The sequence below is a fragment of the Saccopteryx bilineata genome, chromosome 4, assembly GCF_036850765.1.
Source record: "Saccopteryx bilineata isolate mSacBil1 chromosome 4, mSacBil1_pri_phased_curated, whole genome shotgun sequence".
NCBI lineage: Eukaryota > Metazoa > Chordata > Mammalia > Chiroptera > Emballonuridae > Saccopteryx > Saccopteryx bilineata.
This window is the reverse complement of record NC_089493.1, coordinates 176,871,032-176,943,120: the sequence shown is the minus strand read 5'-3', so window position 1 is coordinate 176,943,120 and position 72,089 is coordinate 176,871,032. Positions and strand designations below refer to the sequence as shown.

Below are 72,089 nucleotides of genomic sequence, written 5' to 3'. Positions count from 1 at the left end.
CACAACCTGCGGCCCACTTCCCAGGAAACCAATGCCCTTCGCTGTAATCAACAGCCCACTTCCCAGGAAACCAATGCCCTTTGCTGTAATCAACAGCCCACTTCCCAGGAAACCAATGCCCTTTGCTGTAATCAACAGCCCAGGAAGCCAGCCTGCCATGAGTCAGACTTGTAAGAAGTCTGAGTACTCTATTTAGTAACCATCCAGGAAACAAAACAATAAATTCTGTAACTGTTAGCCCCAAATGACCAGGACCTGACAAATAAGTGGTGGCTTCCCTAAATTTTGTCTCACTTCCAACTTAGGAACAACCAGAGAAAGCCAAACATATTCTCCTAACCAATCACATAGATGCCCCACCTTTAATTAGCCAATAGCTTCCAATTAAGGAACACCTAAAGCTTTTCCCCACTGTAAAGCCCTCCTACGCCTCTGCCTGACTTCAGCTTTCTGTGAAAACATAAGTCATGGTGGCTAACTCTCTTGCTATAGCAAGTTCAGAATAAACAGTATTTGCTTGTTCTCTTTGGTTGCTCTTTATTCCCAGAGTAGTTTAAGGTTATATAGCATCTCAGTAGCAAAACTGGCATTCACACCCAAGCATTTGGACCCCACAACTCCCCCCTCTAGCCTTCACCCTCGTTTAGGAATGTAGAGCAGGGGTTGGGAAACTTTTTGACTGAGAGAGCCATGAACACCACATATTTTAAAATGTAATTCCGTGGGAGCCATACAACAAGCCGTGTACGTTATACATTTATCCAATAAAAATTTGGTGTTGTCCCGGAGGACAGCTATGATTGGCTCCAGCCACCCGCAACCATGAACATGAACGGTAGGAAATGAATGAATTATAATACATAAGAATGTTTTATATTTTTTTAATTAATTTTAATGGGATGACATTGATAAATCAGGGTACATATGTTCAGAGAAAACATCTCTAGGTTATTTTGACATTTGATTATGCTGCATTCCCATCACCCAAAGTCCAATTGTCTTCTGTCCCCTTCTAACTGGTTTTCTTTGTCTCCCTACCCTCCCCCAACCCCCTCCCTCTCCTTCCCCCCACCCTGTAACCCCCACACTTTTGTCCATGTCTCTGAGTCTCATTTTTATGTCCCACCTATGTATGGAATCATGCAGTTCTTAGTTTTTTCTGATTTACTTATTTCGTTCAGTATTATTTTATTAAAGATTTGTCTGCGAGCCAGATGCAGCCATCAAAAGAGCCACATCTGGCTTGCGAGCCATAGGTTCCCGACCCCTGATGTAGAGCCTGCTCAGAGCCTTCAGATTCACTCGCTCCTAAACTGGTAACTAACTGTTCCTTTTAAGTTTCTGAAGATGGTTGGCCTCCCAGACTAGCCTGCCATCTTCATTACAGCCATCTGCCCCAGGGTTTCTCAACTGCCGTAGGGTTGGCATCAGTGGTTCTAAAACATTTAAGGTGTAACAAATCACTTGGGGAATCCTGTTAAAGAATCAGATTGATTCCGGAGGTCTAGAGTGGACACACACACACCCTTCTCATTTTTAGTCTGCTGTAGTGGAGGGTCATTTAAAAAAAAAAAAAAAAAAGAACTGTCTTAAATACACTGATTGGATGCTCTTTTTTTAACCCATTATACTATTTCACACACTGTTGTATACTTGTTTGTCTCGGTCCTATCCTGTGATGGCCTTGAAGTATAGAATTATTTCTTATTTTTCCTCATGAACATAGCACTTATATCATGCCTGACACATAAGTGAAGTCATTAGTAAAACTTTGTCAAATGTATCAATGGGACCTTAATGAGGCCAGGATCTCAATCTATCCAATTTGGCTTTAGCCACAGAACCACATATTACACAAACTTGGCAAATTCTGGGGCTCAGTGATCACCATTGAACTGAAAGCCAGATTAATTTCTGCAGGTAATGGGGTACCAGAGCACTGGGGGTCCCCCTCTGCCTTCCCAGCCAGCACTGCCCTCACAATGCCAGCGACACTGATGAGATCAGGAACTCAGAGGCAAACGTCCTTTCGGTATAGATGGCCATCATTTCCATGCCCAGCAGTGTGCTCAGCACTGTGCAAACATTCTCCCCAAGATAAATTTACAGGTTATTGTATAAGATTCCTTCTGCCAATTCATGCCAAGCGTTCTCTCTGAGAAACCTCACAGAGCCAACACAGAGCTGCCTGCAGAGAGTTATGTTGCATCTGATTAAAAAAAAAAAAAAAAAAAAAGCCAGAGCCCGCTAATCTCTGCAGCCTGCAGCTAAGAGTTTTAAATTGAATACGAAGTTCAATGTTATTTAGTGTATTTGCTCACCCGAGCCTTTTTACCCCTGGGTTAACATGGGAAAATGAAGAAAAAGCTAATTGCACTATTATCACTTCAACATAATGGGCCAGTGCCCCAGAGCCCCTGCTGCGCTTATTATATGGTGTCACCAGGGGGACATACTATTTCCTCCTTCCTTAGGTTCAACTTCTTTTGTTCAGTAACTGTGTTTACAGGGCACACATGTCTGGTGGGCCACTCTGTGTCTGGTGGCACGGCTGTCTTTCTCCCACACCCTCAATATGAAGCTTGTATTTCTAAAAACAACTAGGTTGTTTTGGAAGGTAATGCATCTCTGGGAACTATTAACACGGTGAGGAACAAAGAGGTCCTGAGCCCCATCTCTACATCTAACTGTAGATTCACGGGCAAGTTCCAGAACTTTCCCCAAACCTCGGTTCCTCGCTTGTAAAATGAGAATAATAGAAACTACCTCTGAGCGTTGTGAAGAATGGATGAAACAAATGCATTGCTTAGCTCTCATGTCTAGGATTATATGCTATAATGGTTATTAATTTAAAACACATTTTATCCGTCATCCAAAAGAGTTACAAGCAATGGCAAAGGGTAATAAAAGGTAATTACAAAACACAAAGAAGAGATGCCTTGGCCGCATTCTCTACGTGAAGCAATGAAGTGAGAGGTAGCCAGAAACAGGGGCGGCGTTTAAATCTATCATTTCCCTCTTCATCTATTTTATAGTAGGTCGCACTTTCATTATCTTTGCCTTGTGTGTGTGTAGGGGGGTGAGTGCGGTGACAAAGACAAGAAAAACAAGAAGCTCTGACTTAATAGAATAATTAGTATTTGAGTAGTATTTCAGAGTTTTCTATTATCTTCTCAAATAATTTACTGAGAGGTAGGTAATGCCTGAATTATGAATGAATGGAGGGACACAAGATTTGGGGTTAGAAGTCTCAGCTTCCGCCCTGTACCAAGCGTACAGACGGCGGCGAGAACGTTATCGTCTCTGAGTCTTTTCCAACATATGGATATAACGCAGGTAGGATGTGGCCTCACCCACTCTACCCTCAAATGCTTTGCAAGTCAAAGCAGAAGATGAAGTTAGACATGCCTCGCACATTTTAGTGACACACGGAAAAATGGTTGATGCAGGCATGCAATTTATTTGAGCTGTCTCCTAGAAAACAGCAGTTCAGTAACAGTAATCCGGTTGTCTCCTTCCACTTTCCTCAATTGATGAGGAAACTGAGGAAAGGTTACAATTCTTTTATGATGGAATAGACAGACAGGTAGAATCAGAACTAACCTCCAGGTCTCCTCATAATGACTCCAATAGCGTCTTAAAATACAATACAACACAGAAGTGTATTCAGACACCTGATGGGGTCACCCTGAACAAAGAGTTAATGATACAGCTCTTGGGCACAGTGACCGGGAAGCCAGAAATCCCCGTCTGAGTCAGGCTTTCCACCAAAGAGCTTTGAATTTGTTCATAAGCACGGCTTCTCCAGAAACTGCAGTATCACCCTGCCTCCTATTTTTACAGGTACAAGGTCTAAATTGAAAATAAATTTCAGAAAAGCTCTATGGGGAAGACTGCAGTAATTTCAGCCTCAATGAGTTGGGGAAAAAAAATCACCTCTGAGCTAGACCATAAATCCCAGCTATCTTATAAGCTTTCCCTGCTCCATTGTGCTCATTCAAAAATAGCTAATTTCTTTAGTGAAGATATTTTAAAAAAATGTACAGAATGCAAAAGTAGATCTTAAAGTCAAAGCTTCCATCAAGACAACTCTCTTCATGGGCTCTGAGACCCCACGTGGATATTGCGTGAGTGTTCAGAGTCTGCCTGGGAGAACCTACCAGGTGTTCGTGCAGCAGAGAACTTGGGCAGATGTTGAGGTCAGTGTATCCCTAAACAGAGAGGTAGCGCCGAACCAGGGAGGTGGTGGCCTGAGCCCAGGTACTTGGCTCACTGCCATTCCATGAGGCATAGCCCATATCATCCAAGCCAACAGCCTCTCGCTGGGGGCAAGAAAATGACTCGGCCTCGGTTCTCCTCTCCCACTTTGAGATACAAAGAGATATAAGAGAGGTCAGCCCACTAGATGGCAATCGAAGGACAACAGAAATCTAGACAAGAGATGATGAAAGTATAGACTTGATACTTGATGGGACAGCACACTAGATCAGGGGTCGTTAATCTTTTTGGCTGAGAGAGCCATGAACGCCGCATATTTTAAAATGTAATTCTGTGAGAGCCATATAACAAACGACTCGTGTATGTTATGCATTATCCAATAAATGGTGTTGTCCCAGAGGACAGCTGTGATTGGCTCCAGCCACCTGCAACCATGAACATGAGCAGTAGGAAATGAATGGATTGTAATAAATGAGAATGTTTTATATTTTTAACATTATTATTTTTTATTAAAGATTTGTCTGTGAGCCAGATGCAGCCATCAAAAGAGCCACATCTGGCTCGCGAGCCATAGGTTCCCGACCCCTGCACTAGATGTTCTGAATCTTGTAGCACAGGCCTTGCATTCATACAAAACACTGGGCTTAACTTCATTTTGCTCATTTTCAGCAGCAGAGATGTTTCCTTTGTTCGGCGGCGTGTCTCAATCTTCCTGCCTGAATCCTTATCTGGTTATTATGCCTGCTCATGTCAACAACATTGCAAGACTTTCTGAAGAAGCTGGTGGGTCAAGCCTAAAGCAGACTACAGAATTTCCTGTCAGGTGGCTCTCTGCTTTCATCCACCTGTCCTTAGACTATGGAGACGTTGCCAAGGATCCCCTGGAAGGTGGTTTTCTATAGAGATTTTTGAACAAAGAGAGGCAAAGACCAGGACAGTTTAAGTATAAAAACACATTTTTTAAATTTGCATTTATACATTGCCTTACAAAGCATAAAGCACTTTTCCAAGTTATCTAGTGGCTTTTAAAACTAGATGCATGTCAGAATCACTTGAAGAAAGCCAACTCTGAGATGCCGCTGCCAGAGATTCGAAATCAAAAGGTCTAAAGTGGGGCCCAGGAACCTGCATTTCTACTAGACACCTGCAGGAAATTCTGATACAGGGAGTCTACAGGAAAACTGCTATCAGCCTGACAATAGCTGTGTCAGCTAATCAACACTTTTTAGACAACTTTACAGATAAAGAAACTGCTTTTCAGAGAGACTTAGCTATGTGCCCCAGATCTGACATGTGACAGGGGGAGCTAGATCTCAAAAGCAAACGTTTGGTCCCAAAGCCAGAGACTCTCACATGCAAAGCTGGGCTCCTTGTGCATGAATTTAAACATGAGCATGAAAGGAAACATTGTCATGTTCGAGGAAAGAACTGTGAGTATAGAGGAGCTGGAACTGACAAAGAGAAGAAAAAAATGGTAAGAAAGAAGGACAAGAGGTTTGTTGTTGTTGTTTTTTTTATCACCAAGATGCTGAACGGTCCCCAAGGGAGTCACCCAGTCTGCCTCTGGGCCCCTGGTTGGGGTCTGGCTGGCCTACAACTACTGGATCTCCACACTGCTACGAGAACATAAACTGATCCTGCATGTGGAGCAGGGAAAAATACTTATTTCACTTTTAACTCTATCCCTTCTCTTTCTGTTGTTTCTTCTCAAACCCTGCCCCTTCTCCCAATTCATGATAGGATTCCAACTATAAACAAGTACAAAAAAAAAAAAAAGAAAAAATCTGTATTCGTTAATTGCCCAAGATCATTCATAAACTGGAGTTGGAGTCAGAGTGTTGACATTAAATGCAATCTCTATAAAATGCAGGTTCTTGGGTGAGTTGTTTAACCGGCCTGAGCTTTGTTGAGTAAGTGATCAGACAAGATTTCCTCCAAGGGCCCTGTGAACTCTGAAATGCTGAGTCAGGCTCTGTACAGTGGTCTCTGAGCATGTGGAAGGCTCTGCACCGGGTGGGTATGCAGGGTAGGAATCCGACGCGGACCTCAGCTAGGAGGCCACCCGTAAGCAGGCGAGATGGGATTGAATGGATTACGGGAAAGAGAGAGATTACACAGAGAAAGAGAGTATGATGCAGAGAGACCCGGTATTTCGATCATCTCTTGCCTGTTATTTCAGTATCATCTACTCTTGTCCCTTCCAGCCCATCTGCATATTGCAGCCAGAGCGATCTTCTCAACATGCAAATCTGATCACAGTCTTTACAGGAAAAAAACAACAACAAAAAACCTTTAAAACCTTTTCCCTGAACCTACAACCTAAATTCCTTAATGTAATCTAAAAAGCAGGGCCCGTGCTTATTCCGTTTTCTCTCATATTGACCCCCCAGTGCCTAACACGGGGTCAGTCAGTATGTGTTGAATAAATGAGTGAGTGGATGAGTAAAAAAATGACTTGGCACCTGGGTGGCCGTAAGGGAAAGTCAGGCAGGCTGGACCGAAGGCTGGAGAGGGAGAGGGGCCAAGTCACAGGGCTGGCACGGGCAGGGGTCCACCCCCACCACAGGACAGGAAGCTGGCAGGCCAGGTTTGAAAGCATACAAAATGCTCTTTTTTACTTTATGCAGAAACTACTGAGATCCAAGTGGGAGCCTGTAAACATAGGGTAGTTTTGCTATCTTCTTAAAAAAAAAAATTACTCATTTTAGAAAAAGAGAGGAAGGGAGAGAGAGAGAGAGAGAAACACTGATTCATTCTTCCACTTATTTGTGAATTCACTGGCTGATTCTTTTATATGCCCTAACCAGGGCTCAAACTCGCAACCTTGGTGTAGCAAGACGATGCTTCACTCAATTGTGCTACCCAGCCAGGTACAAGTTTTCTGTCTTTAAAGAGGATTAAAACCTTCAGAGCCCCTAGTATGATTGGCACGCAGAGGGCAGTGACTAGTTCAGTCGCTGACACTGATAGACAAGCCCGCTGCTTCCAAGGCCAAGGGATTTGTGTGGAAGATGCAGGAACCAATGCTATTACCTTGTAGACAGCTTTTACATCAGAAACTCATTTCCCCTCATTAGATTCTATGCCTTACTTGTTTCTTTACCTATTTATTTCTTTTATTTTGTCAGGTTGACCGGTTAGAACTGATCTAAGCCTGGGCTCAGAGCTCATTGGAGCAAGAGAATTGATAAGCAATGCTTCACGTCCACCATGCTTCTCTTATCTGATGAGATCTCCCAGGAAAAGCGGGGCAAACCAGTTCAGAGTTGTTAGAAACCCGTATTAGCCAGACAGAGACACGTCACATTGACTGTCGTGCCCAGGGCCCTGCACGTGTCATCCAGGACGGTCACACCAGGCTGGCGAGGCGTGGGCTGCAGCTCCAGATACGGAGGGTTCTCTCTGGGGTCTGTGCTTACCAGGTAGGTGACACTGGGCACATTCACCATCCTTCCTGTACCTCCTTTTCCTCATCTGTAAAATAGAGATAATACTAGCATCTACCTTGTCAGTCAGATTAAATCAGTTAACAGATATAAAGTCTCTAGAACAGTTCTTGGCTCCTAATAAGTGTCACATGCAAATGCTACAACTTCTTATTTAATCCTCTTTAAAAAACAAACCAAAAAAAAACAAAACCTATGAAGCAGGAATTAATATTTCTCAGGAAATGAGAATTAGAGAGTTTAACTAACTAGCCCAAGTCACACAGCTAATAACTGGCAGGATGCTATAGAACCCAAGTCACTCTGACCCCAAAGCCCATGCCTCCACGGTGGCCAAAGTTTTCATTAGCCCAAGTGCCAAGATAAGTGAAACCTGAACTGCAAAGGGAACCAGGAGCTGAAAAAACTGAAGGATGTCATTGATGTAAGTCAACTGTGTGTCAGTGGACTGCCTAGCCCCGGTTTTCTTAATCTGCAAAATGGGGACAAGTGCAGTTTACAAATTAAACCAAGGCAGTAAGAACACCTCTGAACCACCACTCTGCACAGACTTATGCTTAGGAAAATATTATATAGAGGGATCACACAACAAACTGCTTTGATTGCCAATTGCTATGAGATAATACTTCAGGGAGAAAAGGATGAAACACTCTGCTAGACTCTAAATTCCACGCGGTGAGGGACTGAATCTCTCTTGTGCACAAGTACCGTTGTTGACACCCAGAGGATTATCCACGAAAGTTTTGAATGGAATGAATAAGCACAGTGCCTGGGATATAGATTCAAAAGAGACTGACAAGTTCTCGCCCTTCAGAGAGGTTTTATCTTTGGGAAATGAGTACTTTCAACAAATTGTGACATTGTTGGCATACAGTATATTGCAGAAGAAAATTCAGAGAATTGTGAAGGTGCAAAACAGGGGACCATGACTGTAGGGCCAGTAGTTGCGGCCATCACAGCCAGGCACACGCAGGTTTCCATTGGATTCAAACAGATGGTAGCCTGACCAGGTGGTGGCGCAGTGGATAGAGCGTCGGACTGGGATGCGAAGGACCCAGGTTCGAGACCCCGAGGTCGCCAGCTTGAGCGCAGGCTCATCTGGCTTGAGCAAAGAGCTCACCAGCTTGGACCCAAGGTCGCTGGCTCCAGCAGGGGGTTACTCAGTCTGCTGAAGGCCCGCGGTCAAGGCACATGTGAGAAAGCAATCAATGAACAACTAAGAAGTCGCAACGCGCAACGAGAAACTGATGATTGATGCTTCTCATCTCTCTCCGTTCCTGTCTGTCTGTCCCTGTCTATCTCTGCCTCTGTAAAAAACAAAACAAAACAAAACAAAAAAACAAAAAAAAACAGATGGTAAAGAAACAATGGAGCCAAAAACTGGTGGGCCATTCCTCTGTTCAAGCCTTGCACCTGGTAGGTGAGTAAAAACACACAGGGCTTAAAACCCACTCATTCAGCCCTCACAAAGCTACTGACACATCCGGGTTTTCCTAAAATCAAAGCCCCTCCACCAGTCTAAGTCACCTCTGGTTCCCCATCTGCCAACATGGCTTCTTACTCTCTGCATAAACTGGCTTCTCTCTCCTTCCCTTCCATCTTGGCTTCCTTTTCTTCTCCTTCCTCACAAACATTTCTTGGTGTGAAAACTCCTCCTCCAACACACATTAGCATAACAAAGCCCCTTCCCAAGCAGGAAGGTAATTAACAGTTTCACCTGGCAGCACCATTTACCTGGGCAGCAGCCATTTCTTAACAATAAAAGTGAGCAAACCCAGAAAATACAGATTTTACAAACTCATTTTCCCAACAATGATCTTGTCTCTTCAGGAAAGCTATGTGGGACCTAAAACCCAAAGAACAAATAGGTGTAACCAGGTAAATGGATGGTAACAAGACTGAAAAATGAAGTACGTGGTTTATCATTTGTGGAAGAAAAAGAGGTCACATACTAAACCCAACAAGCTCAGAGGAGGCCTGCATGGTGGCCTTACAAACTCAGAGGCCTAAGGCAACCACCTAGGATGGTCTGAAATTCAAACTTTCTAGCTAAAAGCAGGTCATGGTAAGTAGTCTTTTGTCCTAGTCTGGTATCTGTCTTGACAAAGGTCAATCTTTACCTTACCTGAGCCTGTCTCTTGTCTTTCTGCACAGCCTCCCACCAGAGCAGGAGAACACAGAGCTCCTCATTGTCATTGTTATTGTGATAATTGCTGGCTGTTAACTATCCTATACCCCCCAATGTAAAAGAAGCATGTGTCTATTCGGTTTACTTTTTTTTTTATCTTATTTTTATTAATTTTAATGCAGTGACATTGATAAATCAGGGTACATATTGAATATGTTCAGAGAAAACATCTCCAGATTATTTTGACATTTGATTATGTTGCATACCCCTCACCCAAAGTCAAATTGTCTTCCATCACCTTCTATCTGGTTTTCTTTGTGCCCCTCCCCTCCGCTCACCCCCCTCTCTCCTTCCTCACCTCCTCCCCACCCCCGTTACCATCAGCTTTGGTACATATATACTATGGAATACTGCTCAGCCATAAGAAATGATGACATTTACAATAACATGGATGGACCTCGATAACATTATACAGAGTGAAATAAGTAAATCAGAAAAAACTAAGAACTATATGAATCCATACATAGATGGGACATAAAAATGAGACTCAGAGACATGGACAAGAATATTTGGTTTACTTTTTATCTCCAATCCCAGAGGTCTCCCTCTTTGCTTTCTCCCACCTCCCTGCTCTGTCACCAGCGGAGTCCGTGTAACCCTTTATGCCTTCTCCACTGATTGTAATGTATAAAATAAGGTGCAAAACTCCCATTCTCCAGAGCGTTTTCCCAATCCATTAAGATTTTGCTTCCCAGCATTGATGTCAGTTGGGCAAAAATAAACTCATAAACACTCTTACAGGTTTGGGCATTTCTTATGTTGACAAGTTGTTGCTTCCAAAATAAAAAAGATACAACGTTCACAGTATAGAAGAGCAAGTGGGTTGGTTCTTTGTAGATCCACAGAAAGGAACAAAGCAAAGGTAAGTCGTGCTTGGGCTAAGAAGGAGCTTTGAAACACAGACCTGGCTTGAAGGATGTAGAGATGTCATGTTCAAGGAGGCGCTGCAGAGCGCAGACAAGGGATAAAACAAAACACTGCGTGTTGTTTATAGACAAGGGTTGCCTGGCTACCCTCTCCAATCCTCTCCAGCTCTGAGCCTCTGTTATTCTAATTCTAATTGGAATCAGGGTTGCCTTGTCTCTCAGCAGCAGGCCCAGCATGGGTGCAAACAGAGCAAGGAAAAACAAATTAATCTCCATAACCAGCCCTGCTCAGCCCAGGGAAGTTGGTTTTCCAGGCTTTTCTCTCTCTTGTTAATTGGCCACTCCCCCGACACCATGGCTGGATGTATTCTTCACACTGTTCCGGTTCCTTCTCTTGTAGGGAAATGGTGGAGGAAACAAATGAGTCCACATTTATGTAATAATGACTCTTTCCTAATTCTTCCAGGCATATGTATTGGTGACTGAATAGCAGGATGATTAAGAGCATAATCCTAGATTGGCCCTGGCCGGTTGGCTCAGTGGTAGAGCGTCAGCCTGGCGTGTGGAAGTCCCAGGTTCAATTCCTGGCCAGGGCACACAGGAGAAGCGCCCATCTACTTCTCCACCCCTCCCCCTCTCCTTCCTCTCTGTCTCTCTCTTCCCCTCCAGCAGCCAAGGCTCCATTGGAGCAAAGATGGCCCGGCACTGAGGATGGCTCCATGGCCTCTGCCTCAGGTGCTAGAGTGGCTCTGGTCGCGATGGAGCGACGCCCCAGATGGGCGGAGCATCGCCCCCTGGTGGGCATGCTGGGTGGATCCCGGTCGGACGCATGCGGGATTCTGTCTGACTGCCTCCCGTTTCCAGCTTCAGAAAAATACAAAAAAAAAAAAAAAAAAAAAAAAGAGCATAATCCTATTGAATAGAATCAGAGAGATCTGAGGGGACTCACAGCTTTACCAGTTACAAACTGTATGATCTTGGCCTCTCTCTGAGCCTCATTTTCTCATGTTACACATGGGAACAATCGTTGTACATAGGCTGTGTGTACATATCTTATATAATCATTGTGAAGAACATGTGAGATGGTGGACGTAAAATGTTTTATATCTTGCCTGGCATGATATAAAATCCCAGTCAATGTGTTTATCATTAATTAGAGGACTTTACTGAAGGGCAAAATCTACATTATCACGATGACATTTCAGGCACTATGGCACTGAAACAGGGAAGGTGGCAATATTCCAGGGGTCAGAGAATCAGTGGTTATTGATTTGTAAAGCAAAGCTTAGGATGGCAATGATTTCTATGCCAAGAGTTGTTATTAATCCACTGATGGTCTGAAATAAAGCACAGAGGGTTTAAGTTCTTTGCCCAAAGATGCTCCATTAAAAAGGACTGTAGCTCTAATCTGAGCACAGGCAATTCTACCAGAGCTCATGCATCTATGCAATTTCTATCAGTGCCAGCCAAGCCAGCTATAAAACAAATCCACTGCCTTAAATACACATATATAGTATCTTTAGATAGACAGATGGATGGATGGATGGATGGATAGATAGAGTGTGTCTGTGTGTAAATATATACAGTGGTACCTTGAGATACGAGCAGACCAACACACAAATTTTTAAGAGACGAGCTGTGACTCTGTCCATATTTTTGTTCGAGATCCGAGTGAAATCTTGAGATACGAGTCATGATTTGGGAAGCTGCCACTAGTTGGTGTGTTAGCGCACGGGTCCAGTAGCGGCAGCACAACACCAGCATCTCGTTCTTTCTCACGTGTTACCCATAGAATCAAGTCGAATCTCGAGTGGTGTACTCATTCTTGCATCATTTTTGCATCTTTTACTGAAATTTTTTGTGTGCTATCATGGGGCTGAAGAAAGTGAGTGTAAAGGACAGTGGTGAGAAGAAGAAGAGAATAATGCCAATAGAAGTAAAGCAAGAAATAATAGAAAAACATGAGCATGGTGTACGAGTAATTGAACTGGCAAGGCTGTACGACCACAATACATCTACAATTTGCACCATCCTTAAACAAAAGAATGCCATCAAAAGTGCAAATCCAGCGAAAGGAACTACAATTCTGTCCCAATTAAGGACAAATATTCATGAAGAAATGGAGAAGCTTCTGCTGGTGTGGGTGAAAGAGAAAGAGCTGGCAGGAGATACAGTGACAGAGACTGTAATATGCGAAAAGGCATGTATATATATTATTTATGGCGACTTGAAGAAGAATGAACCATCAACCTCAAAAGAGGCAGCAGAAGATATGTTTCAGGCAAGACACGGCTGGTTTGAAAATTTCAAGAGATCTGGCATCCACTCAGTGGTGAGGCATGGTGAAGCTGCGAGTGCTGACGTTAAGGCAGCTGAGGAGTACATCGCACGTTTTGCTGCGCTTATCAGAAAGGAAGGCTACATCCCCAAGTGTTCAACTGTGCGAAACAGGATTGTTTTGGAAAAATGCCCCGGAGGACTTTCATCACTGCAGAGGAGAAGAAGCTGCCAGGCCATAAACCCATGAAGGATCATCTGACCCTTGCATTGTGTGCAAATGCTAGCGGTGACTGTAAAGTAAAACCACTGCTAGTGTATCATTCCGAAAATCCTTGAGCCTTTAAGACTCACAAGATTCTTAAAGAAAAACTGCAGGTTATGTGGCGTGCCAATGCTAGGGCATGGGTTACGCAGCAGTTTTTCATTAAATGGGTAAATCTCGTCTTTGGTCTTTCAGTGAAGAAATATCTTCAAGAAAATAATCTCCCGATGAAAGCATTACTAATCCTTGAAAATGCTCCAGCCCACCCACCTGGTCTTGAAGATGACATTCTCAATGAGTTCAAATTCGTGAAAGTCCTCTGCCTCCCACCAAACACGACTTCAATCTTGCAACCTATGAATCAGCATCTCATTTCCAACTTTAAAAAGCTTTACACAAAACACTTGTTCAGCTGCTGCTTTGAGGTGACTGAGAATACAATTCTAACCCTTCGAGAGTTTTGGAAAGAGCACTACAACATCGTGATATGTTTACGCATTATTGACTTGGCATGGCAAGAGGTTACAAGAAGAACCTTGAACTCGGCATGGGAAAAGTTATGGCCTGATGTTTTTACAGACAGGGACTTCGAAGGATTTGAACCAGAGACCGAGATCAAGGTAGAAGCGTTGGAGGAGATTGTGTCCCTTGGAAAGTCAATGGATCTGGAGGTAGATGAGGGTGATATAGACAAGCTCATCGAGTAACACGAGGAGGAACTCTCAACTGAGGAGTTGAAGGAGCTACAGATGATGCAACATACGAAGCTTCTGCAAGAGATTAGTAGTGAGGAGGAGGTAGAGTCGGAGGAAGTGATTTCTACAAGTGAAATTAAAGACATGCTGGCAATGTGGGAGAAGCTTTCAAGTTTCATTGAAAAGAAACACCCAGAAAAAGTTTAAACTGGTCATGATTCAGCACTCTTTAATGACACTGTTTGTCACTTTTCCGTAACATTTTAAAAGGCAGGCAAAAGCAAACCTCTTTAGATAGATTTTTATTCAAAAGTCCTGCAAGTGAAAGTGCCGAAAGTGCAGCCAAAAAGGCAAAAACAGGTGATGATTAAATGAAAAATATGTAATGTTAAGCTTAGGTTAAGTTTAAAGTTAAGAAAGTGCTTTTTTTTTTTTACAATTAAGCTTTTGTGGTTTCATCTTAAGTAAAGAAAGTGCAGTTTTAGTTTTGTTTAAAGTAAAGAAAATGCAGTTTTAGTTTACATTTAGTGTTAAGAAAGTGCAGTTTTAGTTTACTTGTCTGCAGTGCCTGCATCCCTTCCTCCCTCTCCCTCTGCCATTCACCTCCGTTAGCCGCACTCGTCTGTCTGCAAGGTAAGAATACAGTACTAAATAACACTTTTTTCTTTTATTTCATGTTTTGTTATGCATTTGCAAAGTAAACATGTGTGTTTCTTAATTAAAAAGATGGCTTTTTTCATAATTTAGGATGGTTTGGGGATGTTTCACAGGGCTGGAACGGATTAAATCTATTTCAGTTATTTTAAATGGGAGAAATTTGTTTAATATACAAGTTGACTGACTTACGAGCTCAGTTACAGAACAAATTAAACTCGTATCTCAAGGTGCCACTGTGTGTGTGTGTGTGTGTGTGTGGTATAGTGGTTATGTGTGGGCAGAGTTGGAGCACTTGGTCCAAATTCTCTTATACCTATTAGCTATCTGAGCTATCTACCATGGCTTATTTAACCTCATTAAGCCTTGGTTTCCACATTTGTAAAATGGGGGACATAAACAGACACATGCCTGTTTCATTTCCATAAGAATCAAATAATATTCTTAGCTGAATGCCTAGCCCATAAGAAGCGATAATATTTAAAAGTGAGTAAACTTTCAGAGCTAGGAAAACCGGAAGCTAGAGGACCAAGAAGCAAAGACACTTGCTCAGTCATCCAGATCCTTCGGAGTGTGCTGTTCTAACTTCCTTGGTGGCAGGAATGAGTCTTACTCTTCTTGCAATCTCTCAAGCGCCTAGTGCTTTGGGGGCAGGAGAGGGAACAATAGGAAGGACAAGAGTGGAAAGTAAAGGAGGGAGAACCAAAGGCAGGAAGGGAGGCCACCCAGACGATTCCATGGTTTGCTTTGAGCAGCTCTTTTTTTTTTTTTTTTTTTTTTTTTTTTTGGTAACAGAGAGAGGGACAGACAGACAAGAAGGGAGAGAGATGAGAAGCATCAATTCTTCATCACGGCTCCTTAGCTGTTCATTGATTGCTTTCTCATATGTGCCTTGACCAGGGGGCTACAGCAGTGCAAGTGACCCCTTACTCAAGCCAGCAACCTTGGGCTTCAAGCCAGCAACCTTTGGGCTCAAGCCAGGAACCATGGGGTCATGTCTATGATCCTGCGCTCAAGCCAGTGACCTTGTGCTCAAGCTCATGAGCCCATGCTCAAGCTGGATGAGCCCGTGCTCAAGCCGGATGAGCCCATGCTCAAGCTGGCAAGGAAGCTTGCCAAGGAAGCTTCGAGGTTTTGAACCTGGGTCCTCTGCATCCCAGTTTGATGCTCTATTCACTGCGCCACCACCCGGTCAGGCAGAGCAACTCCATTTGTGTTGAACTTCCACATCTTGTCCAAACCTCAGTGTTAATGATCACCTCTGCTAGCAACCCTCTCACTCAGTTTGCAGCCAGTTGCTTTCCTACTCTTAACCATTTTCTGCTGCTACATAATCTCCAGCAGAAGCTTGACACAGGGGAGTAGCTGAGATATAGCAAACAGTAAGTCTATAATTGCAATCAGACCTGCTGCATCAAACACTCCACCTCCTTCAGCTCATTGTTGCTGTTTCCCCTTTCCAGACTGAAAGGGCTCTGCGCACAGACACCGGATGTGCCATTAGACATGCCAAGATAACACTCCCAACCAGTTCACAAGCCGAGAAGATAATTAGCATAATGACAGAAGATCTTTTCTGGCTTCGTCCTCATTAAGAGGAATGGCAATTTTCCATTATTCTTAAATTTCTGAAGCACTGAATGTTTTATGGGATGACGTTAAAAGCATTACCACTACATCATGGGTAATGTCTCTGAGAATGAGCCGGTTCCATATTTTATTTTCTTTAAATGACCAACCAAGCTAATATGTTTCCAGGGGATGAATCACACTGTTTCAGTGACTTTTTTCTCTACCCAAATTTACATCGGATCCCAAGTTTTTAGGTAAGAATGACTCTGCAAAGTAGAACTTTCTATGAGTTTCCATCTGTCAGTCATCACAAATCCCATGTTCCTCAGCCATGGCAGCCACCTGCGTCACAATCTTCACTCCTACCCACTTGAGAGCTGCCCGTGGTGGGGGCCAACAGCGATTTTAGAACTCAACTGTCATTTTAGCATTTAGATTGGTGTTGCTTCGGGTCCAGCTTTCTTACCTACAGAAACCAATAAGCCTGGTGAATTGTTTCTGGAAAGACACTTCTGTTTCAATTTGCTGTACTTACCTGTGTGCCTCTTGACCTTCACAAATTGATGTGCCCTTTGTGCAGTTCCACACTGTGTGTATTTGTGTCTCACAAAAGAAGTGCTTGGTCCTCTGAACTTCTGTCTCCTTTGCTAAGTGATCATATGATCTATACAAAACCATTTTCTTTGGTGATCTAGTCACCCTCCAAAGCTCTAGCTCATTGATGCTTCCCAGTAAGCATTAGTTGACCACATTTGACCGGAGTTGATTTTTGTGTAAGTATCAAACCACCTTAGTAAGCAAGTAACAGTAACACTTATTGAGCACCTCGGTATGTCAAGCACTGTGCAGAGCATTTGACTTGGATTATCCCATGGAACCTTCTGACAAGCAAATGGGATAGGCACTGTATTATGCCGGGAAGCCAGCAAGTGATGGAGGCGGATGCTTAAGTTCTGAGAGTGGAGCTCTTATGAATGGGATGAGTGTTCTTAAAAAGGAGCCCCACAGACTTCTCTCGCCACTTCTACCATGTGAGACAGTGAGAAGCCCACAGTCTGCATCTTGGAAAAGGCTCTTCACTAGAACTCAACCAGTTGGCACCAGTCCCCAGAACTGTGAGAAATAAACTTCTGTTGTTGATAAGCCACCCAGTCTGTGACATTGTGTCACAGCAGCTGGAACAGACTAAGGCAGAGCTATACATCTAGAGAAAAGTCTGAAGAATAAGGATCTGAAAATGCTCAAGAAGCAAAACATTCCCCATAGACACGGTCTCTTTGGGACAATGACGCTGGCCCCATGCTGCTAACTTCCGATTCTGCCACCACCCAAACTGTACTGTGTCTCTGCTTCACTCTCTCAACATTTCCAAGTGGTAGGCGGAGCATTTATCCAGCAATCTTAAACTATACAGCTGTACTCAGGAAGCAGGGAACAATCCTCACACCTGTAGGAAAAAGTGAGTCCTGCTTGCCACCCACAACACCCAAAGGAAAATTCTTCCATAGCAGAAAGTATGTTCAAAGGCTGTGTAGCCAAAAATAATAGCTACATGCGTAACTGTACAGCAGTGAACTTGTCTGTGTCTTTGAGCTGATTGTGAGCCAATTGTGAGCCTCCTGAGAGGAGGAACTGGGCTGTCTTGATCTCTGAAAGATGCCTAACTCCTAGCCTAGGGTCTGTGTCATAACAGGTCCCCACTAACTGTATCCTTAATGAACAACAACAGAAATGCTCTGGGTGGTCCCTAGAGAGGGGTATAGTTATCAGGACAACAAAGAAGTGGGTCTTCTACATAGGAGGCATACCATGAACAGAGAGACAGGAAGCCAGGAACCATCTGACCTCACAGAGAAAGGGTCAAAAACAAAAAGTGGTCTCAGTGGATCAGAAGGGCCAGTAAGAGACGAGGCCAATCAATAAGCTGGGTGAAATTGTGGAGCCCCTCCCAGACTTAAAAGCATAGAGGAGGCAATGGAGGTGGGAGCCCCATAAGTTCCTTTTCTCATAGCAGCTTTTTTTGGTGGTATAATTAACATAAAGTTCCACATGTACTATTTGCCAAGTCTGACAAATGTATGCCCCCGTGAAACCACCATTGCATTTAATACAGTCAAGATAATGAATATATCCATATCCTGACAATTTCATGTCCCTTTCTAATTCTTCTTTCCTACCTCTCCCCACTCCCTTCCCTGGAAACCACTGATTTGCTTTTAGTCCTTTTATTTGCTTTTTGTAGAATTGTATATACATACAATATATAGGAATAATTTGGGGTTTTTTTGTCTAGCTTCTTTCACTCAGCGGAATTATGTTGAGACTCATCAATACCATGTGTGTATCACTGTAGGTTAAAGAGCATGGATTAAGAATTTATAAAGAACTCTACATTCAACAGTTAAAGAAGAAATGACCCAATTATAATAAGCAAAAGATTAGAACATTGTCTCAATGCACATTGTCTCAATAAAATAGTCCTATGAGGAAGACACTATAATAATGTCAGTCCTACACATGAGAAACCCAAGGCTTAAAGAAATTAAGTAACTTGGTTACAATCTCAAAACTAATAAAGGTAAAGCCAGAACCTAAATTCCAAAATCCATGCTTTTTATCTTATCTTCAGAGACCTGGGGAAAGTAATCCTCAACCAAGCAAGTTTTCTTTAAAAAAAAAATGGAAAGAATTTGCTATCAGAGAACAGACTGTGTTTGTAAGACTATTTTCCCATATGGTAGCTCAGCTAAGAAGTCTTTGAAGAAGTTTTGACCTGAGTTCCCAGACACACTTTCCAACAGAGAGTTCTTTTCTAGAACAAACTAAGTGGGTGAGGTTAATCACAGCTTGGCTGTACCTACCAATCTTTCCTTGGCTGAGTGCGCCTGCATGAATCAACCGTCCATCAACAGCGATGTGAATGGTGTAATCTGAAGAGAAAGACAATGTAAAAATTTGTGGTGAGTTCACTTTAAAATTTCTTAAGGGAACAGGAACTGACTTCTTAATGCTTTCTGGTAAAAAGTGACATAATTATCCTTAGAAAGAACTCATTCCACAGACTTTTGAAGTTACTTTCATTTTTCTCTCTGTTCTACCTATGTTGTTATATTCAAATCTTTAATTCCATAACTATTTTTATGCCCATTTTTCTGCTAGTACTGACTATAAAAATTTATAAAATAAATAATAATAATAATTATGGAACACAATATTCAGGGGTTCTATTAAAAATCTTTAATCACTATTATGACATGGGCACTGATCAGTCAAACCAGGCACATGTCAGAATGCCATGCTGTTAAGTACTAGAGAAATAGATCTGTAATAAGTATTGTCATCCTATTCTATTGTTTTGTATTTTATAGGACATTTTTATATCAAGTAACTCATCTGAATATCATAAAACGCAAGTAGGCATGATTATCTCCGCTGCACATACAGAAATCATCAGAAAGGTAAATGATTTTTTCCACTGCTTTTTATAGCTCGTTAATGGCAGAAATGGAAATTAAACTTAGGTGTTATGACTCGTGACCTACTAATGTCTCACTATTCCCCACAGTCTCTGATTCCAAGGAGCAAATGATCCTGATGGAAGAGTGCACACATTTGGAAAATACAGACAATAAACTTAGCAAAGCAAATATATGTGAAATGCGGGTACTTCATATTCAGAGAAGGAAAGTGAAGGATTGAAGGAGTACAAACTGATCTTCCCCAAATGGTGGCCACTATTAAATATTCCTGGAATGGGAGAGGGTCCATAGTTCCAAGTGTCCTTGATCAGATGTATCTTTGGCATCCCCTCCCCAGACCCCAACATTGACACTGTTCACACTAATCCAAGCCTACAGAGCCTAGCTCCTTGAAGTGTGATCCTCAAGTCAGCAGCATGGCCATGACCTGGGAGCATGTTGGAAACACAGAATCTCAGTCTCCTTCCCCCGCCTGCCCACAAAACCTATTCAATCTGAATTTTTGCAAAAGCCCTGGAAGATGTGTGGGTTCCTTAGAGTTTGAGATGCTCTACTCTAGAGAAGCTGTGTGCACCCTCCATTCTGATTGCATGGCCACTGTTAACCACCCATTCCAGATCATCCTCTGGGTCCTCTAGAACCCGTGGTCTATACCGGACAACTTCCATGGACCTCAAACCTCTTTTAAGCTTCTCTATCACACAGAGTTGTGTGCCCATTATGAAATCCAGCTCCTTCCTGTGAAAATTGCTTCCCTTGCAGGCCTCTAAGCTGAAGGTTGTATTTTTTTCCACACCATTACATTGACAGAGCCTGGGGGTGAGGCTAGGTGCTCCCCACACTCCTCACAATCAGTTCAAGTCCATTTCCTTCTTCTTCCTTCAAAAATCCTGCCATGTTTAAAGCATATGCCATCAAGCTCCACCCTTCATCATCCTGCCTTGTGGCAGCCACCTGTCACTGTCATTAGCACCATAATTACTGAAGATGTGGTTTCAAATTCACTCTTACTCTTCGCCCCTTCTACCCACCATATCACCACTCTTCACCTCCTACCCTCTGCTATGTTAGCATTCTTGACCACTTACCACCAATGTCATAGTCACCACCCAGCCCCGCAACCCGTTCTTCACAATCCTTTACTACCTCAACTCCAGTGTTCCCCTTCACCCCACTCAGCCCCCCGCTACCAAGACCATCCACTAGACCTCACTGTTACTAATAACTGCATTGCTTGTAAAATAATTTTCAAACATCTGTTCTTATATTTAAAAATAAGTTTCTTGGCCCTGGCCGGTTGGCTCACTGATAAACCGTCGGCCTGGCATGCAGGAGTCCCGGGTTTGATTCTTGGCCAGGGCACACAGGAGAAGCACCCATCTGCTTCTCCACCCCTCCCCCTCTCCTTCCTCTCTGTCTCTCTCTTCCCCTCCCACAGCCAAGGCTCCATTGGAGCAAAGTTGGCCTGGGCGCTGGGGATGGCTCTGTGGCCTCTGCCTCAGGCACTAGAGTGGCTCTGATTGCAACAGAGCAATGCCCCAGATGGGCAGAGCATCGCCCCCTGGTGGGCATGCCGGGTGGATTCTGGTCGGGCGCATGAGGGAGTCTGTCTGACTGCCTCCCCGTTTCCAACTTCAGAAAAATACCAAAAAATAATAATAATAAGTTTCTTTTATACTCTCCCTTATTCTCCTCTACAAATTCTCTGTCCCCTGCCAGGATCTCCAGCCTACCTGTTCCACCACTTTGTACTGTTCATCACCTGTCTGGCATCCTCAGCTCCCTTCTTGTCCTTTTTAGATTCCATGGACTATCTCTATAACCACGCCTTCTATATACCCCACATCCCTGGCTCCTTGCTCCTCCTATAGCCTGCCCCCTCCCCAGTTTGGCAAAACCCCAATCTGAACTCAATCCTCTACCTAGTCTGCAGCTACTTGCAAGCCTGGCTCCTTGATGGTTCTGGAGAAGAGCTCACTACAGGTTTAACTCATCTCTCTTTAAATCTGTGACTGCCAGCCTGACCAGGCGGTGGCTCAGTGGATAGAGCATCGGACTGGGATGCGGAGGACCCAGGTTCAAGACCCTGAGGTCGCCGGCTTGAACGCGGGTTCATCTGGTTTGAGCAAAGCTCGCCAGCTTGGACCCAAGGTCACTGTCTTGAGCAAGGGGTCACTCAGTGTGCTGTAGCCCCACGGTCAAGGCACATATGAGAAAGCAATCAATGAACAACTAAGGTGTCACAATGAAAAACTAATGATTGGTGCTTCTCATCTCTCTCTGTTCCTGTCTGTCTGTCCCTATCTATCCCTCTCTCTGACTCTCTCTCTGTCTCTGTAAAAAAAAATAATAATAATAATAAAAATAAATAAATCTGTGACTGCCAAACTCAAGTGGGCCTTTCGTACTACAGAGCAATTTTATTATATCCCCTAATAAACTTACACTTCCATTCCTTGACATGGATGTTGTCATAGCCTTTGAGATTTTCAACACTCACTCCTACTCAGCTCTTGGCTTCATTTTTATTTCATTGAGAAAAATCAAAGCCACCAATAGGGAATGATCACATCTTCCCACCCCAAATCCCTCACGCTACTGCTTCTCATTCATAAACTGTTTCTACCCCTATATAAAGCCAAGCCCTCCAATTGTGCACATGATCATTTCCCCCTCAACAAGCTTATTTCCAGCAGCAACAGCATGCTACACTTTGAGATATATATATATATATATATATATATATATATATATATATATATATATATATAAATACACACACACACACACACACACACAGAGAAAGACAGAGACAGAGTCAGAGAGAGGGACAGATAGACAGGAAGGGAGAGAGATGAGAAGCATCAACTCTTCTTTGTGGCATCTTAGTTTTTCGTTGATTGCTTGTTCATTGATTTCTTTCTCATATGTGGGGGGGTGGGCTACAGCAGAGCAAGTGATCCCTTGCTCAAGCCAGCGACCTTGGGCTCAAGCCAGCGACCTTGGGCTCAAGCCAGCGACCTTTGAGCTCAAGCCAGCAACTATGCAGTCATGTCTATGATCCCATGCTCAAGCCAGGGACCCCACACTCAAGCAGGATGAGCCTGTGCTCAAGCTGGTGACCTTGGGGTCTCAAACCTGGGTCCTCTGCATCCCAATCTGATGCTCTATCCACTGCGCCACTGCCTCGTCAGGCTGATCTATATTTTTAAAGATTCCTCCGCTGGCCTCATATTTCTCTCCAGCTATTTCATGTCTCTATTCATCTGGAAAATTCCATGAAATATTGGTATCCTTTCACTCCCACATAGCCTATTCTCTTTTTAACCCACTTTCTGTGGGTTTTCCTCCCACATGGCATAGAAGTCCCTGTTATCAGAGTCACCAACCAATCTGATCTTGCTAAATCCTGGGTGAGTTCTCCACTCCAATCTCAACTCCAGGCTGCTTCCTTCTTATGCTCCCTCTGGGTGCACTGACAACTGATCCTCCCCTAACCTGAATAAAGTGTTTATTGCTTCCAGTTTAGCATGGCTTTTATCCTAGAGAAATGTAAATTTAATAACAGGCTTTTATTAAAAACAAAAATAAACAATCAAAATAGGCCGCCCGCAAAACTCCAAGGAACCTATCACGTGATAATATTTCGGAAATGATTACAGAAAGCTTTGTCAGTTTATTAGCTGTGGAGACATAAAGCAAGTCATGTCATCTCTCTGGGCCTCCATTTATCCATTAGTAAAATGAGAAGGTTAGACTCAGAAAAATTCCAAGATGGTTTACTTAAGTGTGAGAGAGAAATCCTAAGCATCCTTGAGCGTGAGCCGTGTTATTGGTCAGACTCCCTCTGATCTGCCCTTGGGCGCAGAGTAATGCATACTGAAAACTGAGTTTATGTCAAACATTTCTACTACATTCAAAACTGGTTCTAAACTAGGACCTTTCTGCCAGGGCTAAGATGTGTGTGTAATCTGGGATAGCAGGGAGAATTTGGAAGAGTCATGCTGGGAAATTCTGGCAGGCCCACAGAATGTGGCAGACGGAGAGCAACGTGACAACACACATTGTCCCCGTCTTCAGCCAGAGCTCCTGACTCCTGGGGTATACTCGAAGGTACCCAGCACGCATCAAAGGCGCAGAATATTTAGTTCGTTGGCAAGACATTTTGAGGCTAGGTTTTTGCTCAAGGATCATATAAATTTTATTGCACGAAGATAAACTAATTAATGGGACTTCTATTTTTTTTCAACCAATATGCCCAAATGTGAATCCAGGCAACCATGGTTATTTTAAAAATAGTTGCATTAGGAGGCTCTCCATAATGTTAATTGCTAGAAGGGAAGGAAACACAGTCTAGGCTAGATAATTTGCCAAGTGGGAAAGGTCTCTTTGACTCATCTATTCTCACCCCCTCATTATAAACATAGGAGAAACTGAGGTCCAGGAGTAGGCAACCAACTTGTCCAAGATCATATTGTGAGCAGATGTGCACCTGAGTCCAGAACTCAGATCTCCTGACTGACAATCTAGTGTCCTCATCGCGATAACTTTTATTAATAGTTTAGCAAATTCTACTGAACATAGAGCTCAAGAAGGCAGAGAAATAAGATTTTTAAAAATAAAATGAAAGGAAAGAACCATGTCTGATGGAGACCAGGAAATGTTAACCACAGAAGGAAAGAGTTACACAGCTCCCATATTTGTAGTTAAGAGAATAGACTAGGTACTGTTATAGCATATTTATATTTATATGATCCTGAGCCCATGAACCTAAGGCTCTGACAGTGACATTTTTCATTTTTTTGTGCATGCAGCAAATTTTATTGAGTGCTGGCCAGGTGCCAGTCATGGTGTTAGGTGCTGGAAACACAGTTGTAAATGAAGCATGGTTCCTACTTTTATGAAACTTACGTTCCAAAAACGTCGATAGTCCAAAGAAGATAAATCAAATAAACACCATAGAGGAAAGTGATTATAAATTGAGCTTGCTGTGAAGGTAACAAACCAAAGACTATAACAGAAAATAATAACAGTATACTTGCTTTAGGTAGGGTGTTCAGGGCAAGTCTTAGCAAATGATGACATATTAGCCAAGAACTAAAATACGAGAAATGGAAGTTTCATGAGACTGCAGGGGAAAGAATCTTATAGGTGGCAGCAGCTGCACATACAAAGACCCCGAGGCAGGAAACGAAGGTGTGTTGGAGAAACTGAATGAAGCTTTCTGCTGCTGAAACACATCTGGCAGGAGCAAAAGCACAGAAAGATGAAATAGAGGTAGGGAGGGGTCTAGTGTTGTGGGACCTTGCAGAACATATTGAAGATGTTGCATCTGTTCTAACAGCAAAGGGAAGCTAATGTAGGATTTAAAGTTGGGAGAAATGACAATGGTTCATTCTTTTTTTTCTTTCTTTCCTTCCTTCCTTCCTTCCTCCCTTCCTTCCTTCCTCCCTTCCTTCCTTCCTTCCTCCCTCCCTCCCTCCCTCCCTCCCTCCCTGCTTGCTTTCCTTCCTTCTTTCCTTCCTTCCTTCCTTCCTTCCTTCCTTCCTTCCTTCCTTCCTCCCTCCCTCCCTCCCTCCCTCCCTCCCTCCCTCCCTTCTTTCTTCTTTCTTTCCCCTTCCTTCCTTCCTTCCTTCCTTCCTTCCTTCCTTCCTCCCTCCCTCCCTCCCTCCCTCCCTCCCTCCCTCCCTCCTTTCTTTCTTTCTTTCTTTCTTTCTTTCTTTCTTTCTTTCTTCCATGAAGGTCATTTGCTGTGACCCAGCACGGCTAGTAATTACAGGTCCTGAGGGAGAATAATGCAGAATGAAGAAATAAAATTAAAGAGAAAAAGGATGGGATCGGGAGTCCTCTGCAAGCTGAAGGCAAGTCAAAGAGAGCTGTCCACCCCCCAATCCCGCTTTATTTATAGGGCAGAGAGAGTCATTAGTAAATCAATGACATCTCTGATCATATTTCCAAGGCAACCCAAGAATTCTTCCAAGTGCAGAAAACCCCCATCATACTTAACATTTTAACTTCATCAAACACAGAATACAAAGAAAACTGCCTCCAGTCTCTCTGAGGGACATGGAGGATTGGACCAGTACAAACAATCCAGCATCAGAGCTAACATGGAGGTGTGGAGAAAAACTTAGCGTTTAGCAACTTAACCAAGTGAGGTGGGGGTTTTGACAGACTGTCAGCTTACTGACAGTTCCCCACACCTCTGTCTCCCAAAAATCTAAACTGCAAAGACCCTGTCAGCTTGCGGTCCCCAACAGTCACTTCTTCAAGATCACACAAGCTAAGACTAGTTTCTGTCCCAGCAAGGACTAAAACTCAGGAATTCCAACCGTGTGCATGGTGACCTTGAACAAGTCAGTTTTCTCTCCCATATTCACTTCACATTATCAGCAGGAATATCACGTGAGCTGATGGATGTAAAATCCTTCTGAAGAAATGACCGGGCCAAAATGTCCCCACGAGCTCCCCCAGACCTTCCTGGAGTATCTCAAAACCCACAGGGTGCGACAGCCCTTTACTCACTTCTCTGGCATATTCCTTCTTCACAACCTGCCCAACAGAATATGTAATTCCACACCTGATTTATACACTAAGGAAACTCAGGCTGAGAGGGGTTAAAATCTCTTCTCCATCAATACCGAGTCAGTGTTTGCTTCTAAAACTATTAATGTCTATTTTGATCTCAATTAATTATAATTTTTATTAAGTCTCTTCCCAAGCAGAAAGCTTTTTTTTTTTTTTTTTGGTATTTTTCTGAAGCTGGAAACGGGGAGAGACAGTCAGACAGACTCCCGCATGCGCCCGACCAGGATTCACCCGGCACGCCCACCAGGGGCAACGCTCTGCCCACCAGGGGTTGATGCTCTGCCCCTCCGGGGCGTTGCTCTGCCGTGACCAGAGCCACTCTAGCGCCTGGGGCAGAGGCCAAGGAGCCATCCCCAGTGCCTGGGCCATCTTTGCTCCAATGGAGCCTTGGCTGCGGGAGGGGAAGGGAGAGACAGAGAGGAAGGAGGGGGGGTGGAGAAGCAAATGGGCGCTTCTCCTATGTGCCCTGGCTGGGAATCAAACCCGGGTCCCCCGCACGCCAGGCCGATGCTCTACCGCTGAGCCAACCAGCCAGGGCTCCAAGCAGGAAGATTTATAAATCATCAGCCTTTGACAGTGGGCAAAAAAAAGGGGGGGGGGCCTGGCCGGATGGCTCAGTGGTAGAGTGGTAGAGCGTCAACCTGGTGTGTGGAAGTCCTGGGTTCGATTTCTGGCCAGGGCACACAGGAGAAGCACCATCTGCTTCTCCACCCCTCCCCGGGCACTAAGGATGGCTCCATGATCTCTGCCTCAGGCACTTGAATGGCTCCGGTTGCAATGAAGCAAAGCCCCAGATGGGCAGAGCATCGCTCCCTAGTGGGCATGCCAGGTGGATCCCCGTCAGGAGCATGCAGGAGTCTGTTTCTCTGCCTCCCTGCTTCTCACTTCAGAAAAATAAAAAATTAATTAATTAATTAATTAAATAAATAAATAAACCAGCACAAAATCCCAAACTACCCTTTCTATTAAGAAAATATATATCACCTAAACAGGCAGTGGTGCAGTGGATAGAGCATCGGACTGGGATGCGGAGGACCCAGGTTTGAAACCTCAAGGTTGTTGGCCTGAGCATGGGCTTATCTAGTTTGAGCAAGGCTCACCAGCTTGAGCCTAAGGTCACTGGCTTGAGCAAGGGGTCACGGTCTGCTGTAGTCCCCCCACCCCCAGTCTAAGCATATATGAGAAAACAATCAATGAACAACTACTAAGGTGCCACAATGAAGAATTAATGCTTCTCATCTCTCTTCCTTCCTGTCTGTTTGTTCCTTTCTCTGTCTCTGTCACAAAAAAATAAAAGAAAATATATATCTTCTGCCAAGATTCACCAACTTCTCCTAGGGACCCAACTAACTCAGTGTCACAATAATATTCTAATATCATCCTATAATGCAAAGTCACCAAGAGTCATTATAAAGGGCACTTGAGCTTTAGAAGGAACAGACAGAAATGTATCAAATGGTGCCTCATGCTAATGGATTTGGAGATAAAGAAAACTGAGATAAAAGGGTAAGAGGTCCTGCTATCAGCTTGATGGGACTTGGGCTAATAAGCTAGCGCTGAGTGCTGATACTCCGCCTCTCCCAAGGGTTCTATTAATAATTTCCTCAAGAATAAGCCAGGCTTTATTTGGAGGCTCAGGCCAGTGGCTTCAAATGGCTAAATCAAATTTAATGTTGGGAGGAAAAAGGTTTTCCGGATTTGTTTTCATCTCCATCCATTTCGTTCCCACTCAAGAAGAAAAAGTTTGTGTTCTGATAAAGGTTTGTACTTCCTTTGATTAAAGAAGTAGAATTAAGTGGAAAAGCATATCAAACTAAGAGATAGAAAAGTAAAGACTCCTCATTCCAGCTCCCTAAAACTGTCCCTTGGTTACTGGGTCCCTAAAAAGGGTCTTTTCCATCTCTAGACCTTACTTCCTCATCAATAAGTGAAATAGTCACCTTAGATCATTTCTAAGGGTTCTCAGCTCTAACAGTCCCTGATCCTGCACACGAACGCCCACTTTAACTACTCCCAATAGGTCCAGAGGCTGAAATTTTCTAAAGGTGGCTAAGAGTTTATGGGAAGCCACCTTTGTGCTTCCCTGTTCCATCTGGCACCAGTGGTACATATTTGTGACATTGGAAGTCCCAATGACTTCAGTAGAGAAGAACAATCAAGATGGTTAGTTCTTCAAGGAAACTGGGCTATGCCTTTGCTAACATGGGAGTCTTCAAGAACATGTCCATGAGAAACAGGCTAATGACAATAAAATAAAGTAGCTACATGAGGACCTGAGTTCGTCCATCCCACTTGCTGCTCTGGGCTCATCTGCATAAATTCCAACACCCCTTCTCTGAAGACGCACATACGCGTGAGGAAAGTGGGAGAATGGTTGATGACTCCTTCCTGCTCCACTGCCTCTAACTTAAAATAAGTTCATGCTGGTCTGTGTTCAGACCTATCTGCCAGCATCACCATGGTGAAATTTTCCAATCAGTGAAAAAATGAGAAGGTAATGAAGACAGCTGCTGTATAATGAGCCCAGCGAGCGTAAACCAGGACAGAGCCTGTGAAGGGTCAAGGGAAAGAGAGTGCTAGCATCCTCGGCCTCGTCGGCAGGGTTGCCCGGGGGGAGGTAAACGGATTACACGCAGTGCTTATGTCAAGACCTCAAGTTGAATGTTGCAGACATTTGTGTTACTGATATGTGACCTTGTCATTAGATCTGGCCTCTGTGCACTACTATAAATTGCATCTTGATCAACCAAGCCTGTGTTTCTTACTCATATTTTATATGTGCCAGTGCATAGAACTCATTTGGTGGTGTGTGGACCTCTGAGTGGGGAGCTTTATTTTTCTGCAGGGTCCAAGTCTATCTTTTCTCCACTTGCAGTAAATAAGAAGGAATCAAAGAGCTAGATCTCTTTGGGAGGGGGGTGGAGTGCGTATCAACTGGGGAGGCCCGATGGTCTTGCTTCATCTTCCTGTCCCCACCATGTAGCACAAGGTCCAGCACTTGGCAGGCGCTGGTTAGATGCATGAATAGAAGCTTGCATCATTCATCATGCCTGTCATTAATAAGCAGGCTCCTCAAGGGAAGAGAGCCCCCTCTTGTTCACTACTATGTCCTGAGTGCCAGAGCCATGCGTGACTCAGCAAATGCGTGTTGACTGACTTATTGACCATCTTAGAGTGGTCAGCCAGCAATCTTTCAACTTTTTCTTATTAACTCAGTCTCCTACTTGCTGATAAGCCTGAGTCATCTCCATTCTCCTCAAATTCCCTGTCACCTCTTTGATGACTTTCAGCAGAAACTATTGCCTTGCATGTCACAAAAAAACTAAAAGCCACCAGACACAGGCCAGAGTCCCTCAGCTCTCTGCTGGAAAATACAACACCATCTTCCCCTCTGTCACAATAGAGGGGCTGTATTTCCCTTTACTCATGGCCAATTCTACTACAATTTGTACGCTCTTTTCCTCCTTCTCGGGAGTTTTACATACATAGCGTTCCTTCATTCTGGTATAAGTCCCATTCTCTCTCTCTCTCTCTCTCTCTCTCTCTCATTTTTCTTCCCTGTTTCTCCCTTTCCAATGGATTTTTTTCTGCTCTCAAATCAGTCTCTTCCACCATGTAATAATTCTTCTCTCAATTTAAAATCACCCTTTAGTCTCAATCTCACCTCTCTTCTCCCTGGTCACGGCCAAATTCTCAGAATAATTTCTGTCACTGCTGCTCATGAACACACCTTCCACCTTCTCAGTTCTCTCCAGGTCTCTGGGTCAGGGCAGCCCGCACTCCCCCGTCACTGAAATAACACACCTTTCCTCAAGCCAGGACTGGTTTTGACTTAATGTCTTAGAGAATCGGACCTTCTTGACCAGTCTTGCTTTTACTCCGCTTTCTCTCAGCCTCTTTACGAGGTTCATCTTCTTTCTTGCTTTTAAATCCTGAAATTTCTCAAGGCTCAATGTCCATCCCCCTCACATCGACACTCTTTCCCTCCCCCACCTCCCCCACACCAGCGGTTTTTAATCAGCTTTTACAAGCAAAGTCTCACACATTTCTACTGCTAGTTGAGAATTTCCCTATGAGTTCTACATACCTGTGTTCAGCCTCGTCTGGCATTTTATACGTAGCTGTCACGAAAGCATAACAAAGCCAGCATGCCTGAAATTAAACTCATGATCTTCCCCCCCTAAGCTCAGACCTACAGTGATGTTCTTCATCAGTGTGAATGGACCTTGATTTTGTCTGGCATAATTGAATGGATGATTACTCATTCAATGGATAATTCAATGGATGAGTGCTCCATTCAATTACACTAGCCGAAGCCTAGGAGTCATAGTCGTCCGTTTCCTGTCCTACGTTCTCTAGATCTAATCCGCCACCACATTGCCTCACTTCCTTATCTATCTTATCTCCCAAACTGGCTGCTTTATCTTCACCTCTACTCCACAACTCCCTGCACTTGTCTCACAGACCCCCGCAATTCTTTTCTGATACACCCCACATATAATCCTAGCCCCTCAAATCTGTTCATGTAGCGGCTGGACTATTGTTTCAAAATGTAAACCTGGGAATGTCAATGCTATGCTTATGATCCAGTAGCTTCATATTACTCTTAGGCTAAGCAGCAGAATACTTAAAATGACCCAGAAGGTCCTGCATGGACCCTACCCAAATGCCCTTTGCTCTCTGTGCTCTAGCCATATAACCTTTCACTTGGTTTCTCAAATAAAACATGCTTCTTTTCCTACTCATCTCCGCCTAAAATCTTACCCCTGAGCCCCCTTCACCTGGTGGACTGCTACACATCCTGCAGCAACTCAGAGTCTCCTTTGTCCCGCTCGACAAGACCAGGTCTCCCTGTGACATGTTCTCTCTGAGCCCAATGTATTTCTCTTTCATCACAGTTACTCTAACAATAATCATGTATCAATTTAAGTGGTTATGTCATCAAATGACTGTCATGCTGCTAGATTCTAAGCTCCCTGGGGGCAGAATTATACCTAGCATAGTGTCTGATCAATACACATAATATTAATAAATGAATAAAATGCCCAATAAATGGTGGTAATGTGTGTGGTGGTGGTAACAGTAATTGCAGGAGCAATGCTATAACACGCTTTGTCTGTAGATGAGCAAACCTAGGGAAAGAGAGAACCCTGACTTGGCCATGTTCTCGTATGTAGTCAACCATGTTCCCATTTTTGTGAGTCCTAAATACACTCATGGTTTAGTCTGGCAGATCAAAGAGAAGCATCTAGATGAGGATATAAAGATGTGACCTTCACAGGTTGGGGAGTAGATCTCTGTTGTTACTACCTGTCTGGTTCCCTCCTCCCCTCTTCTAGTAGGAAACCGGACCTCCTCTGTAATATACAGTATTAGGCAAGAGATCCAAGCTAAGCCAATCTCATTCATTATTGGGGAAATTTGACTCTCAAGCAGAGATCCAAAGGGAGAGAACATAGTAGAAAATTAAGCGTCAGAAGGCAGCAACCCAAGATGCCATCCGCGAGGGTGAGCAGCGTGGCTCTTCAGAGCTAACCTGGTTTCTTCCCTGCTTGAGGCCAGGCTATTTGTCTCACCCTTTAATTTTGTGAATTACCCAGAGTGCCACAGGTAAACAAGATATTTGCTTATCTGTTTGCTTCTACAGTGTTATTAATGCTTTCCATCAAAGAAAAATTAACTGATGTAGTTCATAAGATGAAATTAATAAATATAGATCAGATTTTATCTCCTACTCAAAATATAATATATCTTCTTTTTGGGTTTCCACACAGCATTTACAAAAATTCATCATACAAAGAAAAAAATCTTAATTTCAAAAGGCAGAAGTTATACAATCAACATTTTAAAATAAATGATAAAAAAGGTAAAATTTAATCATATAAAAAAGTAACCAGGCATAAATCACCTTCAACTAAAATGTGAGGACAAAAATCGATATTATATTCATGCATTCTACTTCAAACCATTTATTGAATGCCTATCATGTAGCAGTACACCAGCCATTGATCAAATCTTTGCATTAGTAGATCAACTTCCATGAACTGTTAGTGCAGGAAAAGAGCATTTATTGAATGCTTACTATATGCCAAAGCCATGCAATACTAGTTTGGCATTTAATCCTCACAACAATCCTAAATTAGGAATTGCTAATCCCATTTAACTGATGAGAAAATTGATGCTTACATATGGTATAACTTGTTCAAAGTCGTTCTGTTTCAAGCAGCAAAATTAAACCGTGTCTGCCTTCTTTTCACTACACTGGTAACCAGTTTAGTATTATCACTAAAAGCAAAACCTGTGAAAGAAACATCAGACCAGAAGACCAGAATGGGGCTGTCTATCATAACAAAGACGCTAATGTCACACAAGCAACCAGCCTACCGTCCTCACCTCTTTCTTCCCTCTTCCTTCTTTCCTTTATGTGTACAGCCATCCGTTTAACCCAACTTCATTGAGGACCCCATGCCCTTTCTATGGTGTCACTATGCTAGCCATGGAAGTAGACTAGTGAATAAGACATCTTAACATCTTTATTGGGCAGCCTGACAATGCAAGGAAGGAACTGCAAAAATCCCTTGGAAGCTACCAAGTATTTTGCCAGAGTGTTACTGGAACTCACAACAACCCATACGTTTATGAATTGGGACACTGGAGTACACACACATAAAATAACCTGCCCGGGGACACATTAGACCAAACACAGTCCCCCTGCTGGTAGACCTGGGATGCATATGCAGGTTTTCCGACACTGAGATTAGGACTTCCATCCAGGGCTACCTGACCATCTATTCCCCATTCTCTTCCCTGGCGTGGACTCTTTAGTGGAATAACCAAGGACAAGCTGCAGCTGGAGAGTCTCAGGGAGAAGTGGGGAAGCACAGATGCCAGCCACACTGATGCGCTGGCATCCTTGTATTCCTTTCGACTTCCACCCCTGTTCATACTGTCCTTCCCAGCCAGCTGTGCTACACCTGGAAAGACACCTTCTGAGCAACGATAGTTCCCTCTCTCCTTGCTTTTGATGTTTGGCTTGGAAGACAACCACCAAACTAATTTCAAAAGCAAACAAGAAGTGTGTGTGTGTGTACTTGTGCATGCATGTGCACGCATGTGTACATGTGTGTGTGTGTGCGCATGTGCAAAAGGAGGGAGGAGGAGAGGGAGAGCACTGGGACCTGGGGACAGGTGTGCAGACACTTTCTCAGCTGCTGCTTGGACTACCTCTTCTGCACTGCCTGTTCACTAGCCCTGAGAAGTCCTGGTCACATTAACACACATCTCTTAGTATTCAAACCTTGCAATCAATAGTCTTTTTGACCTCAATTAAAATAAACATTTTCATAGTTAAATTCTCTTATTGCATATCTTATTGTTAAATATTTATTTTAAGTGTTGTATTATTTAAAATAATATGTATTGAATATTTCATTGGGAATGGTTTCACTCTGCTAACAGTCCCCCATAAGACAATATTGCTATTTTACTCATTTTGTTAATGGGGCAACTGAGACTCATGGAGGTTAATTAAACAAGTTCCTTATAGTCACACAGCTAGCAGGAGGCATCACCAGGATTTGAACCCTATGCCTGCACTAGAGTCCATGCCTTTGTCGTTCCTATACTATCTCCCTGTGTGGGGCCTGTTACTGCATCCCTTATTAGAAAACAATCTATTTGATTAGACCTTCCCTGTCACAATGTGCAGATGCCTTTGAATCTCTACTTTGTTGTCCTATGTTTTGTCTCTCCCCCAGCCTGAAGTTTATAATCTCTACTGTCCACCTTTATCATTTTAATGACCCTTACATCCCAAAGAGCCATCACATTCCAATATTTAAACTTGTGCCTCACTTCTTCAGAAATATATATTAGTCTGACCAGGCAGTGGCACAGTGGATAGAGTGTTGGACTGGGATGCAGAGGACTCAGGTTCGAGACCCCGAGGTCGCTGGCTTGACCGCGGGCTCACCAGCTTGAGCCCGCAGGGTTGCTGGCTTGAGTTTGGAATCATTAATATGATCCTGTGGTCACTGGCTTGAGCCCAAAGGTTTCTGACTTGAGCCCAAGGTTGCTGGCTTAAGCAAGAGGTCACTGGCTTGGCTGGAGCCCTCTAGTCAAGGCACATATGAAAAAGCACTCAATGAATAACTAAGGTGCCACAACAAAGAATTGATGCTTCTCATCTCTCTCCCTTCCTGCCTGCCTGTCCCTATCTGTCCCTCTCTCTATCTCACTCACTAAAAACATTTAAAAAAAAGAAAAGAAAAAAATATACCATATTTCCCCATGTATAAGATGCTCCCATGTATAAGATGCACCTTTATTTTGGGGCCCAAAATTTGAAAAAAAAATTACATAGTTACTAACCTCAAGTTTTATTCATCATAAAATTCATACTACTTCTCATCACTGTCAAAACTTCCATCCATTAGCTTGTCCTCATCTGTGTCTGATGATGAATCACTGTCTTCAACAATGAGCACAAAAACAAGCATGAAAAAGCAGGAAATGTAAGTAAAAAAAACTACAACCGCTGTCTAAGACGCACCCAGTTTTTAGATCCCCAATTTTTTAAAAAAGTGTGTTTTATATATGGGGAAATATGGTATATTAAAGTTTGTTACTAGAGTTTTAACATCAAAGGTTATCATGAATGAGAATGCCCAAACTCTCGCTCTGCTGTGACTTTCTGTCTGACTGTGTCATTGTTAAGGCTGTCCATCCATTTTCCTGCATCTTCATCTACTGTGTTCGTGGTAAGACGGCACGTCCTATGCCTGTTGTGCTTGAGTAAACAGACATGAGCCCTCACCAATGAGCTGTGAGCTATGAGCAAAGGTGGCATGTATTACTGAGTTCGGGGCTAGAGCTTTTAATTACCTGCTTGAGACTTCCTGGAGCACCCTTTCTCTATACCACAATGATCAGCAAAGTCCTCACAAAATGACCACTCCATCAGCCTGGGTCCCAGAGTGAGTGTAACATGGGTCAGACCCTCCAGCTGACCAATGATAAATTTGTAGTGTGAAATAAATTGTTATCGTTTTAAACCACAGAGCTATGGAGGTCATTTGTTACAGCAGCATAAACTGTCCTGTTTTGGCCGACAGATTATTCTTTTTTTAATTAAATTTTTTCAATAATAGTTAACACTTAATATTACTTTGTATTACTATCAGGTAGGTACTAATTAGTATCAGGTAGTGCCAGCACAGCACAGTGGTTAGACAATCATATACTTTACAAAGCTATCCCCCTGATATTTCCATTAGCCTGGAAAAGAATTGCAGATTATTCTTGAACAAGTTGCTTTACCTTTTCTCTGTTTCAACATTCAATTTAACAAATAAGAGAAAGAAGAATGAGCATTCATTGAGCATCTCTTAAGTATAAGGTACCTATGTCATCTCATTTAATCTTTTCAACCATATAAGGTATCATCCCTTGCAAAGATGTTCCCCAATTCAAAGATAATTCTCAAATCTACTGCTTGAAATAGCCGTAATCCAAGCTCCCTACCTACATCTTGTTAAAACTTTATCCTTCTCAATTCTCCTGCTCAAAACCTTCCAAAGGTTTCTCTCTGCGTTTTGAATCAGATCCAAAGTCTCTGCTGTTTGAATGAGAGCCAAGCTCTTTATAAAATCCTAGAAAATTTTACATGATCTAGTCCCGCCAGCTACTTCAATTAAATCACACACACTCTGCCAGTCTACTCATTAAGTTTCAGCTGCCCTGGTCTTCCCGATGTTTCTGAAACACATCAAGCTTATTACTGCATCAGGACCTCTGCACTGGTTATTACTTTTGCAGGAAACACACTTCTCTTAGCTCTTTTATGCCTTATGTTTCATCATTCACAACTCAGCCTGAGTGACATCTCCTGAGATGTCTTTTTTGAGTGTCCTTCATAAAACAAACAAACAAACAAAAAAACTACCTCCAGCCTCATTATGTATGGTCCCTTACCTTTCCTTTCCTTCACAACACAAATTATCACCTGAAATTTTATTATTGTTAGTTTGCGTCTACATTTTCAGAATCCCCTGCTGTAAGAAAAGTTCCAAGCAGGTAGAGAGTTTGTCTTGCTTGTTGTTGACTGATGTTTCTGCAAAGCTCAGAACACTGCCTGATATGTGGTGAATCTTCAGGAAGTATTTGTTGAATAAAATAGAATGAATGAATGAACTTCCAATGTACAGATAAGGAAACGAGGCTTCGAGAGGTTAACATCCCCAAAGCCTTACAGGATATCTATGGGTGTGCCTGATTCCAAACCTCGCTGCCTCCTGCCACAGCAAGGCACTGCCCAGCCAGACAGAGCGTCAGACAGCAGGCAGGGATGGATGACAGGCAAGTATCTTTTCAGGCATTTGATTCTATTGTGGATGCAGTCAAAACCAAAAAGGCACATCGATCATGCTTTCCCCAGGGAGCCCTGAATTTCCAGAGAAGCAAGATAACTTGAGACATCTATTGATCCCCCGTTTTTGTCATGCTGTACAGGTGACAAGGATCAATGGAGATTTGTACTCTTCTGCTCATCACCCTCCAATTTTAATTTGTATTTACAGAGTCCCACAACTTGCAAAATGCACTGCTCAGAGTGCCCACATCTTAAGTTAGTGTCACCCTCTGTGTTAGCTCTGTTTTGCCAGCTGTTTCCAATTCAGGGAATGTCTCCCCCCCTCCTCTCCTGCTCCCTGCACGCAAAGGCAGCAAGTCCAACCCAGCTGTCTTCGCATCTGCCTGACACAGGCGCATTGGCCCACGGCCTGTGCAGGGGAGGGGCTTCTGTCTCGGGGGCTCTTCAAAAGAGATCCTTGCGGTAGCACTCACCCTCTCCCGCCTCCTGCTCTAAGTCTGTGCTTTCTGTCTGCTTTTTCTCTTCCTTTTCTGGCTCATCTTGGGACAGAGGTTCATAGCAGAGGAAGCTCAAGTCTTGGATTTTAATGTCAGTGATGGAAAAATATGAGAATCTTTCCTGGATCCCCCAGCAGGAACTGGAAGACCCATTCAAGAAATACCTGAACAGCACCGAGGACTACTTGGCCTTTCTCTGCGGGCCTCAGCGAAGCCACTTCTTCCTCCCGGTGACGGTGGTGTATGCGCTGATCTTTGTGGTTGGGGTGGCTGGCAATCTCCTGGTGTGCCTGGTGATTCTGCGACACCAGACGATGAAGACACCCACCAACTACTACCTCTTCAGCCTGGCCGTCTCGGACCTCCTGGTCCTGCTGCTCGGCATGCCTCTGGAAGTCTATGAGATGTGGCGGAACTATCCCTTCCTGTTCGGGCCTGTGGGCTGCTACTTCAAGACGGCCCTCTTTGAGACTGTGTGCTTCTCCTCCATCCTCAGTGTCACCACGGTCAGCGTGGAGCGCTACGTGGCCATCCTCCACCCTTTCCGCGCCAAGCTGCAGAGCACCCGGCGGAGGGCCCTCCGGGTCCTCGGCGTCGTCTGGGGCTTCTCTGTTCTCTTCTCTCTGCCCAACACCAGCACCCACGGCATCAAACTCCAGTTCTTCCCCAACGGGTCCCAGGTCCCGGGCTCGGCCACCTGCGCGGTCATCAAGCCCATGTGGATCTACAATTTCATCATCCAGGTCACCTCCTTCCTCTTCTATGTCCTTCCCATGGCAGTCATCAGTATCCTCTATTACCTCATGGGGCTCAGGGTGAGTATGCACGCCGGCTGGTTCAGATCAGCAACTCTTTTCTCACTGACTCAAAGTTTGCTCATTTAGAATTTTCCTTTAACTTAGCTTATTATTCTTCCCTCTATATCTGTGGCTCTGAAACCTAGGTGTTCCTACAAATCATCTAGAAACCTTACTGTGGGTACCAATGTGCAGGTCCCCTCCCCCGGGGAAATTCTGACTCAGTGGGTCTGAGGTAGAGCCTCATGTGAAATAGCACAGGTGGTCACCTGGAAGAGACTGTTGCACACCCTGTGGTCCAGTCCCTGCCCAGCTCTATTGCCTGCATTGAAGTTTCCCTCTGCACCAACTTGGTCTGAGCAGAACGTAAACTGTCCCTGCCTGTGTTGTACTCCAAGACAAATATGTACACAGTTTTAAAGTTAGACCCTTTACTGTGGTCACCTTGGCTGTAGTTGAAATATCATGTTAAAATGAAAAAATATATATAGCCTAAGTCAGATCAACTTGTACTTCTTCTCTTGAGAAGGTGGAGATTTAGCGATGGGACGGTAAAAAGAGCACATAAGATAGAGTAGAAAACGGAGTAAGAAAGCTGGGACTAATAGAAAATTATCACTGAGTTTACAGCACATCTTCAATTAGAGGTTTCTCTCCTGGGCTCACAATGGTAAATGATCTCTTTATTTTTTTTCCTGGATCAAATTAGAAGAGAGAAACTATTTTTGAAGAGGGAAGGAGGGAGTCTATATAATTCCTCTCCTGCTATACTCTGCATCCAAATTCATAGAGACAAAGTCTGACTGTGACAGTTTTATATCCATGTAAGGAGGTGGCTTCTGTAGGAAACAGTCCTGAGACTGTTTAGACTCTCAGGTTTGAATCTCACAAATAATATGCCTCTAGGCAAGCCACACGACTTTCTTCTAGAATTCATTTTCACATTTATAAAATGAAAAGGTCACTTCAGATTATATGTATGGCTTTTTTAGTTCTAACAGTCTGTGATACCTTTAAAAAAAATCTGCTAGCAGGAGCACTGAGTTATAAATGAAAACAAAACAAAGCAGACATCACATTCACAGCCTGTGCTTCAATATGGTTCTGACACCATGTACAATGTCACAATGAATATACTCTCACATCACTGGTGAATACCTACTGGGCCTAAGGTGAATGGCAAGGATTAAGTAGGAAGAACACATTCTAAGTACACAGATGTCTGAACACAGGAGCAAATTCAATCAGGCAGAGATCTGTGCCAGTCTCCTCCTGAAGAGCTGGTCCCTATATTCCCAGACACATATGTCACCCAGACTGGCTCACAGCTGTGTCTTTAGAATGCCCTGTGCATTTCACTTGGGGGAAAGGACTTCTGTATGATTCCAAATACCATGAGTCCTATGAGAAATCTCCCTCCCAAACTGATCAATACCATCTCATTCAACACCAATTACTTACGTTGGGTCAATTTGGAAGAAGTATTTAACTTTGAGTAAGAAACACACACCCCTGACCCCCAACCAATTACTTTGAGTTTCATTTTGTTTTTGTTGTCTTGAGCCTACAGCTACCCTGGGTCAGGAGCTAAGGGACAGCTCCCACAACAGCTTAGAAACCACCCAACTTTGCTTTGTGAAGGAAATGCAACTTCCAGCATCCTGTTCTCAGGAAGGATGAAGTATTACCCAAAGGACCCAGGGAGGAAACTCTCTGTTAGAAAGTCACTCCTCGAGGAATTTAAAGGTCTCTAGACTCAAGTCGGGAGATAGGTCCTAGTCAGTGCCATTGGTTTCAAAGTCTTTGCACATGTTGTACTTTTTGCTATATCTTTGCCTGAAATATTTCTATTATCTACCCCTACAATCCCTTTTGCCTTTCCAACTCTCACTTACCATTATACTTCTCTCCCACATCCTCAGGGAAGCTTCTCCGATTCCACAGCTACACCTGGCCCTTGTGGCAGTGCTCCTCGTCCCCGGTGATTTCTCTTCCTTGGATTTATCCCAATTTAAAACTCTCTACTTGGGGGATGCCTTAATATCTTTCTCTCCAACTAGACTGTAAGCTGAAGGAATGAATGAATGAATGAATGAAGTTAAACTGTTCCCCCCATTGCTAGACTTGAGCTTCTCTACCTCTAAAATAACAGACTTGGAAACATTCTCTCAAAGGGCCTTTTCAATCTAAGAGATTTTAGAAAGACTTCAGCAACTCTGAGGATTATTAAGCTATTTACTCCCTTGGCAAATCTGAAGTTATGATACACTCTAGGACCCACTGCCTTCAGAAGGCAGTAAACCAAGGACTGATGAAACCCCAGACCAGGGCAGAAGGAGGACAGCCATCCATACACTCAGAGCTGAGCAGTCAGTGCCGCTGCGCAGTCAGGGGACAACTCTCCACTGAGCTGTTCTCCAAATTTCCTACGTGACAGAGATGGAAAATAGACAACCCCAGGGCAAGTTCTTCCCATCTGGGGGGAAGTTCTGCAGAAACTCTCACAAACTGCTTGCAACATCAATGCTTGAGTTGAAGAGCATGAACTGTAGTAGAATTCAACCATGCCAAACAGAGTCAGACAGATTTTGGGGGGCAGAAGGATGACACTGGTTAACATAAGTATACAGGCTTCAAGTGCCCAATTCTAAACACATTCCTGTCCACCATATTGTGTATTCAACACTCCCTCCTCCAAGTCAAGTCTTAGACTGACTTTTTTAAAATAAAAAGAAAATGTTGTTCAAATTGCAGAAATATTTACACAAAAGCTATGAGTATGTCTTGATATTCTGAAGCTTAGTCTCCACAAACTTTCACAAAAAACAGCTGGTGGAATGATTGTAATGCTGTAAACTACTGCTCAGGGCAACACATCAACCTGAATGACAGTCACACCCAGGGACCATTCCTTCACCATTTACTTTATGTAGCTAAAGGGAGTAGGGTAGGGAGACCTCTGAACTTCTTACACACCAGCCACAATGTCTCTCTCTTCTTTTGTAATTTGAATTTTAAAATAAAAGGTTGGTGGTGGGTGGGAATAATTAATGGTTGAATGTCTACTTTTCCAAACATCTGAAGGGAAATGAAATTATTCAAAAATAAAGCAGCATTTAACAGCGTCTAGACAAATTGTTTGCATTTTATTCTACTACGTCAACCCCTTCAAATTCTGTTGGAACAATGTGTAACATGCATAAGCATTCAATCTTTCACTCTTTTGTGAGTTGGCTATTTGCATCACTCTTACCTAAGGAGGCTGAAAAGTAAGCAATGATTAGTATGTTCATGATTTTCTTTTTGGTGTAAATGATGTTGCGTAGGAAGTCTGTTCATAAAATGATTGTGTGAACTGTTTGAGTTACCTTTAATTTAAGGAAATTGTTCTTTGGGGTAGAGAATTTCCCCCTGAGAACCAAAGATGTGACTAATAGATCTCAATATCCTTTCATTGTTCTTAATTATGGGCTGAAATTAAAAAAAATGGAATGACTATCTTGTAATAATGACAGTTTTTTTAAATGATGTGAAAAAATAGAAACTTTAGTAGATTTCATTGAAGATGAATTAGTAATATTTGTAGTTCTATGCACTGCTCCCACCTTAAACACCGGTATATTTTTGTTCTCATTGCACCTGTCTGCTGCTTTGTAACAGCACAAGTACTGCTTGTGGGTGAGTGGTACCATGAGAAGGAGAATTTCTAGAAGGGATTCAGGAATCCACATGAGTAGATTCCTGAATCCTCACATATATAAATAAGTCTATTTCATCAAAATTCGGTTTTGTTATGTCTTTTGAGCAGACTCAGGCCAATAATGTGCTGGGTATCACATGCCAGGCACTCCACCTGCATTCTTTGTTTTACTGTGATATTAATAACATTATGTCACCTTCAGTTTCCTCCCATCTTATTCTAAGAACTGCAACATATTTTTCCTATTTATTTCCAATTTGTAGGTGACTCTGAAGGGACTTTAATTTCTCACTGTGTGAAGACACAGGCACATGTAGAGAGCACCAATGTAGTCAAGTTAAGCACCCAAGTGAATGCCTTCAGGTCGATGTGGACCTGAGAGCTACGTGACTTCTAGAAGCTTCTATGTTTTCAGGGAGACAGGCTATTGATTTGTTGAGCTTTGAAGGCAAGTTTTAATGACCCCTCTTTCAAGTTTTATTTCAGTTGAAATACCTTTTCTAAAATATTCTGTTAAAACACTAACCAGCCCAGGAAGCTCTCTGATTTTCTGAGCAGTCTATTCCATTGTTACATAGAACCATGTAAATTTCTTCTCTAGTTTGAATTGGAATGCATCTCCTTAAAACTCAATCAATTGATCCTAACTTACCCTAAAACTATATAAAATAAATTGGCCTTGATCTGTTCATCTGGACTTTCTACCTTGCTGATGAGGAAACCGCAACTCAATCTGCCAAAATACAAATGGGGCTATAGACCTGAAAAGTCCAGAGGCAGAGCTGACTCTTGGTGAAGATTATTCCAGTAAAATACGATGTCATCCTGGCTTAGCTTTATTTCTGTTTCTTTGCTCTTCTTTCTATGATGTTCATTTCAGCCTCAAGATCTTAACCAGTGGCTCATTGGTGGCTCTACCTTGCTCACGGTGGAAAAAAAATATATAGCTGTTATAATTCCAGACCTCACATGCAGAGAACAAGAACTGGGGCTCCCTCTGGCAGCCCTAGTAAAAGAGAAATGCAACTTCTCTTCCTAGAAATGCAAGCAAATAGCTGATATCTCATCGGTCCCAATTATCTAATCATTGTGACTGAAGGATAGTAGCTAAGTTATTTAGGGACTGAACCTAGAGTTGGACAATGGGATCAGGCCCATCAAAATTAATGACTAAGAATGAAGAAGACGTAAATTCCCTAAGGGAAAATCAGGACACTATTGGCAAGAAAAGAAGAGAATAAATTCTAGAGACCCAACGGGCAAATACAAACTATACTATTTTTTAGATATGCGATGGTAGTTTATCCTGAGTTCTTAAAGCTTCCTTTATCTGGCTGACTATCCCTAGAAACTAAAAAATGTATAACCTAAAGAGAGAAAAAATCCACAACTAGTTGAATGACCTAGGTCTTCAGTGTTATGGGAGTTCAGAGGAAGGAGAGAACAACGGGTTACACTGGCCACCAAAATCTTTCAGGAGTAGGTGGGGCCTGAACCAAGCAGGAAAGGTGGCACGTACAGACAGTGTTAACATGTGAAATTTTCAGATGCTACTTAAAGGATCACCACATCTTCCAACGAGGGTATTTTTAACTTCTAAACTCAGAAACGTATATGCTCTCATTAGTAATATTAGTAAAGTAGAATTTCCCAAATTGTCCTGCTCCAGATGGTACTAGGTACTCCACTGAAAAGGGTTTGGGGAAGATAATGGTTAGTCAAAGAAGCACTATCCGCATTGGTGCTGGAGTGAGAAATGCAAAGTGTGGAAGGTTGGCTGATAAAACTATCCTCTATGAAAAGTCCTAGTGTCCATTAGCATATCAGAGGCTCCAAGAAGACCCACAATGAAGACTATAGACTTCATAAAACAGAAATAATACCTGTGTTGTTTTTCTACTACCTACACATCACATAGCCGAGGGATTATCTTCTAACAGATATCTAAAAATTATTGAATGAATAAATGAATGGAAAAATCTATCTAACATTTTTTTTACTTTATAATTTTACATTTTTCATGGGATACATATTAACATCCTATATATAACAAGGGCTCTACAGAACAGCAGATGATAAAGGGTTGCACTAAACTGACTCAACTGGATCATCTGTCCACTTGAGTTAGATGACCTAGGTCCAACTCTACTTCCAAGTTATTGTTAAATAAGTAATTCTTACATTTATTTTAAGTCTCAGGTTTTGATCTGCAAAATGAGTATTAGAGTTACACTTCTCAAATCTTAACAGAAGGAAAAATGTTTTCTTTCTTAACATTTTTTCCCACTTCCCTGCAGCTAAAGAAAGACCAGATCCTTGACGCAGATGAAATGACTGCAAATATTCAAAGACCCTGCAGAAAGTCTGTCACCAAAATGCTATGTAAGCCCTCCATTTTGTGCTTGTTTGCCTGTTTGTATTTATAAAAGCAAATGAGTTGCATTTGATGCTGAGAAAGTACTTCTGGGATCAGGATCAAAATTCTCCTGAAACTTAGGAGCCTGGTTTGGTTTTCTATCTCTTACTCAACTTCCCAGGGCCTGTTTGATATCTATTTCTATTTGTAACACTCAGAACAACATATGAAGTTGTATCCAATGTAATACACCACATGGTGTTTGGCAAATCACATCCACTCCCTGAGCTTTGACCATCACTTTCCCCCTCTAAAATAAGCAGGTGCCTTTTAACTTATTTTTTTATGGATTTATTTTAAAAATATAATGAAAGCTGTGAATGCTCCACTCAGAAAATGTACAAATGCACATGTACAGAATGTTCTACAGCCCTTTTCAGGGGACTATGAACCCCCACATACCCACTCTCAGACTCCATGAGATCTTTTAACTCCAGGTTAAGTACAGCTGTCCAAGAGTACCTCTACGTACTCATTCCACCTATGACACTGCACTATGTTCATGTAAAATAGTACACTATTTTGTATAGATAATGCTTAAAATATATGTATGTCCAGGCACTGATCCACACTCTCCTCAAAAAATATTATAAAATTATTTGACCCAGTGCTACCTTATAGGAGGAGATAGTGATGAGATAAAGGAGATTTATGATATACTTTCCAAGTCAAAACCTAAGGCTTGGAAGAAATAAGTGCTCCAGCCATGATGCCGAACCTATGACATGTGTGTCAGCACTGACACGTGTAGCTATTTTTTTTTTTTTTTTTTTTTTTTTCTGAAGCTGGAAACAGGGAGAGACAGTCAGACAGACTCCCGCATGCGCCCGACCGGGATCCACCCAGCACGCCCACCAGGGGCGACGCTCTGCCCACCAGGGGGCGATGCTCTGCCCATCCTGGGCGTCGCCATGTTGCGACCAGAGCCACTCTAGCGCCTGGGGCAGAGGCCACAGAGCCATCCCCAGCGCCCAGGCCATCTTTGCTCCAATGGAGCCTCGGCTGCGGGAGGGGAAGAGAGAGACAGAGAGGAAAGCGCGGCGGAGGGGTGGAGAAGCAAATGGGCGCTTCTCCTGTGTGCCCTGGCCGGGAATCGAACCCGGGTCCTCCGCACGCTAGGCCGATGCTCTACCGCTGAGCCACCGGCCAGGGCTTCGTGTAGCTATTTTCGATGACACACGGCCACATGTGGCTGCATACCGGAGAAGTATGGGGCCACATGCCAAGAAGAATGTTTCATCCTCAGCTCCTGCACGTCCAGGTGCAGTAACCAAGGATAAAACATTTGCTGTAGTGTAGACACTCTGTGCCGGAGGTCTGTAGGCCAAAACAACAGAACTCTGGCACAGAGCGTCTAGTTCTGGGACTTCCGGTTAGGCTGTTTTTCTTGAAGTGACACACCACCTGAGTTATGCTCGGTTTTTTGGCGAATTTTGACACACCAAACTCAAAAGATTGCCCATCACTGTTCTAGAGTAACAAGATAAATTCACACTACTGTATATTGAATAGTTTGTTATTGATCAATGACTTTAAAGAACACCAATTGCTTGAACCCAGCCATTTTATTTACATAACCCATCTGTGTGGTCCCAACAGTCTCCTTGCAACATAATTTATATTACACATTAGAATGTTTTCATAATAAATTCAATACTATCTTAAATGTTCTAAAGGAAACTTATATTACACAGGAAATCTTGTATAATTATAGAAAAACTGACCCTGAATTCAACACAATTTGTTCTCATATTTAAGTATTTATGTAGAGGCTCTTCATGACCTAGTTAGCCTGTAAAACTTCTAACTTAACCAAGATGGAGGGGGACATGCTAGAAGGAATGGATACCTCTCCTTGCTTTGACTGCGTTTTGCTCTCCCGTTCATCCTTCTTTTTCAGTTGTCTTGGTCTTAGTGTTTGCTATCTGTTGGGCCCCCTTCCACATTGATCGGCTCTTCTTCAGCTTTGTGGAGAAGTGGACTGAATCCCTGGCATCTGTGTTCAATCTCATCCACGTGGTATCAGGTAAAACCTTCGCAGTTTCGGTTGCATCACAAGTATCTGGGTAGTTGCAGCTTCCTCATCTTGCTTAGAGCTATAGGTTCTGTCTGGAGAAACTGATTTATCATGGGGACCTGCCATACTATGATGGAGACACTTGATTTTTGTTTCATTTAAATAGCAATTAAATATGGTACTGGTCCAAAAGATATACCTCAGATCACTACTTTAGATGCTACTTCATGGAAAACTTCAACTCTAAGCACGATGGTCACAGTGGGAAAATGGTCCAAGGAACGATTTCTTTGATTTTCTTTCCAATGGCTGCATGATTGAACTGGTTATTTTTTTATTAAATATCCATGTCCCTGGAATCCTATACTGTTTTCAGCAACGGTTAGAGCCTCGTGAAAGCCAACCAAGGGGTATTATTCATGGTGTATCAAGGTTTGCCTTTAGGCTGCTTTAGTGCTGCCTGTTGAAGATGCCATAGAATATGGTGGAAATGGGGGTGGAAAGGTCACTAAGGCAGAGGACTGGATTGGCATCTCACTTCCACCATTAATATTCTGAAGAATGTGGCTTCCGTTATGCCAGAGTTTTCTTAACTATAAAAAGGGAAATAATGTCTGCTCTGTACAAACCATGGGCTGATGGTCAGAAGCAAATAACATCTTGGCTACTCAAAAGCTTTTAAGCTGTAAAATGCTATATGTCTATGATGACCACAGCAAGGTTAAGTACATATTCTCATCACCATTTTACTGTCAAAGAAATGATTCCACAGGAAAGAAATGGCTTGCCCAAAGCCACACTGCTGGCAAACAGTCAAAACAGGGTTGGTGCCAAATCATCTAACTTCAAGTTCAGAGTTCTTTCCCCTAAAATGGAGCAGAGAATGGCTACATGAATCCCTCTTTCTCAGTCTGTGTGTCTTAGATTCAGACCTTTGGTTCAGACCACTTCTGTCCCTGTGCCTCTGATAGACACCAGCTGGTTCAGAGAGAAAAGATCAAGTCAGTTTGTACAAGTTAAGCTCCAGATGTGCACAGAGCAAAAACAATAGCATTCATATGTATATTGAATACCACATGTATTATTTATTTTCTACACCCTCCTTTGTACTCAGCAGGCCTTGTGTACAGCTTATACCTGGACATTAGAACTTTCTTCCATGTTAAACTATTTATGATTTTAGGCAAAATCTCAACATTATGTGTAGTTCTTGTCTTCATGGTTAATCTGAGACAAAAAAACCCAAAACAAAACGGAAGTGTTTAAATAAGTTTGAAAACCCTACAAGATCACATGTGGCTTGACTAGTTAGTTGACTATACCTCTTTTCAAATGAATCAAGACAACCATTTTAAGTTTTCCAAATTACAGAATTCATAACATTTGCCTGTTATCATTTCTCCTTCCCCTACAAGAGCAATCAGATGAAACCCTAAATGCTACAGAAAATACCCTCAACCTGCCTTTTGAGCCTCAAGTTATAATATTCCCAGTCATTGACCATATATATTCTTGTCAACCAGTTAGAGAGTTCTGCACATTCTACATCGTTCCTGCCTCTGCACAGTTGTACCTGCTATTCCTTCTACCTCTGGTATTCTCTCCTCTCTTCCCCAACTATCTCTTGCCCATTTCAGGGTCTGGCTAGAGTCTGAGCACCCCATTAAATTTTTAAGGACCATCATACTTCTTGGATTTATGTAATTACATGAATTTTCATAGCATAACTGTTGCCATTGTATATTTTGCTCTAGCAGCTATTATTTGTATTGTCCTATTATTAATTATTGATGTTAGGCAGCAATCTTGCCTCTATAATTCTATTCCAAGTCCTTGGAAAACAAAGTCTAAATCCACTACCGTCTAATGTACCTCAAAATTCTTGACACATAACAAGAGTTCGATCAATATTTATCTAAGGAATGAATTAACAGTCCATAGAAATCTCCTTTTATATTGTTTTTCTTCCCTAGTCTGTGCACAGGGCATACGACATTCTCAATGTTTGAACTAAATAAATGAGGACACTGATGAACATGTTGATGGCGGTACCCGTCACCTACTTTACATTCTCAGCCGCTCTGTGGATAGTATCTCAACTTTATTGTCACAGTAATTCAGGGAGGTGAGTTAGGCTTGTATTATCATTTCCATTTTACAGAGAGAAAAAATCAAAGTGCCAATTCTGTCTAAGGTCACAGAATAAGCAAGGGAAAGGTCAGAAACTAAGACCTCTGATTCTCAACCTTAGGCTCCTCTTGGACTTCGGGGAAATAAAACAGGCTATGGTAAGAAAGAAAGGACACATACCAAACAAAAAAGGGGCAGTGTACAAGGCATTTGGTGGAGAAAATAAATGACAAAATGCAGTTACTTAATAAAGTTGGAAATTAGGTGGGCAGAACCATAGAAGGCAAAAGCTAACTAAGAAAGGGCACCGGAAAGTAGTTCTTTGAAGAGATGTTAAACATACAAGGACTCTTAGTAAATGCCTTGACTGATTTACCATTCCTTCATTATTTGCAAGTTTCAAAGTTTAGATTTAAGCACAACTCCAAGGAGACGAAAACATCCCTCTTTCCTCTGATGATTAAGCATCTCTCATCAACGCTATGGGAACAGGCTCTTTAATTAAACAAGTGGGGATCAAAGGAAGTTGCAGAGCATCTCAGAGAGATCCCTCACTGGCCCCCGTTTTGCCAAGACTTTAATCTTTCTGTGTTTGATTCCTGCATACACAGGTGGTAGAGCGTTTTGTATTCTCAATTAGAGTCTTGTATGTATTATCACTTCCAAAAGAGGCAATCGCAGGGTCAAGGCCTCTGTTAAACACCTGTGCTTCTTCCCTGCGTGCCTCTCACTCGGTTTCCCCTGGGCGTGTCTCTTTCATCCAATTGCATCCAGGTGTCTTCTTCTACCTGAGCTCAGCGGTCAACCCCGTGATATATAACCTCCTCTCCCGCCGCTTCCGAGCAGCCTTCCGGAACGTGGTCTCCCCTTCCTGCCAACAGTGGCGCTCCCAGCGTCACCCACGGGGGCCACCTGCCCGGCGGAACATCTTCCTGACGGAATGCCACCTTATAGAGCTGACTGAAGAGGCGGGTCCCCAGTTCCCTTGTCAGTTGTCCATCTACAGCTCTCACCTTCCCACAGCCCTCTGAACTGGACCGACCCCCTGAAAGGAACTCTTAGAGGCTTGACATTCCTCTCTGCCTCCGCACATGTGGCTTTGAGACCTTGTAGATACGTTTCTAGGGTGTTTTGGAGACCTTATATATACATTACTAGGGTGGTTTTTTTTTTTAACAATTGTGAAAATTGCTACTTAAATCTGGATCTAAAGCCCAGACCCTCCTGACTCTGGTTCTCTCCCCACTACCCAACAGCCGGAAGCCCCTTCACTAGGTCAGGAAGAGAGTGTGACTGGGAAGCATGGCAGCTGCTCTTGGTATTTTCCACTACTGGGGATAAGTTGTCCTGAGACATTCACACTCTGGGTCAGGCCGTCACTCTAACGACTAATTGTTCCCGTCAGCCACAGAAAGGACTCACGTAAATACGGCTTTGAAGGGTCCGTGCCAGTGCTCCTCCCCCCCCCCCCCCAGCAAATTATTTACCCTACTGCTTCATATTCTGCCATTATAATGGGATTCCGTAGCATCCTGGAGCCTTTCACTTTAAGAGCCCTCCTGACAACATGGGAATGGTCCTTACAAGTATTATTCCCACCGTCCCAATCCCAAGTCGTTCCCAGTCAGTCATCACCAGGAACAAGATCGCTATGATGCTACTCAGAGAAGCGGGGGATACGGGAGAAGGCTTTGGGGGGAAGGTCACAAGAGACATAAACTATAAACCATACACAAACTTAATTGCTTTCGTCATTTGGTCTAGACTTGGATTTCCAAAGTCTCACTTCATAAATAGACAGGAGTGTGGTCTACTGTGACCTTGGTAAGAAGATAAGTCACACAGTAACTACTGGCCCCAAACCCATGCCTTCCAGCTGCTCGGCCCTGTGTTACCTGTAGGTAACACTTTCCACATGTATCATACGGCAAAACCTACTTTCCTGACTCATCTTCCATTATGTTATCTCAAGTAATGTATTCTATTGAAATTGTATTGTTCTTATGAAAATATGTTCCAGTTTTCCCAGCTGCACATATTTTCTTATAGAAAGCCCTCTTTATCCTAATATCCATCTGTTGTTATCCCAACCATCCTTCAATATCCATCTCAATGAGGCACCTCCTTCATGAAACCTTGCTTGATTTAAAGAGATGTATCTGAATTTTCTGTCAGTTTATGTCTCTTAAGCTTTTTCTTCACCCCGCTTTGTCTTTCTGTGATTTATATTCCCGCTCTGCCAGAATGTAAATGTATCAAAGGCACGAGGTGCCTTGTGTTCATTTTTGCTGCTGCTGGAACCTTGGCAATATATCGATCACCGTGGTGCATGTTCAATAAATGTGTGGAAAGTGAGTTGATTTCACAAACCAATGTACTGAGCCGAACAACAGCTCCAAAGAGAACCACGTTAAGAACCAGAGGATTCTGTTTCTGCCAGGAATGCCCAGCCTTCAGTTGGCCATTTAATCAGTTGAGTGTATAATGGCATCCCTGCTGTCACTTGTGGTGCAAGAAGGCCATCCCCAGCTCTAGGGTTTACTGATGCTGAGACATGCCAGTTCTAGCTTTTTGTCTCTGAATCTTTCCTAAATTGAATGAACCAGCCTATTGAAAAAGAAGGGTATGGTCGCTGATGTCACCATTTCCTAACTGAACAGGCATCTTCGAAGTGATTCAAGATTTAAAAAAAATATACCTTTGCTAATTATAAGCCAACTTTAATGAATCAGAATTTTCCAGTGATGAATTATTTTGGTGAGCAGAATTCTCTGGTCATTTGTGTATTAAGTTGAAAAGACAAGACAAAACCTCAGAAATGGAGGAGAAATGAGTTTTCTTTTTGTCTTTTAAAGTAGAGACATTCTTAAGGAAGGCCTACTAGGTCACTATCCTTAACACCAACTCCCAATGACCAGGATGAAAACTGCTGCTGTTACAGGAGGATAGATTAGACAAAGAACCAACACTAAAATTGAAGCTAGTAATTTGATTGCTTAAGACTTTGGTCTCTTTTTTGTTTTCTCATCACTTTTTCTTTAAAAAATGTACACATACACACCCCCAATTATCATTTACTCACTAATTCTCTCATTCAACTGATCACTTAGTACACATCAGGTATGTGCATTGTGTCAGGTTATGAATTTCCTGACCATGAAAATGTATATCAGCCCTGGCCAGTGACTCAGTGGATAGAGCATTGGCCCAGCATATGGATTTACCAGGTTTAATCCCCAGTCAGGGCACACAGGAGTAGTGACCATCTGCTTCTACACCGCTCCTTCTCCCCTTTCTCTCTCTCTTCTCCTCCCACAGTCAGTGGCTCAATTGGCTTGAGCATGGCCCTGGGTGCTGAGAATAACTCAGTTGGTCCCAGCATGTCAGCCTCAGGCACTAAAAATAGCTTAGTACTGGAGCATCAGTTCCAGATGGGGGTTGCCAGGTAGATCCCGGTCAGGGTTCATGTGGGAGTCTGCCTCACTATCTCCCCTCCTCTCACCAAATAAATAAATAAAACAGAAAAATGAAATGTACATCTAGCAGAAGAGATTGTTTTTGAAAACCATTATAGAATTAATTCTTTAAATCTAATTGTAAAGTGTGCTACAAAATACAAACAGAAGTACTAAGAAACTATATAAAAAAACATGTTTGGCCAAGTCAGAGGGCAACAGGTTTAATTATTCCTAGCATTAAAAAGGAAAAAAGTAAGTGTTAATTAAGGTTTTGTCTATATACAACACATACACATTCACATATAATTATATACATATAGAAAGTTTATATTTCAAAGCGAAAATTAAAATGTCACGAGTCCTAGAGTTTATTCATGCAAAATTAGTAGAACAGTAGGAGAGACTAAAATTAACATTTCAATGCTACTCATAGTGGAAGAGGTCAGTCAGATAGTAAATATAATTCATAAAATACTGGTAAATTGACTCTTCTGCAGTGAGGTGTTGACCTTAGAGCTCGCCAGTGATTCACAAACTCAGTGAACTGAAGCTCTGACATTCAGAAGGTTGCTTGCCAAATTAGTTTGTCTAGCCCAAAGAGATGACAGAGATTCTTGATCTGATACCCATGAACAAGTGTCAAGAGGCCCAAAGATCCCCTGAAATTTTAGTCATAATTCTTCATGTGTACTTATTTCTTTTTGGAGATGAGGTTTATAGTTTTGATTAGCTTCTCAAAGTAGCCTATGACTTAAATTATTATAATCACTACTGTAAAATACCCTTAGCAGTTGTACATAAAGACACTCTCTTCATGGGTATTAGTTGAATGAAGGTACTGCAGAATACTTTTAAAATATCATTATTCCAACATAAGAATCCAGTATGGATAAGTATTTGCCTTTCAGTAATGTGCTGGTGCTGGCTAGGACTGGTCTGCAAAAGTTTATTGTTACATACATAGGAGTTTGGAGAACCTGTTCTCAAATGAGTGACAAAATCAGCCACAGTGGGAATATTTACACCATAAAAATTGGCCAACACCACATGTCAGCACACCATTAACTATTAATAAGCTAACAATCCACCATCTTGATAAAATACGTGTGATTTGTTTGTAGAGTACATGACCAATAACACTGCGATAATTACAGACCACTTAAAATTGTGGTTAACTCATTAACAAAAAAATAGTCAATGGGTCAGATTTTGACCCAGTAGAAAAATCATTTAGAGCATGCTAATTATGACACGAAAGCCTCATCAGCATTTTATAATTAAGCTAGAGTGGAGGAATTATCTTTGGATGCTGTCCATTAATATTAGTGCAGAAAATAGCAGCAGAGCTACTTGTTATCATCACTATAGATCTGTTTTACATACCTCACAGGATTTATTTTAAAAAGAGGCAAGATTTCCACATTCTCTCTATTTGGCTGGAGACCTCATTTTTTAATGTGTGGAAATGTACTGTATAAACAATACAAGGACACTTGAGCTTGGACTGGCTTTTACAAGCCAAGCAAAGGTTCAGGTCATCCAACAATTTATCCCCTTTTCTTTTTTCATCCCCTTTAAGACATTAAATCACATTTGAACTCTGCATTAGGTATACATATAGTATATGTTATAGTTTGAAAACATGTTCTAGGTAATATCAATATTTGAAAGTTTAAACTCATCTACACATGGCTACATCTACCTAAATTATACCATTGCCAGTGAAATGTATACATTGTAGAAATATATATACCATAAACTTAGTAGGCTGGAATGGTTAAACAGAGCAGGTTTAAAAAAAAACTAAAAAGAAAAGCAATTCATTATTTTTAGACATCAAATAATTTGTATGTTAAGAAGCCTATGTTAATATATAGATAAGAATGATTTGTAAGCAAATAGCTATTTGAAAATAGGGATTAACCAGACTCAGGTAAAGCTTGCTTATTTGAATATTATACTAGCAGTAGGAATATCATCATAATTTCATGCTTCCCTTTGTAAATATTGAAAATATTAGTATTGATCCTAATTTTGTTAGCAATGCTTTAATAACAGAAATTGGGGGGAAAAGTTTCACTTGAAAACAGTCATCTGTCCTATTGGCTCACTAAGTTCTCACAGCTTCACAAAGAGGGAGGTTTAGTTCCTATCCCCCCTTGCCAGTGGACAAAATAAGACTTGACCTCACTTTATACTTAGGGAAACAGACCAGCAGGCAGAAAGCCTGAGGGAAACACACAACAGTCTTTACCTCTCACTCACATGTCTGCAGGTTAGCTGGGGCGGCCCCGCTCCACTCCATCCAGACTGAGGCACTGGCGGAGACACAGTGTGTTTCTTCTAGTAAGCGAGTCACATGGCCAGTCCCAAAGTTAGGAGGCCTGGAAGTACACTCCAATCAGCATGAGGCCACGGCCCTGCCAAGGGTGGTATTGTGATGTTACCAAAAGAAGTGATGTGTCAGGATGAGACGCACCCATCTAGCAAGTGGTACAGTGAGCTTGAACCCAGAATTATCTGAACTCCGGTGCCTGAGCTCCCCTGTTACACCGATTGCACACATGACTATTTCATTGAGATCACTGCAAGAGCCTCTCAGTTTAATGTCACCCCCAAATATTACTTCTTCATTTACCTCCCACTGAGTCATTAATACAGATCAGAGAGCAAACAGCAGTAGTCAAGAGCATGGACACCAGAGTCAGGTGTCTGGGTTCGAATCCTGCCTGTAACTGGTCAGCTGTGTGACCTTTGCAGGTCACCTAATTTCTCTATGGCCCAGTTTCCCCATCTATAAAATAGACAGAATGGCAACATTTATATCATAGTGGTTACACGAGGGCTAAATAAATACACTATTTGTAAAGAAAATTCTTAGGATCATGTTGACACCTGGGAAGTGCTATAATAAATGTTTGTGGGAGAATGACAAATAGCAATAGGAATGTCTTTCTGTTTCACGAAGATATATTTTTAATGGCATTTCACATTGTTTAAGTTTGTAGAGAATGTTACTCTCTTTGGCAGTATTCAAATGGAAGACGGTTTAATTGAGCTCTACCCCAGGAAATGTCAGGCGGATTTTTTTGTAGTCGTGTCTGCCAGATAAACAAGCTGCTGAGATTCCATCACCAGTGGCTAGGATTTCATTAATAATGAAGGCACGAATATGTATTAAGGATTGTTCCTCTGTTACATGAAAGATTCATCAATATTATGATAGGGCAGTCGGCAAAACCACAGGCACTCGGGCTGCTACGGGTGGCCAGGCATTTTAATTGTATTTGAAGGCCTTTGGCCCGTCTTTGTCTGGGGAATTAGATGTCTGATTTGGGGCTCTTAGAAGAGAAAGTGCTCAGAATCCAACAATGCGGTCCCTGTAGCCTAGACACTGGCTCAGAGATGAATAAGGAGACAAGCCTCGGGGGTATTGACAGCTACACTGTTTCTAGGACATGTCGAAATGTAACTTTACCTGCACGGTCATCCAGAAACATGCCCATAGACACTCCAGAATAATTTAGACCCAATGTTTGGACACGACATGGTCAAGTTAATACATAAAATTAACCATGACAAGACTAGTGCATACTTTCACTTCTGTGGCTCCTGGAAATTACTCTCTGGCAATATCTTTTTCTTTTTTGTGGAATATGTTTCATAATTAGTATGAATAGTGTCCCATCCCCTACCCACCCCATCCACTTTCTGACACATTCCCTGGAAACACCATCTCATCTCTAGGCCTTGACTTTCTGCCTCAAAAGATCACTTTGCATTTAAATTACAAATGCTTGTAAGTTACCGAATTAATTTACAAACTTTTTCTTAGTGGAAGTAAAAGACCCAGGATATTACAGAAAAGAAAATCATTTGTGTACGCCAGATTAAGTATGGCTCGGACTACGGTTGTGGTCCCCAATGTCAGGGGACATTTTTATTGTTACAAATAGGGGGTTGTCCCCTATATGTAGTGAGTAGAGGCCAGGGATGCTTTTGGATATCCTACAATGGGCAGGACCTCTTCCCCATTATCCCCATTAGCTCTCAACAACAATAACCAAAACAAAGAATTCTCAGACTCCAAATGCTTAGGCTGAGAAACTATTGCCTAGAGGAAAGAGACTAGAATTTGAGTGTTTGTTGGAAAAGTATGTCCAAATTAGAAGGGATCTTAAAGAGTATAATCAGACTGCTTCTCTATTGACAAGTGTTGGGCAAATAAGCTTGTGAAATGTGATTCTGTTTGCTCGCTTTGTTAAAAATGGTGCTGCCCACGTGAATGGCGCTGCCGGGTAAAAATGCTAGTTAGTTGCCTTCCTGCTTGGGAAGGGGCTGTGTTATGCTAATGCTGCTGGAGGAGGGGTTTTTGCATCAAAAAGTTTTAAGAAGAAGGAGAAAGGAGGTGAAGGAGGTCATTTTTTGCAGAGAAGGAAGAAGCAGCCAAGATGGCAGGGTGCTGAAGGAGAAGCCAGTTTGTGCAGAGAGGAGAAAGGAGAAGGTGTGCAGATGGGGAACCAGAGGTGACTGAGACTGGTGGGGGCTTTGATTCTAAGAAAACCAGATGTGTCAGTAGCTTTGTGAGCACTGAATAAGTGGGTTTTGAAGCCCTGGGTGTTTTTCCTTGCCCGCCGAGTGCGAGGCTAGAATAAAGGAATGGCCCACCAGTGTTTGGCTCTGCAGTTTCCTCACCATCTGTCCAAATCTAGTAGAAACCTGCACCTGCCTGGCAGCAGTGATGGCGGCCCCGACTGCTGACCCTACAATGAAGAAAGCACGAGTTGGAACTGGCGTTCCTAGGGAGGATGAGACCCCGTGTCTACCGATACCAGTGCAAGACAGGTTCTGGTTACTCCGCCCACAAAATAGGAATCTGACTACTGACCATTGCTTTAGCAATTTTTCAAAAGAGAAATCATTTAAAATCATGCAGCTGTCTAATCTGCACCTGTGTCGCGGAGTCTACAGAATGTGCTCCTACAGTGACCCCATCCCTACAGTGACCCCCATCCCTACAGTGACCCGCATCCCTTGGTGCTCATGTTCTACACAATCCCTTCCCCTGGCATGTGGGACGGACTTTACTGACCTTCTTCTAACACCTAGAATGTGGCAGAGATGACAGGCTGTCACTGTGGAGGGTAGATTAGAGAAAGACTGGCTTCTCTCCTGGGCGTGGCTCCCCTTTCCCTCTCTGTGGGTTTTCTCTGGGAAGCCACTGCCAGGGAGCTTGGAAGTGGAGCCCCGGAGTGACTGCAGGCCGGTGAACAGCTCACCTGCAGCCTTCTGAGAGATGCTGAGCCTGGGTACCCTGCTAAGTTGCACCCAGATTCTGGACCCACAGAAACTGTGGGATAGTAAGGATGCACTGTATTATAAGTTTGCCGTGATTTGTGATGTCATTACTATAAAAATATTGAAGTTTTTTTAAGAGGAGGAGAATAAATAATTCAAATGTGGGCAAATCTTTACAATCTAGGAACTTTCTAACCATTTTAGGATTATCAATTGAATTGAATTGAATTGAACTGACTATAATGAGACCACCATTATGAAATTAACTCAAATGTCACTCAGCCTCTGGGTTTATGTGCTAATAAAACAATTTTAATTTTTATGTTGTTAACTCTTTGGGCATTCCAAGAAATATATTTTTAATAAAAGGAAGTGAAATTTGTGTCTGCCCATAATTCCTACTGTGTTTATTTATGCACTAGAAGAAACTGTCACTTGCAAAATAAAAGAAATAGCACAACATCTAGTTGGTATTGTTTTCATTCACATCAAATGCATTTGCAGAGGAAAAAACTGAAGACTCCCTAGAGCCACTGAAAAATTACTTTACTACACCCAGCGGACATGTGAGTACTTTTTATGGAAATAAAATGTGAAATTGGCATTGTCCTCCAACAACAACAACAAAATGGTATGCAACGATTATACATCAGACTCAGTATCTTAGACGTGGCGAGGACTTTAAAATTTAGACCTTTGAAATGTGGAACCGTAGGACTGATGAGAATCTGAATTTCTTCTGCAATCTATCTTATGCTTGATCATGTCTAGTTGGCTTCCGATCAAGGTGGCTCATTGTCTTTGCAGACAGCTCCATTTTAGTTGTGCTAGTAAGTCTTCATTCCTGTTGCGAACTATGTGTAAACCACACAAGATTTCTCATGTCATTCATACCATTCTTAATGTACTAATTTCCAGGAAAAAAGATGCTAAAACTCTCCAGAACGCATAGTCAAACAACCCAGAGAACTGGATCTTTCTTAATCTTTCTGAAGACTTACCCTAAAACCCCCTCTAAATATAGGCTTCCTTCGTGAAAATGACTCAACCATTTCGGACCAAGAATCCCTTAGTCTTTACGACTCTCAAGTTTTCCTGGGTTGTTTGTTAATCATGCCTTCGGAAGTTCAGTTTGCCTAAATTTCAAACTAAAAGTCTAGACCAACTGCCTCTGTGTCAGAGGTTTCCCCAAAAGATAAGTGATTTTGGAGTGAAACTCTCTTTGAGTTACTGGCCTGGTGTTTTACTCCTGCACTTTCTACCAAGTGGGGCAGGGTTACAGCTTAAGGATTCCTTTACATCCATTAAAAAAGGTTAACAAGAAGGACAGTCAATATGCTAAGGAGAGAGAGAAAATGGATCATATAAAATGCTCAATTAAAACCACAAAAGGCAAACTAAGAATGTAAAACAAAATGAGGAACAATGAACAAGGGCAACAAATAGAAAACATTAAGGAATATGGTGTATATTCGTCCAACAGTATCAATAATCACACTGGTCTAATGCCAGTGGTCTAAATACACCAATGAAAAAACAGAGATTGTCAGAGTGGACCAAAATGGGTGAAAGTGAACTTGGATTAGTTGTAAATGAATATTGCAAGCTCTCAGGGCAATGATTAAAAAAAAAAAAAAAGTTTGAAGGAAAAAAAAAAAGATTTCTTTCCTCCAGCTAATGTTGAGTCCATTGTACCTCAGAATGTGAACAGTGGACTTTCTGATTTGTAACCCTGGGGAGTTTGTTAAAACTACTCCGGCTCCTGCACCTGCTGAAATGGAACCTCTGTGGTGCAGTACAGGGATATACATTATCCCCAAAATTCTTATGCCCATCCAGTTTGAGGACTGCTGGTTTAAGCCAACATTCTCCCACCATGTCTTCTAGAAGATTGGTCTCACTATAAATTGTGTGAAATACAAAAAAATATTGAACTCAGACAAATTAGGAAAAATTAGCAAATTATAGAGAAAAGATACACCAGGCCTAGCTTTTTAGCCTCTACCATGTCAGGGCACTCTTAATTGTCCCCAAATGCCCATCCCTTTGCATTGCTGTCACCACCCACAAAGGAGGAGGACTTGCGTACAGGAAGGAGTTGCATATGAGACTGTTCGGGGCTCTCGAATATTGACTAGACCACTGTTATGATCAGATACGACCACTGTGCCTTATAAAGGTGAACAAGGCTCCACTCCCTCACTCCCTCTCCCGCACTTGCATTTAGAAACCACTGCTTCCTTCCGCGCAGGCGTGGCTGTGACTGTTCCCTCTTCCTTCCACCTGCTCCAAGCACACAAGCTAGGGTAGGGCAGGCTCTGCCAACCTGCCGTTTTGCTCCCCATCCGTCTCCTCCAACTTCCTTTAGTCATGAGCCTGGCGTGAGATAATATTCCAAGATGAAAATCAGAGGAAGCCCCTGTCTGCCTTAAGTTACAAATTACGTGCTTCCATATCCCATTTACAGAAAAGTCCTGCATTAGGGAATTGGAAACTTGAGCAGCTCTTCATAAAGGGGCATTTGGTTGTTCTCGCTCCATTGTTCCTTAGGATGGTATAAATATTTTTCCAGGGACCCTATGAAAGGCCAGGCATGGGCATTTTAGGAATCAGGATCATAGTACCAACCTAATTCCCCTATGATTTCATCTTTAAACCTGTAAAGCACATATTTAATCCCCCTTTGAGAGACTCACGTTCATAGTGGCATATTAAAGGTTCTGTGATGTCCTGCAGCACGTGAATTTGCTTAACCTTGTTTAATTTGGAGTTTTCGTGCCTATGAGTTCAGTGTTATTCCAGTGAGGCAATCTCACTGTGGGTGCATTTTGGGAAATGTTCATCTAGAATAGAGAGGTCAGCAAGTTTTTCCTATAAAGGGCAAATATTTTAGGCTTTTACAAACATATGCTCTTTCACAACTGCTTACCACTGTCCTTGTAGCACAAAAGCAGCCATTGACAATGTGTAAATGAATTCTCATGGCTGTGGTCCAATAGAACTAACTTTATTTACAAAAACAGGTAGTAAACCAGCTTTGGCCCATGGGTTATGGTTTGCTAATCCCTGATAAAAAACTAAAAACAATCCAGTGACATCTTTTTTTTTTTTTTTTTTTTTTAGCATTTTCTCATAGGTCTACAACCTGATCCTGTTTTTTTAAGGTCTTATTTCTCTGATGAGAAATAAATATTGAAGATATTTTGAAGATAAAAATATTGAAGATAAAAACAAAGAATTCATTGTTTTGACCTAAACCAGTTAGAGTTAGTTTTTGCTTTGCTTTTTATTGTTTTGATTTCTCTCTCTTTCTCAATCTGTAATCAAGAGTTCCAGCCAAGACAACAGGCTTTCTGGAAACTGAAATTCAAACACACTGGGCTGAAAGCCAAAACAAGAGAAGAACGTATTACGACCAAGAAAGGACGGGAACAATACAGCGCAGCCCCAAGAGGACCAGGGGAGCCTTTGCCAGGATTAATCTATAGGTTTTCCCTTTAGGCTTCCTTCTAGAGCCTTCAGCCTTAGCAAGGTGGCCTTGCTGGTGCTTGAAGTCTATTTATTCATGATCATGGTGGAGGGGAGAGGAGCCTGTAGTTGGGGCGGGGGGAGCTTTTTTCTCCCTGGGGACAGAGAGAGGTTAAAAGAGTAGAGAGAGAAGAGCCTCAAGTTTCCATTTAGGATTCGAGTGACCAATAATTATACATATATCCATTCTCTTCCATCTTTCCTCCTGAGTGCTGTTTATAATCATTTTGATCCATTAAATAACCATTTGTATGCGCACTCTATGGTCCCTCTCCCTTTAGCTCTTTTAAAGCAAAATTCCAGCAGTCTCTATTCTCTACTTCCTCTTGCACATCCTCTACCATTACATGGAGTCACTCCCGCCAAGCATTTTTCTCCACTGCTCCGGAAAAACCACATGTCCTAGGCTCACCAGGGACTCCAGGGGTCAGTCACCAGGCCGTTTCCTGCCCAGCCTCTCCACACCATTGAGTTAGTCCATTCTCTTCCTCATTGAAACACTTTCTTCTCTTGCCCCCTGGATACCACACTCGACTTCCAGCCACTTACCAAGCGTTTCTTCACTAGCACTCTGATCTAAACCCTCCTCTCTTATCAGATCCATCAAATAGCTTTGATCCCGCTCTTGTCCTCCACAGACGACTATCTACACAGGAGATGGAGTGATGGTTGATTTGATGCTTTAAAAAAAAAACCCTTAATCTGTTCAAACTCCACTAATGACATGTCAACATACTCAGAATAAAACCCAAAACAACTAGATGGCCTACAGAGGCCCCACCTAAAATGTGGCCCCAAGGACTATCTTGTTTCTGGTCCTGCTTCAACGCAAGTATAACATAGCTCATCCCCATCTCATGGCCTTTGAGCTTGCTGTCCTGTCTGTCCGCCTGTAACAGACTTGTCCCAGGGGGGTTTTTTTTGTTTGTTTTTTGTTTTTTGGGTTTTTTTTTTTTTTGTATTTTTCTGAAGTTGGAAATGGGGAGGCAGTCAGACAGACTCCCGCATGTGCCCGACCGGGATCCACCCGGCACGCCCACCAGGGGGCGATGCTCTGCCCATCCAGGGTGTTGCTCTGTCGCGACCAGAGCCACTCTAGCGCCTGGGGCAGAGGCCACAGAGCCATCCCCAGCGCCCGGGCCAACTTTGCTCCAATGGAGCCTTGGCTGTGGGAGAGGAAGGGAGAGACAGAGAGAAAGGAGAGGGGAAGGGGTGGAGAAGCAGATGGGCGCTTCTCCTGTGTGCTCTGGCCGGGAATCGAACCTGGGACTCCTGCACAGCAGGCCGATGCTCTACCACTGAGCCAACTGGCAGGGCCTGTCCCAGGGTTTTGATGACTTATACAGTATATCTTCACTTCATGCAGACCTCTATTCAGATATCACATCTCCAAAAAGCCTTCCCTGACCAGCACTCCCTTTTCCTGCCTATCCACTCTATCTTGCAATAATGTTCTTCCAAGGGTTTATCACATCTTAATTTGTTGGTTGGTCTGTCTGCCCCAACAGAAAATAAGTTTTGTCTGTCTTATTCCCTAGTCTATCCCCATCATGTAGGACTGCCTGGAGCACAGATGTTCAGTAAATATTTGTAGAATAGGCTGGGCACTGGGATGTAAAATACTTAGACATACAGCTTAGCTTTAATAATGCTCTATAAATCTTATTCAATGTATGAAATAGGAAACCTTGAGGAGTCATGCATGTATTTACATAGACATAATGCAGAGAGCATCAGCTATTAAAAAAAAGATAAGTAAAATGTTATGAGAGTATGGCTGAGTTAAAAAATTACCTCTGACCAATAATTATACATAAATCAAAGAATTTACAGAGCAGATGACATTGAGCTGGGCATTAGAGAATGCATAGTATTTATTTTGAATGAGGAGGGAGAAGAAACAGCATGAAAAATGCTAAGGGGGTAAGAAAGTATTTTCATTCATTCATTTAATGAGTATTCATTGATTTTTCTATGGTGAGCTTGCTAGGCATTGTTCTAAATGCCAGGGATTCAGTAATGAATGAAACAGAGAATACAAATTACAGACCCCAAAAGCTTATATCCTGATGGAAAGAGTCAGTCCATACGAAAATAAGCAAGGAAATATAGCAATTTCAGATCATGAAATAAGCAAAATCATAACTCCTCATGGGATGGGTTAAAGAACTCAAATGGGTTGTGCAAGAGATAGAGGCGCTGCTTGGGACAGATTTGTCACAGATGTTCTCTCAGGGAAGCCCTGGGAACTAAAGGATGAGAAGGCGCTAGCTCTGCCCAGAGATGAAGGAACACCATACCAAGCCACGGGATCGGCAAGGGCACAGGTAGAGGAGCCGTTACCATGTTTGCTGACCATTTCCGGTTCTTCACCTCCTAAGCACATGTAAGATTGCACTTCTTTGTTCTTGTATTAGATTGGGACTTGTGTTCAATTCTAGCCTCTAAATTGTGAGGAGGTGATATGTATCTTTTAATTGCTGATGGAAGATCTACCAGAGTTATGTTTTCCCTCTGGAATAACAATGAACAAGTAAGTGTTGGTAGGTATGATGGCTGCTTGGCCATCATAGGTCCTTGTAGCACAAAAGTGACTGCAATCAGCAGAGGCCCTCTGCTGACACATAATGGACAGATAATGGCATTTAGATACATTTTTATGTGGACATGTTTTCATTTCTCTTGAATAGATAACTAGAAACAGTTGCTCAGTCATATGGTAATACAATGTTTAACTTTTTAAGAAATTGCCACACTGTTTTCCAAAGTGACTGCACCATTTTAGATTCCTACTAGCAATGTATAATAAGGGATCCAATTTCTCTGCATCCGCACTAACACCTATTGTCTTTTTTTTTTTTCCTATTTCTCAGTATTTTTATTTATTTTTTTTCTGTATTTTTCTGAAGCCAGAAACGGGGAGAGACAGTCAGACAGACTCCCGCATGCGCCCGACCGGGATCCACCCAGCACGTCCACCAGGGGGCGATGCTCTGCCCATCCGGGGCGTCGCTCTGTCATGACCAGAGCCACTCCAGCACCTGGGGCAGAGGCCAAGGAGCCATCCCCAGCGCTCGGGCCATCCTCGCTCCAGTGGAGCCTCGGCTGCGGGAGGGGAAGAGAGAGACAGAGAGGAAGGAGAGGGGGAGGGGTGGAGAAGCAGATGGGTGCTTCTCCTGTGTGCCCTGGCCAGGAATCGAACCCCGGACCTCCACACGCCAGGCTGTTTCTTTCTTTTTTTTTTTTTTTTTTATGACAGCCATCCTGAGGGGTATGAAGTCGTATATCATTGTGGGTTTGACTTGCATTTCCCTAATGGCTAATAAACACATGATTTAATTGAGCATATGCAAGGAGACCAATGAAGTTCTTTCCAATGTAATCACTTCCACTCAACCTCATCCTGTGAGAGAACTCAGTATGAGGATCCTGGCAACTGTCCTCAGCTCTCTCCCCAGAGCCACAAATCCCAGTCTTTCCTCTCATGGCTCTAGTCTGCTCCACCCTTCCTCCACCCCTGCCCAGCATGAGTAGCTGACTCTCTGTCCCCCCACCCTGAGGAGCTCATTGCTACTGAGGAGTCAGCTGCCTGGGCTGGGGTGTAAAGGTCTGGACAGACTCAGGCGGTGTCAGTGACTGAGTGGTGTGGCTTTGGAGTGAGAGCCATTCCCCTCACTTTTTGGTGAACATGACTGGTTCCTCCCCTTCATGGGAGATATAATAGCCCCATCCTCTGCTCTGTCCTGCTGAGGTCTAGGCAGAATCCATCACCATTTATCCCTACTTTATCCTTTTCTACCTCTTCCTACTGCCCCCTCTTTCCCTCTAGTAGTCACCATACTATTGTATGTGGTTACTGTGTCTATGAGTATTTTTTCTTTGCATAATTCCTTTACCTTTTTATTTTTTAAAATTTTTATTAATTTTAGTGGGGTGACATCAATAAATCAGGGTACATATGTTCAAAGAAAACATGTCCAGGTTATCTTGTCATTTAATTATGTTGCATACCCATCACCCAAAGTCAGATCGTCCTCCGTCACCTTCTATCTAGTTTTCTTTATGCCCCTCCCCCTCCCCCTTCCCCTCTCCCTCCCTCTCCTCCCCCCACTGTTGGTGGGAATGTAAAGTAGTACAACCATTATGGAAGAAAGTATGGTGGCTCCTCAAAAAACTGAAAATAGAACTACCTTATGACCCAGCAATCCCTCTACTGGGTATATATCCCCAAAACTCAGAAACATTGATACGTAAAGACACATGCAGCCCCATGTTCATTGCAGCATTGTTCACAGTGACCAAGACATGGAAACAACCAAAAAGTCCTTCAATAGATGACTGGATAAAGAAGATGTGGCACATATACACTATGGAATACTACTCAGTCATAAGAAATGATGACATCGGATCATTTACAACCTTTTTCATTCAGTCTCCCAATCCCCACCCCCTCTGACAGCTGCCAGTCTGTGCTCTGTATCTATGAGTCTGTTTTGTCTTGTTTGTTAGTTTATTTTGTTCATCAGATTCAAAGAACACTACATAATGATAAAGGGAGCAATCCAACAAGAGGATATAATCCTTATAAACATTTATGCACCCAACATAAGAGTACCCAAATATGTAAAACAAACCTTGATGGACATAAAGGGAAAAATCAACAGTAACACAGTCATAGTAGGGGATTTTAACAGCCCATTGATATCAAAGGGTATGATTTTCTTTCAGACAGAAAATCAACAAAGAAACAGTGGCTTTAAATGACAAAGTTTCATTATTAAAGGCCAAAACTTTGAGTTGCAGATATTATCAAAATCTTAAATAAGTTTCCCCAAACATCGAAATGTACGAAAATGGCGCCCTGTGGAGTGGTTACTGTACAACTGTGTGGCTGGTATAGCCGCCCTGCAGATATGAGTAGCTTTAGCCGGACCGATGGTCCAGTCTAGCTGTTCTTGACTGGGGATGACGCCCCCTCTTTCTCTCACAAGGGAAGAGAGAAATGTCTGGAAACATTTTCAGCTGTCATAACCTAGGGGAGGGAGTGCTACTGGCATCTAGTGGGTAGAGACCAAGGATGCTGCTAAAGGTCCTACAGTCAACAGGATAGGTCCCTAAAATAAAAATAAAAAACTATCTGGCCCAAAATGTCAATCGTGCCCAAACTGAGAAATGCTGATTTATTCCTAGAAGGTATTTTGGGGAATTCCCAGTGTTTTCCTCCTTCTGGAGAGACAAATACATTGCTCAGATATAAAACCCCATGGTGAGTTTTGTATTACAACGTGGGGTTCATCCAGACGCCATCAAAAGGCCCAGGCCCTCGTAGCTCCTTCTTCCCCACCTATGTTTCTGATGCCACTTGTTCCCATCCTGGCTGGAGATAGAAAAAGCATCTGTAATCACTAAGTCATTCAATTAATTACCTGATGCATACAATTAAGGTAATTAAAAAGGCAGAATTAGGTCAATCCTTCTCAATTGGTTACACTCTAGTTATCCGATAAGCTGTTAGTCTCACTGTGGAGACTCGTGGACTCTGAGCAATGCCCCGGGGGTGTTTCCTGTCTTCTCTTAGACATTTGCAGTTTGCCAAAGGGCTTGGCAGTGGGAGTTCTGTGCTAAGCATCCAATACCTGGGGGCACGTTCTGAATACTGTGCTACTTTTCCTAAGAACGCTAAGTTGAAGTTTTGTTCCGCCCTACGTATTTCTATCAGAGACCAGCTCCTCGTCCCAGCTCTGCACTCACTCACAGTGCGACCCTGGGAAGGCCACTTTCTGGATTCAATTCACTGACTGCAGTGTGAGGGGAAGGGGTAAATTGAGGCCTGTCCACAGCTAGAGTATGAAGAATTCCAGAGTCATTTTGATAGATGCCAAAGGATTGAACAGGGAAACCGACAGATCTGATGTGGCCCTCAAGGCCACATGCTCCAGTGAAGGAGAGACAGTTACTAAACACATAACAATGAAATGTGAGGAGTATACATAGGGGAAGGGCATAATGTTGTTGGGGCCCACCTACCGGACTATTTTTTTTTTAGTTATTATTATTCAGTGAGAGGAGGAGAGACAGGCTCCCACATGCCCCCCCAACAGGGATCTTCCTGGCAAGCCCACTAGGGGGTGATGCTCTGCCCATCTGGGGTGTTACTCTGTTGCTCAGCAACTGATCTCTTCTTAGCACCTGAGGCAGAAGCCATGGAGCCATCCTCAGCATTTGGGGTCAACTTGCTCCAATCAAGCCACTGCTGCAAGAGGGAAAGAGAGAAAGAGAAGGGAGAGGGGGAAGGGTGGAGAAGCAGATGGGCACTTCTTCTGTGTGCCCTGACCAGGAATCGAACCCAGGACATCCATATGCCAGGCCGATGCTCTATCACTGAGCCAAACAGCTAGGGCTACTGGATTAGTTTTATCAGCATCACTAAGAACTTGTTAGAAAGGCAAGAACCCGGTGTGCACTCTGGACTTATTGAATCAGAATTTGTACTGTACCAAGATCTCCCAAGTGACTCATTCATGCATTAAAGTTTGAGAAGCACTGGTTCATGGGTCAGGAGGCTCTCTACACACTTTTAATAAGCAGGACTAAAGCTGGAAAGATTGTCTAGGGCCAGGTTAAGTACTTTAGGCTTCCCTTTGAGGCCACTTGAAGACAGGATAAAGAATTTAAATGGGGCAATACATGACCAAAGCTGAGACTTACAAAGATTCAATTGTCCATAGGTAGAAAATACTGTAGAAAGTAAACTAGAAAAGTGGGGACAGTTACCAGGCTGTTGCAATTGTGCAGGTAATAGTATCTTGAAGATAAAATGAGGAGGAAGTAATGAATAAAACCTAATGCTATTTTTGGCATGCTTACAAAAACCACAAGATTTTCTTCCAATTTAGAGTTTGCATTCAGCCTCTGAGGATTCAAGATCAGCAAGTGAATCTTAAGTCATTTTCCAAAGTGCTAGGGGTAAAAATTTAAATGACAGTAACATGTAAAATAATATATACACTTCCCATGTACAAGTAAAATTGTTATCAGTCTCTTATAGACATGGATATTCTATCATCCATACATTGCTCTCTATTGCCAAAATGAATGCTTTGGCCAATGTGAATAAACACAATTTAAAACATATAGGTAAGTCATACTCCAATTTTGGAAACTCAATTAACCAATTGTGATGGTTAAATTAGTCTCTTAAGGGCACTTAAATTCTAACATCCCAGAATTCAACCACTGAATAGCATCCATTCATTCAACAAATACTGAGAACTGGGTCTGATACCAACTACAGTGTGGGGTGGGGTGCGGTGAGTTTCCCGGGCCAACAAGCAATTCTCAGGACCAGGTAGGTGTCCTTACCACTCAACTCAATTTTGACATGATCTTCCCAAGACAGCATCAGATTCCACAGGTTAAGGGGTCAGGACCATAAGACTGCCCTCTGTCACCCCTGCCCTTCAGACACCAGTCACAAGCCCGGTTGTTACCTGTGCTCCTGACCAACTGGTTATAAATCAGAGGTTCTCAAGATACTCCCTCCCCACCCCCCACCCCCCACCGCCTTCTGGTTTGATTAAATTGCTAGAGCAGCTCACAGAATTCAGGAAAACATTTTATTGACTAGAGCACTAGTTTATTATAAAAGGGTGTAACCCAGGAACAGGCAGACAGAAGGGATACAGAGGTCAAGGCAAGAGACAGGGGTGAGGAGCCCCATGCCCTCCCCCTGGGGTGCTACTCTTCCAGTACCTCCATGTTTTCACCAGCCCGGAAGCTCTCTGAACCCACTCCTTATTGGAGGTTTCATTACATAGACACGGTTGATTAAATCATCACCCATTGACCATTGAGCTCAATCTCCAGTCCTTCTCCCCTCCCCAGAGGTAGGTGTGGTGATGAGTGGGACAGACAGCTCTGATTCTCTTTTATCTTAAATACCACTTCTTCCATGAAGCCTTCACTGATTGCCAAGTTATTGCTCGCTTGGTTCCCAGTATGGTTTATATGGCTAATCATCCATCCCCTTGCTTTTAATTATTTATGCACCTGTCCTGGAGTGGCCATCTCACTTAGGATCCATCTGAATGGTATCCTTGATTTCTCTCCTCCTCCCTGCACACATCCACTCAATGATTAATCCTGTGGATTTGACCTCCCTGGCGTTTCATCCCCCCTTCCCATCACCCTTGCTACTGCCTACATCACTGTCATTTGTCATTTGGATAACTGCAACAGCCATCTTAACATCTACCCCCAAGCTCTGGTCTTATTCTGCTCCACTTCGCTCCCCATTGTGCTACCAGGAGAATCTTTTTAAAATTTAAATGTAATCATGTCACTGTTAATATCTTTCCGCAGTTCCCCACTGCCCTGAGGGTGAAATTCAAACTCCTTCACAACGTGGGGCCCTGCTGGGTTTTGACACTTCAGCATCAGTGTCCCATGCTCGGATCTAGTAAAATACAACTTCCCGAAAGCTTCCTGATTGCACGACATTTTCTCGAGGCTCTGCTTCTCGACTGCCAAAGCCTTCCACATACCTGCACGGCTGCCCTACTTCTTCATCCGGAGAACCCTGAACGGAGGCAGGACGGTAAGAAGCTGGGAGAACTACTGGGCCGGTGGAATGGGTAAACTGAGACAAGAGAATTAAACAAGGCCGAACAGTTTGACCAATTTACTGGCAGCTAGTGAACCGCAAGACCTTATCTTCCCTAACCAAGGACACTTGAGAACAAGGGGTTGATGCTTCTCCTCTCTGGCTGGAGAATAGATAGCTTAAATCACCCTGATCAGGGAGATAGAGGACAGAGACCCAATTAATGCTATCTGTGCCGGCCAAACCCAAAGACGGAAACAAGTAACAAAAACCCGGTTAGAGCCAGACAGACCCAAGATAAAAGCAAAACAGTCAAGCCAACCAAAGAATAATCCTAACCTCACCTATTCACTCATTTTGATGGATCAACACACTGAAGGACACACCTGGAAAGGTGGTGAATATTCTGCTGAAACCATTCCCTAAATCTCTCCACCACTCACAAGAAAGATCAAAACCTTCAAAACAAAGACCCACGCTAGGTTTGCTGTAGACTAGGATGCCCATGCTCCTTCTTGGGCATAAAGTTTTTCCTTTCTTTCTCCTAAACTCTTAAAGGTCTCCAAGAAACTTGCAGGCTGGGGAGCAGCAGCAGCAGTAGCTCATCCTGGGCTCACCCCCTGAGCCTGCCTCCCAGGCCCCCTTTTCTCAGACTCTCCATGAGCTAACAGCAGCCCCGCCTTGGCTCGCTTCTGTCCTATCACCTAACGTTTCTAGGGAGCCAAAGCAGAGCCCCACCTACACTCTCTCCTGATGCTTCTTCTACCGTAAGCCCTTCCTTTGCTTCACTGCCCCCAGCTTTGATGCACATACTCTCAACGCCACCTGGGTTCGTGTCATGAAATTTTTCCTGCACGAAGTCAAGAACCCACACACTACGGGTTGGCCTGAGGCTGACCTGCTCCGGGATGGTCCTTGTCCCGTAACAGAACCATTCTTTAAGATTTCATCCAAGTGCCACCTTTTCCGGAAAACTTTCTCTAACCTTCCTCAAAGCCTCAAAGCCAAGTTCATGCCTGTTCTATATTTTGTAGTGCTACAGACATAACAGCATGTTTACAAAATCGAAGTGAATATCCTGTATTTACTATTTTGTTTCCCTATCTCCTCATTAGACTATGAGCTCTTTATTTGATAAACAAATGAATGAAGTCAATACCACATTCCAGGATGTTCCATCACTTTTTTTGGTGTTTGCTTTGGAAAGACAGCTCTGACATTAGTATTCTCCTTTTGAAGTGCCTGCGCTCATTACCTAGTTTCTGGAAAGCACGCCTAGTTTATTCGACCGTGAACCAATTTCCCCCTGGTCAGTGGTGATTCAGTAACTGATTCACCTCTGATCTGTTCCTCCAGCATTTTATCTGTGCTCTGACTCCAGATGGACGGACCATAAAATAATTTAATTCAGTGAAACAATGTATTAGTTACAGTCACTAATTGGCTGCTCTCAAATCAAACGATTGTCTCAGCCAAATAGAAAACGGTCCAATTTCAAAGAATCAAATTCTTAGCTAGTTGGCTCAGCACCTCCCAACTCTTCCTTAAGAAGCCAAATGCTTGTCTTCTCTCTTGGATAAGCAGAAAACTACCCAGTCTGAGATGCGGGCTAAGGAGAACACATGCTGGAGGAAGGTCCCTCCAGCATCCCAGCTAAGAAAATACCTTTCCCTTCAGGAAACTTTTAATTCCAATTTGCTACTCATTTCTATAGACACAGCAAATTAAATTCTGCAATTGATCTAAAGGAGCTGGTCAGCAAACATGTCCTTAAAGGGCCAGATAATAAAGAGTTCAAGCGTTGTGGGCCAAGTGACAAAATTGGTTTATCACACAGGCCCAACAAGTCCTCACTTAACATTGTTTTTGCACAACACCGTTGAATGCTAAAGTTGATGAGATGCCGTAGGAACTTAACTCCTGTTTATATCAATTAGCCTATAGGAAAAATTGGTTTTGTTATAAGTCATTTGGCTTAAAGTCACAGAACCTAGCGACAACAGTAAGTGAGGATTTACTGTACTAATATAACCATTTAAAATGTAATCATTCAAAAAGGTAATTAAAAAAATTCCACCCTTCGTTTGCAGGCTGTGTGGCTGGACTTGAACCTTGGGCTGTGGTTTGCCAAACCATGCACCCGGGTGTTGGCAGTCCCCTCCCTCAGTCCCCTCCCTGGCACCCGTCAGGTATTTGCAGATAGCACTTGTACCCAAAAACGCTGCCCTATACTCAACACCTACCCACAGCCTTGGCTTCTTCATCCCACCCCTTTCAAGGTCTCTGAACCCCTCTCTCTTGGTAGCACTTATAATGAGTTCTCTATTTTAAAACACAGCACTCGGGTTACATGAAATCCTCGAGTTCTCGTGTGTGCGGCATAAATTTTGGCAACCCATGCTTCTATTTAGAATGCTTTCTTGTTCTCCCCTCCTACCTCTGCTTCCCATAAGCAAGATCTGCCTCATCATTTAAATCACAACCCTAAACATCTTCAGCACAGCCCCTTCTAAAACCCTGCCCTCCCTCCCTCCCTCCCCATCTCGCATCTCTCTTTCACTGCCAACATTTGTTTGTTTCATAGAACGTATCTCAAGGTGTCACTATTTTATTAACTTTTTGGTTTATGTTAGAGAATTGTTTGTTTGCTGCGTCATTTAGCAGAATAAAGTAAAAACATCAGGAGGCTAGAAGTTCTAGCCTCAGTGGAGTGGCTGGTAGCAGACTTCATCTCTGCTGCAGAAGCTGAACAAAACACATCAAACAGTTGTTTTCAGACACTGGCCAACACCAGTGCCGGTTGGTCTATGAGCCTCCAGAGAGGGAAACCCTCCCGCTCACACCAACTTTCTTCTTGCAATTTTCCAAACCGCAGTGCAGAGAGAGAGAGCCAAGCGGAGAGCAGCAGTTTTACTGGGTTGAGGGAGCCGAGATCAGAGTTCATGGCTGGCTGCTCAGATGAATGTGATTTGAGGCTCCGAGAAAGGAGCAAGCAGCAGAGAAGGAGCCTCAAGATCTCTGTAAAAAAA

At 42.9% G+C, this 72,089-nt stretch overlaps 1 protein-coding gene across 1 annotated transcript; it reads left to right on the top strand.

Moving 5' to 3' along the window:
* Positions 1-37,112: 37,112 nt before the first annotated feature.
* NMUR2 (neuromedin U receptor 2) lies at positions 37,113-50,753 on the top strand. Its single transcript, XM_066277414.1, has 4 exons — positions 37,113-37,929; positions 43,909-43,993; positions 45,928-46,053; positions 48,949-50,753. The coding sequence occupies exons 1-4, from the start codon at positions 37,204-37,206 to the stop codon at positions 49,203-49,205; spliced, it is 1,194 nt and encodes a 397-aa protein (XP_066133511.1). The 5' UTR covers positions 37,113-37,203; the 3' UTR covers positions 49,206-50,753.
* The last annotated feature ends 21,336 nt before the right edge of the window (positions 50,754-72,089 follow it).

Excerpts from the sequence above, each read along its gene's own strand:
- NMUR2 (XM_066277414.1), top strand. The coding sequence starts at position 37,204 with ATGTCAGTGATGGAAAAATATGAGAATCTTTCCTGGATCCCCCAGCAG. Across the intron at positions 37,930-43,908 it reads ATTACCTCATGGGGCTCAGG|CTAAAGAAAGACCAGATCCT; the intron begins GTGAGTATGCAC and ends ACTTCCCTGCAG. Across the intron at positions 46,054-48,948 it reads TCTCATCCACGTGGTATCAG|GTGTCTTCTTCTACCTGAGC; the intron begins GTAAAACCTTCG and ends AATTGCATCCAG.